The 60948-nt window shown below is 34.2% G+C and overlaps 7 protein-coding genes, 1 non-coding gene and 1 pseudogene across 10 annotated transcripts; 6 read left to right on the top strand and 3 right to left on the bottom strand.

Moving 5' to 3' along the window:
- Positions 1 to 534: 534 nt before the first annotated feature.
- Positions 535 to 4988, top strand: LOC144566808 (mannan endo-1,4-beta-mannosidase 5-like). Of its 2 annotated transcripts, XM_078316835.1 has the most exons (5): positions 536 to 1140; positions 2121 to 2315; positions 2836 to 2958; positions 3697 to 3905; positions 4198 to 4988. In XM_078316835.1, the coding sequence occupies exons 1-5, from the start codon at positions 811 to 813 to the stop codon at positions 4565 to 4567; spliced, it is 1227 nt and encodes a 408-aa protein (XP_078172961.1). In that variant the 5' UTR covers positions 536 to 810; the 3' UTR covers positions 4568 to 4988. The 2 variants fall into 2 exon arrangements, with proteins under 2 accessions (XP_078172962.1, XP_078172961.1); XM_078316836.1 differs by lacking the exon at positions 2121 to 2315 and having other exon boundaries at positions 535 to 1140.
- A 3005-nt stretch (positions 4989 to 7993) lies between these two features.
- LOC144566441 (endoglucanase 11-like) lies at positions 7994 to 11154 on the top strand. Its single transcript, XM_078316458.1, has 6 exons — positions 7994 to 8242; positions 8609 to 9109; positions 9337 to 9486; positions 9617 to 9728; positions 9853 to 10016; positions 10612 to 11154. Exons 1-6 carry the CDS (start codon positions 8033 to 8035, stop codon positions 10942 to 10944), a joined length of 1470 nt encoding a protein of 489 aa, XP_078172584.1. The 5' UTR covers positions 7994 to 8032; the 3' UTR covers positions 10945 to 11154.
- Positions 11155 to 15476: 4322 nt separating this feature from the next.
- Positions 15477 to 17047, top strand: LOC144566726 (uncharacterized protein At5g01610-like). Its single transcript, XM_078316746.1, has 2 exons — positions 15477 to 15950; positions 16635 to 17047. The coding sequence occupies exons 1-2, from the start codon at positions 15691 to 15693 to the stop codon at positions 16870 to 16872; spliced, it is 498 nt and encodes a 165-aa protein (XP_078172872.1). The 5' UTR covers positions 15477 to 15690; the 3' UTR covers positions 16873 to 17047.
- A 363-nt stretch (positions 17048 to 17410) lies between these two features.
- TRNAK-UUU (transfer RNA lysine (anticodon UUU)) lies at positions 17411 to 17482 on the bottom strand. The gene has a single exon. It is a non-coding gene; the product is annotated as a tRNA-Lys (tRNA).
- Positions 17483 to 18508: 1026 nt separating this feature from the next.
- Positions 18509 to 22785, bottom strand: FRS11 (FAR1-related sequence 11). Its single transcript, XM_078316457.1, has 6 exons — positions 22655 to 22785; positions 21809 to 22158; positions 20647 to 21296; positions 19813 to 20256; positions 19176 to 19498; positions 18509 to 18954 (listed from the first exon to the last, which is right to left on the bottom strand). The coding sequence occupies exons 2-6, from the start codon at positions 22122 to 22124 to the stop codon at positions 18666 to 18668; spliced, it is 2022 nt and encodes a 673-aa protein (XP_078172583.1). The 5' UTR covers positions 22125 to 22158; positions 22655 to 22785; the 3' UTR covers positions 18509 to 18665.
- Positions 22786 to 24423: 1638 nt separating this feature from the next.
- On the top strand, positions 24424 to 26891 carry LOC144566257 (protein VAC14 homolog pseudogene; annotated as a pseudogene).
- An 844-nt stretch (positions 26892 to 27735) lies between these two features.
- On the bottom strand, positions 27736 to 32810 carry LOC144566258 (prolycopene isomerase, chloroplastic-like). The gene is made up of 13 exons (XM_078316232.1): positions 32350 to 32810; positions 31661 to 31867; positions 31410 to 31509; positions 31034 to 31116; positions 30870 to 30926; positions 30358 to 30510; positions 30197 to 30275; positions 29808 to 29956; positions 29308 to 29442; positions 29077 to 29190; positions 28704 to 28814; positions 28249 to 28357; positions 27736 to 28062 (listed from the first exon to the last, which is right to left on the bottom strand). Exons 1-13 carry the CDS (start codon positions 32746 to 32748, stop codon positions 27989 to 27991), a joined length of 1770 nt encoding a protein of 589 aa, XP_078172358.1. The 5' UTR covers positions 32749 to 32810; the 3' UTR covers positions 27736 to 27988.
- Positions 32811 to 41405: 8595 nt separating this feature from the next.
- On the top strand, positions 41406 to 48251 carry LOC144566439 (ferrochelatase-2, chloroplastic-like). The gene is made up of 11 exons (XM_078316456.1): positions 41406 to 41571; positions 41681 to 41786; positions 42354 to 42654; positions 43200 to 43343; positions 43764 to 43865; positions 44868 to 44971; positions 45062 to 45188; positions 45697 to 45849; positions 45939 to 46039; positions 46523 to 46724; positions 47555 to 48251. The coding sequence occupies exons 1-11, from the start codon at positions 41523 to 41525 to the stop codon at positions 47780 to 47782; spliced, it is 1617 nt and encodes a 538-aa protein (XP_078172582.1). The 5' UTR covers positions 41406 to 41522; the 3' UTR covers positions 47783 to 48251.
- A 3423-nt stretch (positions 48252 to 51674) lies between these two features.
- On the top strand, positions 51675 to 55020 carry LOC144566309 (violaxanthin de-epoxidase, chloroplastic-like). 2 transcript variants are annotated; one of them, XM_078316305.1, is made up of 6 exons: positions 51675 to 51924; positions 51972 to 52211; positions 52592 to 52770; positions 53175 to 53271; positions 53592 to 53983; positions 54380 to 55020. In XM_078316305.1, the coding sequence occupies exons 2-6, from the start codon at positions 52002 to 52004 to the stop codon at positions 54879 to 54881; spliced, it is 1380 nt and encodes a 459-aa protein (XP_078172431.1). In that variant the 5' UTR covers positions 51675 to 51924; positions 51972 to 52001; the 3' UTR covers positions 54882 to 55020. The 2 variants fall into 2 exon arrangements, with proteins under 2 accessions (XP_078172431.1, XP_078172430.1); XM_078316304.1 differs by having other exon boundaries at positions 51741 to 51878.
- The last annotated feature ends 5928 nt before the right edge of the window (positions 55021 to 60948 follow it).

Here is a 60948-nt window from a genome sequence, read left to right as displayed (position 1 = left end):
AGTCACCGAGCATATTTATGGATGTTGAGCGGTTTATATCAACAGTTTGAATTTTAAAAATAAAAATATAAAATGTGAGACATAATGAAATATAAAAAGCACACAATATTAGAAATTTGGAACCTCCTCTTGATAATTATAGAGGCAAACCTAAAAGAGATCAAACAAATGGGATATATATATATATATACAAATTAATAAAAACACTTGTGTGTGTATATATATATATATATATATATATATATATATATGAGTGTGGCTAATTTGTGGTGCAAAAATTTGAAAATCGCTGTTTTTTACGGTGCAGAATTTTAATAAAAACAGCGATTTTCAAACTATCTTAATAAATAGTAAAAAAATTCCAAAAAATGTAAAATTTGGTCTCCAAGTAGATTTTAATATAGATTAAACATCTAACGGTTTGGATTTGTTGTTTGAACATCACATACGCTAATATAGCCCCGGAAGCACCTCGGTCGAAGTGCTTCCGGTAGCAAATTAGCTACACTCTATATATATATATATAACTAATTTAATACTTGTATATATATAAACAATATAAATAATATATGCCTAAAACAGGAGGCCATTTAATTAAGGGTACATTAATTCCAATGGACTTATTATATATGGTGCAACCAACAACAACCAAAAGACGAATTAATGCACATAATTCACCCTAGATGGCCATACTATATATATACACACCATTCCAACACGACAACGCAAACATATGACATATATATATATATATACCTCCTTGCCATAGTCTCACGCTCTGCTCAGAGCACTCTGATAACCTAAATCATAATGGCCAATAAGTTTGCCACAATACTTGCGTGCAATTTTAGTGTTCTCAATCTGCTTCCAGCTATTGCATATACAACCGATGAACCATTTGTAAAGATACAGAGCACCCAATTCACCCTAGATGGCTATCCTTTCCTCTTCAATGGCTTCAATTCCTATTGGCTGATGCACATGGCGGCAGGTCCTGAACTGGACAGGAATAAGGTAGCAAACGTGCTTAGCGAGGCTGCGGCTAATGGCTTGACCGTGTGTCGGACATGGGCTTTTTCCGATGGTGGCAATAGAGCGCTTCAATCATCGCCAGGTGTGTATAACGAACACGTATTTCAGGTGATTACATATCAAAAGATAAAAATTGCATGAATATTATATATATTCATTTTGTCATAGAGAGTTCTCTTGTAGTACGAGCATGCTCTGAAAAGAACAAAACAACCTCTGTTCCTTTTAATTTATTAGTTTTAAAAAGATAAATCTATTAGTTGTTGTATGCACATACAAGGAGAATTTCCAGGATCAAGTCTGTTAATTTGTTATCTAAGAAGAGAATAAATGGTGTGTAGGCAAAGGCCGGTACGGTATTAGCATGAGCTGTCTTTTGGATGATGAGATACTGTACACTGAAAGTAACACTTTTGAATTGAATATCCCTTCTCTGGTCTCTATCTGTACCGACATAGTATTAACAACTTCCACAGAAAACCAACCAGTTAGAAAGCTTGATGACTTGGTCGACCTGTGGTAGCGTACAATGTTTAGATACTATATATATTTAGATAAGTTATATGATAACACTGAGATGCTATGTCAAGATGTTATTAGCCGCAAAAATATGTTAAAATGAATTATTGGTAGCTAGAAGCTACTTGTAAAATGTCAGCACAAAATTTGAGAAGGACAGACAAGCAAACTTATAGATGCTCTGAAAATATACTTGACTTAATTAATTGTATTCTTTAATAATATGATTTAGCTAGGAAAGTCAATTTCCCTACAATCTCCTATCCGGTAAATGCATTATTTGTATCAATCATGCATGTCTATATGCCGACTTGTGTCAAATTTCTTGAATGACAATTCAGCATGTGACATGATAGCAAAAGGTAGCAAATACTATCTTGACAGCATGACAAGTTTAAATTATCAAACTCTCTGTGAATTTTCAAACTTAATTTCCTTACAGTAGAAGTTTGCCTTGACTAATAATTAACCCGGTCCATACACCTGGCATAATTGTATTATTTTCAATTATGTGTTATCGGGTCTGGTTAACATTATTCGAATACTAAATTAGTTTAAATCAATAACAGGCACTGGATTATGTGATATCAGAGGCAAAGAATCATAGTATCCGATTGATACTGAGCCTGGTAAACAATTTTGATGATTTTGGAGGGATAGCACAGTATGTCAAGTGGGGCCGAGATGCAGGCGCAATATTTGACAGTAAAGATGATTTTTATAAAAATGAGTTAGTGAAGCAATACTACAAGAACCATATCAAGGTAACCGCTTCTTGTTAATAGGATTAATGTTGTTCTCAATTCTGCATTTAATTTAGAGGTAATTAGGCTATGGTACTTTGGATCCATATAATCGTATATTTTTTTTTAAAGTTCATACAGTCGATCTGAACCACTCAATATGATATTTATATATCAAATTTTATAATTTTTTTTAAGATTCTTTTTACTATCTTTTAAATAGGTATATAATCACTACTTTTGGATGATCCAATTTTTTTTTATTAGATGATTTTCTACCTATTTAAAATAAAAGTAAATTAATTCTAAAAAATGTAAATTCTGGTCTCCATGTATATTTTTATTTGAAGATCATGTTGGACATTTTTATCGACCTTTTGAGCTTTAATAACAAAAATATGTATCCGAAATATGGATCGATCTCCGCATTACAAAGTAAAGTACCATAGCTTCACTCTTTAATTTATTAAATTTAATTAATAACAAGAACTTTTAAAAAAATTAATAACAATGTACTTATTCTTTGCTTAATTTTATGTAGAGTGTGCTAACAAGGATAAATAGTATAACACAAATGGCATATAGAGATGACCCCACAATCATGGCATGGGAGTTAATAAATGAACCTCGCTGTGCTTCTGATCCTTCTGGAAGAACTCTTCATGTCAGTAAATTCTGTTTTTCCTATTTAGCATTTTTTTTTCAGTTTTTTTCTGTTATTTAGTATAAATTATAGAAATATGTGTGCGATTTAACATAATTATATACTCCAATAAAAGGAATATTAATTGTTACCTGTCTAGGGTTCCGAATTATGGAATCATGCTGGCATGATTTACAACCAGAAGAAATGGATGTTGTAATTTATAAAATTTTTTTTACAAATTTCATTGAATTTATATAATTTTTATAGAATCGTATCTTTATTTTCAAAGTCTAGATACTCGATCTAAACCACTTAATATAATTCTCAAATAAAATTGTACTTGCAGATCAAATTTTTTATTTTTTTTACTATTTTATTAGATAGGTAAAAATTATGTACCATCTGAAACTAGTGATTTTTATCTCTCTAAAAATAGTAAACTAATTCTAAAAATTATAACATTTGATCTCCAACTACATTTTCATACAAAGAACTTGTTTAATAATTTAGATAGACTGTTTGAATTTTAGAAACAAAGATGTGGATTCATAACACAGATCAATCCGTAATATGCAAATTACCATTGCCTCACTCTATATTTGTATTTTTTTTTTGGAAAATAGTACTGATTTCATTAAAAATGAAACCATTTAACAGAGAACTGGTACACGACCTCTGGCAAATGTACTTACATTCTATATAATTTTATGTTAATTTTCATATTAGCTAATAGAATTTTATTTATTTATTTGACAGGCTTGGGTTCAAGAGATGGCAGCTTACACAAAATCAATTGATGAGAAGCACCTACTAGAGGTTGGAATGGAAGGATTCTACGGTAACTCTATTCCAGAGAAGCAACGATACAATCCTCCTGGGTACAACAAAGTTGGAACAGATTACATCAGAACCAATCTTATCAAAGAAATAGATTTTGCAACAATACATGCATATCCGGACTTATGGTAAATAAATAAAATCCATCAAATTTTACTCTTAATTAAATTGTTGAAATGCCTTGTAATGCCTTCAACCTTCCCTTGTTTTCAAAGTATACTGGCACATTTTCTCAGAAATTAAGATCATTCAATAGGAGATAAAAATAGAGGGACTGAAAGTGTATATATATCTTTTGTAATAAAATTCTCAACTGTGTTGCATCTTGTTTTACATGTAATAACCAACAAAAAATAATTTTATTATCCACAAAATAATGGAAAAAAAAAAGTTAATGGTTCTCTTTAATTATGTTTTAAGGCTACCAAGCCAGAGCGAGGAGTCTCAGAACGAGTTCGTGCTACAATGGATAAAGAGTCACTTGAATGCTGCTAGAAAAATACTACAAAAACCGTTAATCTTCACTGAATTTGGTAAATCTCGAAAGGACCCTGGTTTCACCGAGGCGAACCGTGACATCTATCTCGAAACCATCTATGACACAATCTACAATCTTGCAAGGAGCAGCAACGGGTGCTTGGCTGGCGGTCTTATATGGCAGATATTTGCCGAAGGAATGGATTTGTACTCGGACGGGTACGAGATTGTGCTTACTCAAGCATCATCGACGCTTAATATCATTATCAAGCAAGCGCATGCCATGCTTGAATTGGCTAACACAGTAAATTAGAGAAAGGATTAGTGTAGTCCCCTTTAGAGTCTTGGATATTTTTTTTTTAAGCCAAGATGGTAGGGATTCAAATTCCCATTGATATTTTTAACAATGGGAAATTTGATTTTTGAGCCTTCCCTATTTTTAGGGAATAGGAAAAGATCACACAAGATGAAATTAGTAGGAAATAATTTCATCTTATGATGTGTTAAATAAACAGAAGAAGTAGAGCATTTTTGTTTAGCAATACAATACTTGTAATATTTATTTTTTATTTTTTTTTATTTTTTTGAAAGCCTGGCAGCGGCTGCCTGCAATACTTGTAATAGTAAAGAAAAAATAATAGTGTACTTGAGATATATTCACAACATTATCTTTTTATGTTTGTTCCAGGTGAACAATACAACACTTGTAATATAAAAGAAGAGATTTATCTGCTGCTGCATTGTATCTGAAATTGTAAAAATTAACCAGGGGTTGGTCAACGCCGTAACCAATCAGAGGTTAGATTGCAAGTAATTTATGAATTGAACATCCGTCCCTATATATGATTGCCTTGATTAATTACAAGCATGTGCATATATTTATTGTTTCTTGTGTTATCACCATTTAGTCCCTAATTTTATTTGAATCTCCGTGCAACAGCGTGTTGAATTAAGTAGTTGACTGAGGCTATGGTAATATGCATATTACGGATAAACCCGTGCGATGGATCTTTATCTCTATTTGTAAAGTTCAAACAGTCGATTCAAATGTTAAATAAGATCTACAATACTTCGAGACCAAATTTTTATATTTTTTTTTAGAATTCTTTTAGATAAATAAAACAAATCACTATCTTCCGATAGTATAAAGTTTTTAAATCAAGTGTTTTCTCTAAATTATCTAAAAAATAATTTTTTAAGTATATTTTTATATGGAGATCATGTTGAACGCTTCAGATTGACTGTTCTTATTTTGACCTTGAAAAAATATATATGAGTCCATAGTATGCGCGACTCCATAATATGCATATTACCATAGCCATCCATGTATAAAATTTTGAAAAAAAGTAGAGGGCTAAAATTGAAATATCTTTAATCAAGGGCGCTATGATGAAATTTGGCCCACATTTCTTGTGCCGATATTTTTATTTTTACCCCATTAAAAAAATATTTTAATAATAATAACCAAAGTTTAGCAAAAGTTTTAAAAATACCCCACCCGTGGAAATTTTCCACGGGCTGGAATTTTAATTCCCGTTTTTTTTTTTTTATAAAACAGAAATTTGTTTTTATTTTTTATTTTTTGTATTGAAATATTAGAAATGTTGGATATATTTCTTTGAAAATAGATGGAATACAATATAATTTGATTTATTAGAAAGACTGTAACAAATAACCCAGATCAATATTTTTCAGGTCGGATTTTTCGCGGCTGTAAGAAAAATTAATATATTTCTGTATGTGTTATTGGAAAAAAATAAAAATGCTTAGATTCTGAGTTATTGATCCCGGTTCAAAAGTCACTTCTATGTAATCTAGAAAATATTGTAATCCTTCTAGGACATTTAATTTATAAAAAGTTGTATCTATTTTGAGAATTCTTTTTGAATAATAATTATTAAATAACTTAAAGTTTTTGTTTTTTTTTTCAAAAATAGATACAACTTTCCATAAATTAAATGTCCTAAAAGGATCACAATATTTTCTAGATTACATAGAAGTGACTTTTGAACCGAGATCAATAACTCAGAATCTAAGCATTTTTATTTTTTTTTCCAATAACACATACAGAAATATATTAATTTTTCTTACAGCCGCGAAAAATCCGACCTGAAAAATATTGATCCGGGTTATTTGTTACAGTATTTCTAATAAATCAAATTATATTGTATTCCATCTATTTTCAAAGAAATATATCCAACATTTCTAATATTTCAATACAAAAAATAAAAAATAAAAACAAATTTCTGTTTTATAAAAAAAAAAAAAACGGGAATTAAAATTCCAGCCCGTGGAAAATCGGGTGGGGTATTTTTAAAACTTTTGCTAAACTTTGGTTATTATTATTAAAATAATTTTTGAATGGGGTAAAAATAAAAATGTCGGTTTCTTGTGGTATCAATCTCCCATTTATAAATGTCATGTTTACTTTTAGTAACTCGTAAGTTACTGGCCCAAATAATTAAAAAATTATTGTAAGCCATATATTCTCCATGTATATAAAATAAAATTTCAATGCCCTGTGTGCATGGGGGAATGTGGAAGGAGATCTCAATGCATATATGTAAAACAATTTGGGCTTTTTTCTATCTACACATAATCCCATTAAACAACTGTCCTTTTTTTAAGCACTTTTCCTTCTAAATGCCCTTGAAATACCAAATTTGTTTCTCCAATGTTACCCACATCACTTGGCTGGAAACGAACATGAACATGTTTTTTTTGTTGTTATCTTTCTTTGACGCAAATCAAAATACAAGTACAGTTTAACAGGATAATTCTGCGTCTGCTTCAATAAATTCAATCAGTGCTTGTGTTAAAAAAGAGTTTCTGATTCTCCAAATGAAGCTCTCCTTTTTTGTCAAAATTTTTGTGATTAGATAATACTTTTAATCCAAATTACTTAACCCTCAAAACCAGCATGAGAAATCTTGTCAAGTTGCTTGGTCTAAGGGGGGAATTTCATGTAGACCCTTCAAAATTTTCAAACTGACTTATTTCTCCTTTTAAAATCTATAATATCATATTTATCCTTCTAAATTCAAAAAATTACAAATTTAATCAATTTATTGTCTTTTATGTTAAAACTCATTTTAAAATTTGAAGTTTGCATTTTTACCTTTTATTAAAAAAATAGAAAATATATTGCACGTGTAAAAATAAATGTTCAATCTTCTAATTGGCCGGTTTGTGAGGGTAAATGATTCATTTTCCTACTTGTAATGCAAACACGATGTCATTTAATATGTCATTTTGAGAATTTTGAAGGGTACATAAGAAATTTTCCCATCAATATATGCCTCACGACTAAATGGCTGCACATTCGAGATGAATATCCAGATGATATAAATAGAATATCACATAACATGTAGATGACGTGTAACTAGTTCTATTATCATGTCGCTCATGTATCAAGGCTTGTATAATATGAGCCTAATACAATCTAATCAGTAAGAAAATAAAATAAAAAATCATGTAAACTATATATTTAGTAATCATCTACTGTACTTCGAGGATAATCTCAAGTAAAGAATCGCTCATATCTCACTCATCATGTCATGATTCTAATTCCGACTAAGTTAAAAAAAACTTGGGACTACTACAAGAATCCGGTAATTTGGCGCCATTTGCACATTTTAAAAAATATCAGGTCTGTGCGCGCTAATCAAGACCTCAATCTACTGAACCCACTAATGGATGCATTTCACCTATATAAGGCACAGGTGAGGCACTTAATCAAGTGCCCAATTTATTCTTTCTTTAGGTCAAAATATATTCCATGGCCACAAACAAATCTTTGTTTTTTGTTTTCCTTTTACTTCACCTTGCAAGTTTTCACGGTGTATCTGCCAAAGGGAACCCGAACTATGCCGATGCATTGGCCAAATCGATATTGTTTTTTCAGGGACAGCGATCTGGCAAGCTCCCGCCAGATCAAAAGATTAAGTGGCGATCCAACTCTGGCCTCTCTGATGGCTCTGCAGCTAATGTAAATACTCGTAAAATTTGCACCGGCATACGTTCATACGTACCTGTTACCTTAATATAACATTCATATTTTCGCTTTTTGCATCAGAGGAAATGCATTTCATTTTGATGAATAATAATTTGCTGACTAAATTTTATGAGCTTATTGAATCAAAAAGTTGAGTACATAGGTTAGATAAGAGTCAAAGAATGTCCTACTTGTTTGTGGGTTCATTTCAAAATTTATTTTATGTACAAAAAAAATTAAGCTTTACCAGAGTGTCAACCTACCTGAGTAGCTATTCCCTGAAAAATAAAAATAAAAAAATTCAACTTGCACTTGCACATTTGTCCCAATTTCTATTTAAATCTTAAAATTAACTGACAGGTTGACCTCACCGGTGGATACTACGATGCCGGTGACAATGTAAAATTTGGCCTTCCCATGGCATTCACCACAACCATGCTCGCTTGGAGCATTCTAGAATTCGGTGGTAAAATGTCGGGCCAGTTGTCAGAGGCAAGCGCCGCAGTCAAATGGGGGTCAGATTATCTGCTCAAAGCTGCCACTCAAACTCCCGGCAAATTGTATGTCGGCGTGGGGGACCCGAATTCTGATCACTCGTGCTGGGAACGGCCAGAGGACATGGACACGCCACGGCCGGTGTTCTCTGTCTCACCGTCCAATCCCGGATCGGATGTGGCGGCCGAAACTGCAGCAGCTCTTGCAGCGTCTGCGCTTGTGCTGCAGTCACGAGACCGAGCATACGCTCGGAGGCTTTTATTGGCAGCGAAGGATTTGATGGGTTTTGCAATGCAGTACAGGGGAGCGTATTCCGACTCTGTTCGGGTTGCTTGCCCCTATTACTGCTCCTACTCTGGTTACAAGGTGTGTAATATGTTATTAATTAAGTAATAGATAGTACATTGTACATACACATTTTGCTAGGTGCATTCCATGAGCTAAGTAAGCAATGCAATGGCCTTCTAATAAAAAAAAAAACTAGACTAGCTAGTTTATGATATGTTTGCTTGCATTTGGTTGCAAACTTGGAATATCAGATATAAATTTAGAATTACTAACTTTTTTATATTTATGTCCATTTTTTTTTTCAGGATGAGCTTCTGTGGGGGAATGCTTGGCTATACAGAGCAACAAAAAATGCAACTTACTTGAACTTTATAAATTCCTTGGGTGCAAATGATATGGCAGACATCTTTAGCTGGGATAACAAATTTGCTGGCGCAAGGGTTCTCCTCTCTAGGGTAAGAACCAAATAATAATAAAAAAAAAAAAGATGGTTGAGAAGGGAAACAAAAGATATAAAAAAAATGGAATTTATGTGCAATTTCACAAGCCTAGTTAAATACTTGTGCTGTTTAATTTTTTTTTCAGAAAACATTAGTGGACAAGGATAAGTCCTTTGAACCCTTCAGATTTCAAGCAGAGGATTTCCTTTGCAGAATCCTTCCCAACTCACCTTCTAAAACTACACAGTATACTCCAGGTAATTAACTATTAAGATTATACATGTACTAAAACGATCTCTTCAGTTTCTTCCTATTTTGAATTAGATGTATTTATAATTTACATTTTGCAACTGAATAGTAATAAAGTTTGAATTTGTACAGGTGGTTTGATATTCAAATTGAGCTCTGCAAATCTCCAATATGTCACTTCTATTAGCTTCTTGCTCACCACTTATGCAAAGTACATGACTTCTTCTAGCCACACTTTCTTCTGTCAAAATGTACTCATTACATCAAACACTCTCAGAACGCTTGCCAAGAAACAGGTTACCTTTATTTATTTATTTATTTTACCCATTTTGTTTGATAGCATTATTTCTGAAATCTTGTTCTTGTACAAATAAATGTCATTGTCAAAACTATTATCAATTTCATAATTTCACTGTTATGTATGCGCTATTCAACCGTTGTATTATAACTAGAGTGAGGCTATGGTAATATGCATATTACACAACAGCCTGCACTATGGACTCATATTTTCATTTCTCAAAACATTCAATCTGAACAGCTCAATGTGATTTACATGTGAAAATGTACTTGCAGACCAAATTTTATATATATATTTTTTTTAACCTTTTTACTATCTTTTAGATATAGGTAGAAAATCACTTGTCTAAAAATTCTGGACCATTCAAAAGCATCGACTTTCTACCTATCTAGAAGATAGTAAAAAAAATTCAAAAAAAAATATAACATTTGGTCTGCAAATACATTTTGATTCGAAGATTGTTTTATTGTTCAGATCGACTGTATGAACTTTAAAAATAGAGATATGGATCCATAGCATGGTTCGATCCATAATATGCATATTACCATAGCCTCACTCTTATAACTAATACATCTTCACAAAATTGCTTTCAGATTGACTACATTTTGGGGCAAAACCCTCTAGGCATATCTTACATGGTAGGATTTGGGACATTTTATCCTCAAAGGGTGCACCATAGGGGCTCTTCACTTCCCTCCATTGCAAATCATTCAAGCCACATTGGCTGTCAAGAAGGTTTTCAGTACTTATTTTCAGGAAATCCTAACCAAAATTTACTCACCGGTGCCGTGGTTGGTGGGCCCGACCAAAATGACGCATTCTCTGACATTCGGACGGATTATACCCACTTGGAACCGGCTACTTACATCAATGCACCTCTTGTTGGATCTCTTGCTTACTTGGCAGGAAGATATGGGAGTGGATGATAATTTAAGCAAAAATGGACTAAATTTATTTTATTTTCTAATGTCTTCCTGTAAAATTGTGGCTAATGGTGGTCCAATTCAGGTCTTTAGCTGATAATTGTTTGTTGTGATGGATTTGAAATTGTAGGAAGTAGATGCATTTATTTCATGATAATAATTCATTACCAATTAAATCAATTGGTAGTTTGATACACAGTATTTCATGGAAAATTGTGGCTCTTGACTTAATTTTTTTTTTCTTTTTCCTCCCTCGAAAATTTTAAACTTAATCATGATCAAAGTTATTGTTGTTGGTTCACGCCCGTAGCCCCGTAGGCACCCATTTTTGTTCATATTATTTAAAAAATATTAAATTAAGTTGGTAATATTAAATTTGCAAAATGTCTAAAACTAACAAGATTGTGATGATTGGTTGCGCTTTTAGAGCTGCAATAAATCATATTATTGCCTACGGGCTTCAAATAAAATAAAAATCATATAGTGACTCACAAATAATATTAAGGGCCATTGAGCCTTCAACAAGACTAAAAGATAAAAAATTGGGCCTTCATCCTGAGAAGAATTAATTAAATTGGTCGACAATGTCTTTAATATTCGTACCAATATTAGATTGAATGGTCCGAATCTGTTATGCACAAACTAAAAATTTGAGTTAGATATGAATTCAACCATTGCTGAGTAGTAGACCAAATAAATTAGCTAGTATAGTAGTGAGTTAGCTAATATAATATTAGTGTCATTTTAGCCTATATAACATCAATTTTAAAACCTATCAAATCGACTTCGAACGACTAATTCAAACCGATTTACATTATGAGTGATGCGTTTACATACAATTTTTTTTATATTTTCAAGTTATTTTAGTATCAAATCAAGCGGTAAAAATATTGAAAAATGAATGTATTAAAATTAACTTAAAAACTCACACATTTGACCGCTTGACTTAATACTAAATAAATTCGAAAAGTTATAAATTTTGCATGTAAATGCACAACTAATGAAGTAGATCGGTTTAAAAGGTTTGGATTCACCGTTTGAAGTTGATTTGATTGGTTTTAGAGTTGATGTTATATAGGTTGAAATGACACTGATGTTATACTAGTCAAACTCGTAGTGAGTTTGGCTAATATAACATTAGTGTCATTTTAGCTTATATAACACCAACTCTAAAACCTATCAAATCGACTTCGAACGACTAATTCAAGCCGTTCAAACCGATTTACATTATGAGCGATGCATTTACATATAATTTTTTTTTTATATTTTCAAGTTATTTTAGTATCAAATTAAGCGATCAAAATATTGAAAAATGAATATATTAAAATTAACTTTAAAACTCACACATTTGACCGCTTGACTTAATACTAAATAAATTCGAAAAGTTATAAATTTTGCATGTAAACACACAACTAATGAAGTAGAGCGGTCATGGATTCACCGTTTGAAATCGATTTGATTGGTTTTAGAGTTGATGTTATATAGGTTGAAATGACACTGACGTTATACTAGCCAAACTCTATAGTAGTATTTTCCCATTACTTCTTATTCTTTTTTATTTGCATTTCTTGTTGGCTGCAAGCCTGCAATGGACCAAAACTAGATTCAGCAAAGCTTGTGACAAGTTGTTGTTGTTTTTTTTTTTTCTTCTTTATTCTTTATTCTTTATTCTTTAAGGTTGGAAGCATTTGCTCTAAGCCTCTAGTGAGTGTTCGGCAGTGAGGCTTAGAGCCTTGCAGCTTAAGAGTTAAGCTGTACTAAGGAGGAGTTGTTCGGCTGAATTTGGCTTAAAGCAATGAAGCTTAAGAGCAATAAAGGTGCTAAGGAGGAACTTAAGGAGGCACTGTGCCTTAAGCCTGGGTTTTTGTCAGCTTAAGAATTTGCTCTAAGGAAATTTAAGAAAGGTGCTCTAAGTATCTCTAAGGCACAGCTGTTCGGCCAGCTTAAGCAGCTAAGGAGACTAAAGCCTCACTGCCGAACACTCTGCTAGCGATTTGATTCATAATTTTTTTTTTTTTTACAATCTTAGTTTTACAATCTAGACGCTGCTAAACATTTAATTCAGGACGCAACATAGGATATTCCGGAAGAATAATATAAATTCCTTTCTTGACTGTTCTTCTGGAAATCTGGATCTTATAAATTAAACCTTTCACATCAAATTTTTTTTGTATTATTTTGTTGTACTACTTTAAATGTTGCACATTTAAAAATTTAATAATGACTAATTAATGGCTTCTAGCATAAGAGGATATATCTATTTTTTAATTGCAAATGCCACCTATCAGAGATTCACTTCAATTATTATCTCTCCAAGTCTAAATATATTTTATGCAAGCAAAAACTAGTTCCTAAGTTCACCAAATTTTTTTGTGAGTTCAATTTTAAAATATATCGGATTGACTTGAAATGATGAATTTGAACCGTTGAAATCCATCTACTTTATAAGTAGTGCATAGTTAAGTGATAAAAAATTTTGAATTAATTTTGTACATAGTGGTAAAAAATAAATGCATTAAAATTAATTTATAAAGCTTCTAATTTGGAACGCTTTATACTAAATTAATTCGAAAGTTTAAAATTTTCGTGTTAGACACATTACTTATAAGATAAATAGATTTCAATAGTTTGTATTTATCATTTGTAGGGCTGGCAAAAAAGCTCGTAACTCGCTTCTGACTTGATCACTAACAACTCGTTTGATCAGGGGCGGACCCAGGATTTTCGTCAGGGAGGGGCAAAAAAATATCGAATCAGGTTTAAATAGTTTATCGGATTTAAACCCATTAACTAATTGGGTACTCGATAAAAAAAATAATGTTTTGACTTATATTTTATAATATCCTGACTTATAATTTCTGATCCTATAACTTATAATTAATATTACCAATCATAATTTAAGAAATTTATTTTAATTTTAACACTAAATTTAACTCGAATTACAAATCAAACATTTAGAGGGGGTAAAAAAAATTTCAGGGAGGGGCAAAGTCGATCGGTACCAATAGATCACCACTAAAACTCAAAATCCAGTGGGGCGGCTTCCCCCCGTGTTACAGTAGATCTGCCCCTGCGTTTGATAGTAGACCAAGTTACTAACGAGCCGCTAAGTCAGTCCAGAATTAACAAACTAAGCTAGGACTCAACTCAGACCGGACCAGCTCAGCCATAACGAGCTATACGTCCAAAAACTAAGATGCGTATAATAGAGCTTACAAACACCTACTACTGGAATCAAATCCTCTGCTCACATAAGAGCAGGAAAATCCTGCCCACCATTGAGTTTAGCCATTCTTAGCTTGACACATGGCATTTATCTTTTATGTCATTAATTAATGAACATCTTTGTGTTCAATAAATACATTATAGATAGATTAAAAAAATAACTTACCAAACTAAGTATTTTTCTTTTCTGTTTTTCCATGACTTCACCTTTCATTTCAGAAAAATATTTTTATATATATAAAAAAATGTAATCCTTGTTTGCTTCATTCGTAGAAGGGATTGCTAAAAATTTCTGGTTTTGAAGTAAAACTCGTAGAATGAAAACAAAAATTGTGAAAGTTGGTAAGGTGATTTATCACTTTGATTCCACCAAATTTATAGGAAAAAAAAAGAACAAAGTAAACCGAATAGATGGTATAAATAATAAAAAATAAATGAAAAAACTTTAAAATAGCAGCTCAAGTTATGAACTTTCATACTTACAAAAACCTACAAAATGCTGAAAAATTGAAAATCTATCTAATGTAAGAATCACCATTGTAACACCTTTATCTCAAAAAAAATAATATGGTACCTTATTTAATTGAATACTGAATTATTATTTATTAGAATTTTTTATATTTTTATTTGTAATTTTTCACAAAAAAAATTCATAATTTTTTTTAATAATAATATGTTATTTGTTAAATCCGACAATATAAAGTAAATTTTTTATTTAATAATTTTCATCTTATGATTGATAAATTTGCAACAAAACATGTAGATATATTTTTCATATGATATTAAAAGACATGCAGATATATTTTCTATGAATAAAGCAAATAAGGATTAATTAGATCTCTGTATTTTACTAAAAACAAAAAAAAAAATCTGAAATGGAAGGTGAATGACAGAAAAACAGAAAAGAAATTATACTCATTATCTTAATCCATACATAATAAATTAATTGAATAAAGATTTTCATTAATGAAATGAAAGAGGGATGCCATGTGTCAAGCAAAAATTGGCTAAATTCAATGGTGGGCAGGAAAATCCTGTGGGCAGAGGATTTGGTTCCCCTACTACTACAAAAACTAGATGCGTTAGTTCTCCACAGTGACCATCTTAAACGTTCAATTTTCACATTTGCCCCTGGGAGCAACTTTTGTTAGTGAACTGTGAACGCAACTCTCTGGGCTCTTGCTTCAACTATTAATAATTAAACTTAATTAATTAATTTTCCAAACAAAATTCAACTTTTGGAACGCGTTTACCGGAGACCATGGATTTGTCCGGACATGTATAATATCAAGTTATCAACTAATCCAAGCCGCCTGTTCTGAAAATTCAACTTCTCTCCTCAACCAATCCAATAAAATCCTCCTACAATTGTAGAGGATCCAATCCTCAAGCGACCTTGGTAAAACCATACTTTATTTTTGCAGAGAGAACAAGAGAGAGGGATGATTATTTGAATAGTTCTGATTCTCTCCTCTCTTCTATAGTTCCCTGGCTGCCCCAAATCGAAGTATCCAACAAACAGACATGGTCTCTTCGAAGTATCTACCCCTCATTCTCTCCATTGCAATCCTCTCCGTAGCAGCATCGGCATCAGTTTCTGAAGCGCTCTCCCAAAAATCGAGTGTTGGCTTCCCGACGGCCTATGAGGTTCTCGATCGGCTCAGTTTCCCTGTGGGGATCCTCCCACAAGGCGTCGAAACCTACTTGCTCAAAGCCGACGGATCGTTCGAGGTTTTCTTACCCGCCACCTGTCAGTTCAAGGTCGCAGGCGAATATTTGCTCAAGTATCCCTCTCTTTTCTTTTCTTTTCTTTTCTTTTCTTTTCTTTTCTTTTATCCTCTTTTCGTTCCTTTTAGGTATTGCAGCGAGAAGACAATAAGAAATGCTAGTCTTTAGAGCTGGATGCTGTCTCATTCTCTTTCCCATTTTTTGTTTCAATTGTTGAAATTTTCGTTTTTCTGATTGATTTAAACCTCAGAGATTTGAAGCTTGAAAAGGATAAGGAAGAATGGATATGACCATTTTGAAGTAAGGGCAAATTAGAGATTTAAACGTTATTGAACAATATATGATGAATTAAATTCAAATTTTGCAACTCAGTTCAACAATGTGGAGATGAGAAAGACTTGATAATTTTGAATGAATAAATGAGATGTTTTGCTGTTGTGAAGGGGAAATTGGAAACTTTAAGATGTGGAAGAAGTTATGATCTATGATTCATGAATAACAAGTAGTAATAATAGGATCAACTTGAATTAATTTTAGGAGATAATTTTTCAAGATTTAACAGACAGATGGTAATTTTAGCATGGTGTTGGATTAAAATAATAGGGGGAATTTCACGTATACCCCTCAAAAACTTCAAAGTTAATTACCAATTAGGGTCTAAAATGGGTATTTTAAGTATGATCCGACATATGCCGATTTGAGCTTAAAAAGTTTGCCCTTCATTTTATATCTGTGGCAAGGTACAAGAGAACTATAAAAGGAACAGTGCAATCCGGCATGGTGACAGACCTCAAGGGTGTCAGTGTCAGGATCCTGTTTGTGTGGGTCCCGATCACAGGCGTGCATAACAGCGGAGATGAGCTGACATTCTCTATTGGCCCATTTTCAAAATCTTTTCCTATATCAGATTTCAATGAGAGCCCCCGCTGCCGCAATTGGGGTGTTAGCAGATTCTTAAGGTTTGCTGGACTAGGATAATTATGTGGTTAGTTTTAGTGGCTTTTAGCATAGTAAATGTGGGGAATTTTAAATACAGTGAACTACAGTTGTATTTGAATGGTGTATTGTAAAGATATGACACTTCCGAGTTCCGATTGATATTTAGGAGAGTGTAACAGAACCATGTCTCAGAAAGAAAGAATTTGGAATTTTCTTCGTTCTTCGCTTTTTGCGTTTTTAGATCTTATAATGTGTGTGATTTTATCAGAGAAAGAATCCTCTAAGACTTCATCAAATAGTTGGTGTGCACTGCTACTCTATCTGTAAATTAAAGTAGATATTGGGGTTTATCGCTAAATAATGCCATGAATGAAAGTTGAGGCTGAGGATCCTAGTCTTTCCACGTAACTGCTCTATCTGCAAAATTACTCTAGTCGTGCATTGTTAATTTACTTGTTAATTTCCACGTCTGATTAGCTAAGAGGGGTTGCAGAAGAATCTGAACTTGAACAAAATGAGTAAAAAAAAATAATAGATTTCGCCTGTTAAGAGAGCCAAAAACAAACAATAAAGTAAGCGCCGTCCGTGGGGATCGAACCCACGACCACGTGGTTAAAAGCCACGCGCTCTACCACTGAGCTAGGACGGCCTTGATGAAAATTATCCGCTAATAATATATAAGTTATACTAAATTAAACAAAATTAAAACGTTCACGTTTCATCAAGTGAAATTAAAACGTCTACGCTCAAAATCCTCGGGTCGAATTAAATAGGCATGAAAATTTTTGGTTAGCGCGGAAACTTGTTCCTGTTTTCGTCTGGCTATTTATGTCTTGACAACAGCAGTTAGTTATACTTTTGTTGTTACTTGTTCATGATCCCTTTGTTTGTTCACTTGCCGCTCTAGCTTCACCAGGCACTCAGGCAGCCCAGCTACAATTAGATACTTCCAGTTAATATATAACTATATTGGACGGTTTATTAATCATGGTATTACGAGCATTGTCCTTTTATATTGTTCAGTTTGCTTAAATTACTCGTCAAATTAAGCATTGTTTTCGAGTGGTGTTCTTGTAGAGTTGGAGCTGTGGGGGTCGACCACACTTGTATTGAGAAATCTGTCGACAAGCAAACAATAATTGGTAGTTGACTATTCAACTACATACTGACTGACTGGCTAGTGTAGAGAACTTGCAGCTACATGCGCGTTCATGTTTTTAAACAAAAAAAACAGCAAGCATGATGCACGGAATAATCTCATCTCGTGATAGTTTCCGCTCAAATGCAATGAAATCGAACAAAATGTATTATCAGTTAAGTATCATATTAATAAAACTAATCAATTGCATAATCGAAAACCGTGCTTTTAATTGCATTAAATAGTATCTTTGACATCGCTAAAGGGGTTAGGAAAGTTAAATTTGAAAAAGAAGCAATTTAATTTAATTTGAGTTCGCCACCAACATGTATTTTATTAGAATCAATTTGACTTTTGCATATGCACTGCGCAAATTGGATTTCTATATATACTTCTTTATTTACTTTTTGATTTGTAAAAAGAAAACCTTAATCAATTGAACATTTAAATCTCTTTTAGTCACTTCACTTCTACTGCCCTTTGTAAGCTCAAAGCATGTTACGCAGAGAGGCCTAAACGTTGGTTTTGAACTGATATCATTTTGAAACAAAATTATGTACAAATCATAATTATCTGATAGGATGCGAACAATTAAGAACTGCATTAGTAGTATATACATTTTTAGTTGTTCTTGCAGGACTTCAAAAAACATGTCCAAGCACGGACAAATCCACACAAAACTGATCCTCCAAACTCAATTTATAAATACTTGTTGCTGGTTTTTGTTAACAGGTTGTTGCCTTAACTGGGACAAGAGACCCTCGAGCTCCATTGAAACCAGTTCTACTCTTTCCTTCGACTTGACTGCCTCACTTAGGAGATCAGACACCATTAATTGAAGTGCCTTTACCTTTTCAGATTGGTCGTCGGAACTGCCATTTTCTTGGCTCAATACCACTGAATAGGTCCGACGCCACCGCAAGGGCAGATAGTGATCCGGTATTTGAAAACAGTTAGCAGCTGATAGCACTCTCAGTGAATGCCTGCACATACCAGAAATTGGTTATTGTCAAAATTGGTTACAGTTATAATTTGTTTGGTATTTTGCATACAAATGTAAAGGTGGTTATTATCAAAATTGGCTATAAAATGAAAGGTTGACTCAGGTACTGCACAAAATCATTTCGGAATTTTGATTTCTTTTTGTTTGCATTATTTCCTTGTATCAAATACAGGATCCAAATCAACTCATTTTCACCCATACCTGCACAAAGTTCCACTAAATTCAAACAACCTACAGCTACAAGAGAGCAGCTCATGATGCGGCACCCACGTCACAGTGCGGCCATCGCCAGTGTGTGTCTTGGTGTGGTGCCGCACGAGAAATGAGGTGTTATCAGCCTGGAAGCATGCATAACGTGTCGACATCACAAGTTCTTCTTGCAATTTGGAGAAAGCATAGGGAGTTAAAACTGAGGCTGCATGAGCCTCCATTGGTGATCCAGTTTTGAAAGAAATGTTATGTAATTTCTGTTGCATACTTTGTAGCTCGCTAGTTTGATCTCTAAAATCAACCGCCAAGGCTACCTAGTAATTAGGGTCTTTTAGAGGTTATTTCTGTAAGTTAGTGCACTAAAAGAGAAACAAAAGAAAAAATTAAAATTTAATGTATTTGCAAAAGACACTTGCACATAGCATTTGACATATTTGGGTCATTTGCAAGAAGCACACAACATTATATCAAACTAAGCTAACCAAAAGAAGACACAATTGTCTTTGTTTTGTACCAATTCAAAAAATCACCTTCATAATTGCGTCATGCTAATTCAAAACCAACATCCAAATGTGTGGCGCAGTTTAGTGAATCAGCAAAAAAAAAAAAAAGAGATACAAGGCATTACCTGCTCTACAAATTGACCAAGTTGTGTCTGGGCACTCAGAAACCTTTGAATGAATGTATTCATGAACTTGGACATGCCAGCCCAACAGAATCTTGCAAAAAAGTGGCCTTTTAGATATGAAAAGGCCCAGTGAGACCTAAATGCAAATAAGTTTGCAATATGTCTGTTTGTTTGAAGCCCATAATGCTCCACCATCTCTTGCCAACCTATCTCAAACTCTTCTATACTCTCGCGTTTGTAGAGCCGGAAGAACTCCGTTTTCCACTCTGTGTACCGCTCACCTAAAACCGCATTAAACCAGGAGGGAAATTTCTCAGCTATAAGCCCTAAAAAAAAGGCATGTTTTGTGTCGGGCATTTCAACCTCTATGGCTTTTTTCAGGCACAAATTCTGGTCCGTCAGAATTGTCTGCGGTGCTTTCCCATTCATGAAGCTTAGAAATACCTGATTTTGGACCCAAGGTAATACAAGTTAGTAAAAAGGATAACTAAAATTTTATACAGAGGCAATTTTGGGCATCTAAAAACCAATCAAATTTGACAAATTAATCCTTACTATAATGGAACTCTTTACTATCTACCTGTACATCATTTTCGCAATACCATAATGCAACCTAAATGCTCCCACTCCAAAGGCAAGTTAGAATTTTACCTCCAGCACTATGATGCAACATTAATACAACTGATTTGACACAAGTCTTAGCTGACATTCAGACAATTGAAATCATTTTACTTGTTTCTGGATTAAAAGAGCTTGGTTTGTCAGCCATAGGGTTTAACTCTGTCATAAATAATTATAATCAAAACCTCTATATCTTCCATTTAATCCATGTACCTGTAATGCCCATGCAAAGGACTGTGAATTCTCCTCTAGCAATAGAACACAACCGAAGAAGCATGGCATTCCATAGTTATTCATCCCGATCCAAATCCCAAGAGTCATATCTAAAGCTGCAAGCCGGTGAGTCGTATCAAAACACACTGCATCCCCGAATATTTCATACGACTGTACTGATGAGGCATATGACCACGCAATATTCTCCAACTTGTTACTGGAATCAACTGTAAAATTGTAGCAGAAATTTTGGTCCCGCTCCTTCATGCTCTTGCACATCCTGAGTAGATCAATATCTTCCTCCTCTTGATCTATCTTTCTAAAAGATTGAATGAAATTCCTCACGTCTTTCTCAGTGAAGGGCAATTTACCGGGCTCGACACACTTTTCAAGCTCCATTAGCCGCATCATTTGCTGCACAGTGATGCCAGATTTGTAAAACATGAGGATGCGGGTCTTCTCAGAATTGGATATGACCCGGTAAGCTGGGAGGAAGCGGACTTGTTCCGGTTCAAGGAGCTCATGGTTATGGTAGTTCACAAAACCAGTGACCCGCCACTCGTGCATGCCTTCATCAGAAACCTTGCTTATGCGCAAGTAAGCTTGGCACCCACATCGTGTTGCTTTTCGGTTGCGTTGTGGCTTTAGACCTGCTTGGCATCAAGTGATCAGAAATTTTTGCATAAAAATTCATTATCAGAGTATAGTATCATGGTTGTCACACTATTGATATACTGGTCATGGCTATTATACTGGAAGTATATAACATTGCACTCAGATATGATTCTTGCTGCTTTTGGAGCGTATTAACAGAATAGTGACACAAAAGATACAAATCAGCATACAGCATTCCAAACAGTAATCATGGCTAACACCGGTGCTGACAACTGACTCCCTAGTTAATCGCATTGATATTACCATGATCAACAAAATACTGCCTCGTCAGGCCAAACCACTGTCTCTGGTAGTTGTACAGTGGCATTTGCTAACAGCTCAGAACCCCTAGTGGAATTCATTTGGTTGCTCACAAGGCATTCTAACATACTGCCAGTTAAGTAGCAATGACCGTCGTGTCAGTCAACAGTCAAACAAACTAGCAGCACTACTGCCGATACAGTACTGGTGATACCATGACAGGCTCGAAAATCATAGATCAACTCACTTGGTTGCTTAGAAGGGGTGTTGCCAGCACGGTGACACACAAAATACCGCCTTGTCAGACCTTTTCCAACCCCGTCCTTTCCTTCAGTCCGATGCCGACGGATTGAGAACCCGCACCTCTTGGAAAACTGGCTGTAGAACTCATAAGCTGCGTCATGGGTCACAAACTGTTGGCCAATATATGGCACAATGGAGGCATCTAGGGAGAGGTGTGAAGCTGTCTCGTCAGGTGACTCATCGGTCGCACTCGAGGGGGATTGCTGTTCTGAGATGGACTCATCGTAGATGGATAGCATTGCCTTTGTTTCATCTGACATGCTCTTTTTCCTTCACTGTTGCACTGTGTGTGGCCTGCATAAGGGAGAGATTACACTTGTTCAATAAATCAATCAAATAAGGTTCAATTTGTGAAGTACACTCGGACACAGACGGTACTCACTCATTGCCAGCCCTAGTCAGTCATGCCATTAGACTTTTCCTTCATATTGAACATCTGATGTGCATGAGATAAAAGAAAGTGTTTATGCAAATCACAGATTCTTGTTTTATTCCTTGAGTTACCATTAATTATTGATCAAGCGTTTGCGGGTTGACTAAGCCTGAACTTTTGGGTTAATGATAAATATATCTGAGAGTCGCATGAACTCGAAATAAGGGGCAATGGCGCAACTGGAGAGCCATCGTGGTGGAACCAACTCTTGACAAATGGACATTCGGACACTGGAACGAAACTAAACAAACATGTACAATTAAACTCCGCCTAATAAACTCAAAATTAGTGATTAGTGAGAAACAATCCTCAAAAATCATATGAAATTAGCAATGAGAGAAGAAGAGAGGAGCTCACAGATCGGAAGCGATCAAGGTCTAGAAAGAAACACGGTTCGTGTCAGGATACATAGGGTCAAAAGGCACCGATCAGGACCCGCCACAAAGCGACTGACACGGCGAAGTCGCCAGAGATGAAAGTGATGTCGGAGTGGCGGTAGCGACTGTCTGCCTTGGCTGGAAGCCTGGAAGTGGAGGCATTCATTCTCAGTATCCAAGTGGGGTGGGGTAAAGGACTGAAGGAGAACAAATTTTGCAATTAGGCCCTTACTGTATTAGGAAATTTTGTTCAAAAATTATCCAATTTGGAGAGATGACACCCTACGTCACCTTCGAATAGACACCGGACACGTGGAAGCGTATCCTGTGCGGAGCTGTGCGGATCTTTTAATCTGGTCCGTTCGTTTTGAATCGAGCGGGCAGGGCAAATTTTGAGAATTTTTTCAATTTGGACAAGATCTGATCTGATCCGCTCGATTCAAAACGAATGGACCAGACTAAAAGATCTGCACAGCAGGAGGATACTCTCCGCAAGAGAATACGATTCCCCGGACACGTCAGACACGCAAAAGTTGAGATATCTTAGAGGATACGCACTCCCTAAAGAGGAGGTGATGCAGTCCTGCGGCTTGGTGGATTGGATTCAGATCCAGTCAGATATAATGAGACGGTAGAATGAGATTCGGATCCTTTATTTTAAGTGTGATTCTAACGGTTAGAGTACGTATCAAATTAGAAATTGAAAATTCACTCTCTTTTTTCTCTATTTGTCTTCGTCTCTCTCATTTTCATCATGTTTTACAGAAAGACAATAAAAGCAATTTTACACAAATTTTATCGATCAGAAAATAACAAAATTTCTGAAAATCTTTCAAAAATAAAATAGTGGATTTAAGATGGAGAACATTTGTAAGGCTCGAGGTAAACATTTGTAAGACTCACTCAAGTTAGAAAACAAAAGAATCCCTATCTATGCTTGGGAGTACATTTTGAATTTGATTCATAGTGCATATTACATAGTGACTGTTTGAATTTGATTTACAAGTTTGAGCTTTTAACCTCTCATGACCTTCAAAATCTACAACTTGTTACCCTCCAAATTAAGATGCAACGAAAGAACATAAAACCAGCCACATCAGGAACAAAAAAAATAGGGTACTCACAAGGTGTAAGATCCGAACTCTATCAGGTGATGGTAGTGAAATTTCTCCAGCGCTAAGTTAATGCTTCACAATCATGTTCTTTTAGAATATGTTATGGAATCATTATGTGATTTTGAACACTTATTTCAGAACCATTTAAAGGTATATATTTCTATATGGTGAGTATGTTTGTAACTGATTTTAGTCTTTGCAATTTGGACACAATTGAAGATTAATTAACAAACATTTCAAAATTATTTATAAATCGTTTAATAATACTTCGTGAACTGGGAAAAAGAAAAGTGAGGATGAACAAAAATCATCAAATTTAGAATATAAATAATTTTAGACGGCAATTGAATTTGATACCCTAAAAAGAAGATGCAAACCCAAAGGACGTACAATTCAAATAAAAGTCTAAATATGCAAACTAGAATTCTAAATATACACAAACTAGAAAAAGACGGATGGTCCCGTTTTCTCTCCCTCTCTCTATTTTTCTCATTTCTCTTTTTCAAGGAGCTAGGTTTCTTTCTCTACTCCGCTCGATCAAGAGCTCGGGTTTTCTATTCCAATCTCTCGAGACAAGGAGAAAGTTGTAGATTTTTTTTTTTTCTTATTACAAATTGCTACATTCCAATTATTGAGAAGAAAATCAGGAGGCAAACTGATGTTTGATCCTTGATAGAAGCAAGAGAAATCATATTACATCGCCATGGCAATTGTCGCATCGACTATTGTTCCCACTTCTGTGCAAAGAGGCCTTTCAGATAAGCTTTACGAGAAAAGGAAAAATGCAGCACTTGAGATAGAAGGCATCACGAAGAAGTTGGCAGCATCAGGGGATCATGACAAGATAGCAACTCTTATTAAAATGCTGACTGACGACTTCACCTATTCTGCTCAGGTACATAAGAGAAAGGGTGGATTAATCGGACTGGCGGCAGTGACAGTTGGTCTGACGACTGAAGCTGGTCCACACCTTGATCTTAAGTACTTCATGTCTGATCACCTCGAGAATATTATTCCACCTGTTGTCAACTCCTTTCTGGACCATGATAGCAGAGTCCGTTACTATGCGTGTGAAGCTCTCTATAACATTGCCAAGGTTGTGAGAGGGGAGTTCATTGTCTATTTTAATAGAATATTTGATGCCCTTTGCAAGCTCAGTGCGGATTCTGATGCAAATGTTCAGAGTGCTGCCCATCTCTTAGATAGGCTTATTAAGGATATCGTCACCGAGAGTGATACTTTCAGCATAGAAGAATTTGTACCTCTATTGAAAGAGAGGATGAATGTGCTCAATCCTTACGTGCGGCAATTCTTGGTTGGATGGATCACTGTTCTGGATAGTGTTCCAGATATTTCCATGATTGGTTTCCTCCCCGATTTTCTCGATGGTTTATTCAACATGTTGAGTGATTCTAGCCTTGAAATAAGGCAGCAAGCCGATGCTGCTCTCTCTGAATTTCTCTACGAGATTAAGAACTCCCCGGTAAGTCCTAACCCTCCAAATGTAGATTATGGTCGCATGGCTGAAATATTGGTCAGACGCTGTGGATCTACTGATGAATTCACTCGCTTAACAGCTGTTATATGGGTCAATGAGTTTGTGAACCTTGGTGGTGACCAGCTGGTGGCTCATTATGCCGATATTGTGGGGGCCATATTACCTTGCATATCTGACAAGGAAGAGAAAATTCGAGCAATTGCATGTGAGACAAATAAAGAGCTCCGTAAACTGAAACCTGATCCATCAGAAGGATTTGATGTTGGGAAAGTTCTCCAAATAGCAAGGAGAGAATTAAATAGTTATCATGGGCCAACTAGGATAGAAGCAATATGCTGGATTCAAAATCTTGTTCTAAAATATCAGAATGAGATTATAATCCACATGGATGACATCTTTATTTCACTTCTGAGTTCACTCTCGGATCCTTTAGAAGAGCTTGTATTATTGGTACTAGAAGTGCATGCTTGCGTAGCCCAAGAGACTCACCATTTCACAGATCTTTTGACCCATCTACTCTGTAACTTCAAATCCAACAACTACCTCTTGGAAAAGAGGGGTCCTTTGATAGTACGGCGGCTTTGTAAGCTTCTAGGAGCTGAAAGGGTTTATTGTGAGTTTTCAGCTATACTTGGGAAAGAAAGTGACCTCGGCTTTGCTGACACTATGATTCAGGTTCTGAATTTGATTCTAGTGACATCAGCTGAACTGTCTGGGCTTAGAGCGACACTAAGACAGGCTTTGGTGAACTCATCTGGCAAAGAATTGTTTTTGTCCTTGTACCCTTCTTGGTGTCACTCCTCCATGGCGACTATAACACTCTGCTTTCTTGCTCAGGCATACTATCTCGCAAATTGTGTTATACAATCATTGAAGGAGGAGGACATAGACAAAAGATTCTTGGTTCACCTCGACAAGCTTGTCCGGCTCCTTGAAACCCCTATCTTCTCTTACCTACGTTTGCAGCTTCTTGAGCCAGAAAAGCATACATGGCTTGTGAAGTGTCTCTATGGTATCTTAATGTTGCTTCCTCAGACTCCCGACCTATATTCAAAAACTTCAGATGAAGGCTTTGTATCCAAGCAACGGTTGGCATTCAAGATCTTGCGGACCCGGCTGAAGACGGTCCCCATGTCTCGTTTGTCAGATGCTATGGCCCAGCCATCAGCCCATAATAGTATACCCATAAGAACTGAAGATGACAGCTGTAACCCCAGACAAGGCATAGCTTCTATTTACCACTCAATCAATTTCCAGGCCCAGCTAGACCAGTTTGTGCAAAAACAGGAGCAGCAGCATCAGTTTGCCAAATCAAAGCTGCCACTTACTGACGACCTTGATGCTGGACTAAAATCATCAAGGCCATCTGCTCAGGAAGCAGTTCGGGAATTCACAATGATGAAGTACCTGACCAACACCTATGTACCAAAGCCAGATCCAATCGAGGTGACATCTACAGAGGATGTGCTAAGACCAAAGCATATGGGCCCCATAGTGCCCCGAACTCGCAACATCCTGATATAATGTAATTTTTAATTGTATAGGAAACTGGTGACACGAAGTTCACTCTTTCTCAAAGACTATGTACCCTACAGGAATTATTCTGTTACACACTTATTTTTACATTTGCTGTCTATATGACTCGCCCAGTCAAAATTGTAATTTACTAGACAGTCAAATTCTCTTAGACAGCATCATTTAGTTAACACTTACCACATTTTTAGAAAACATTGTTGTACTATTGTTCTTTTTTCAATGAACTATTGAAGTTAACCACCAGTCCACCAAGCTGCTTCTCTTTGTTTACGTACTAATTGTTTTAAACAGAATTGGTTTTATAGCTACTTTATTGAATTCGGGTTTTGGCCTTGATAAAATGTATTAAATATACTTTGCACAAGCTAATCAGGAAGGAATCATACAAAAATAGTAAGATAGGGAAGACACACCTTATGATGATTGTGTGACTTAAATCTTTTCCTGGAGTCATCCAATTGCAGCAATACTAATACAATTTGCATTCAAAACATTACAACCAATAAATTTATCCAGAATGCAAAACAAAAGCCACCATTAATCTTGTTACCCCATGCAATAAGAATGCATGAAATTAGAAGTGGCTAATATGTATGGAGCCATCTTTCCAGTACAGTGCATTACAAATTAAGTCAAACCTCCAACCTAAATCCCTCCAATATGCAAGGCAAACCTCCACTAACATACCCAAATCCAAAATGATTTTGGTTCACATCACTTCTAGTATTCGATCAAGAGATGAAATGAAATGGTTCATAATGATATGGAAAGCCAAGGATGCATGATCACTTGCACACAAGAGACTTGGGCGGGTGTAAATTGGTAAGCAATAGGAATTTTTGCAATATTTCATCTCAACTTTCATCTCAACTGTACACCGTCCCTCCCCACCCCTCAAAAGATAATTATACATTAAAACAAAGGGTTCACTGTAATATAATACTCGCAGGACTGTACAACTATTACATTGCAGAAAAGAAGCTCGAGACTACAAAATTTGATTAATTGCTTAATTACAAAGTTATGTTGTCTGCTTCTCTCCTCTAGATCCACAAAACTTATACTTCTATGCGGCAGATGCAACATGTATTGACACTAGTTAGTTCCAAGTGGGGAGTCCTCAGAATCCCAATCTGAAATATCAAGGCTACAGCTCGCATTTTAGTCAGGCCATGGACCTCAACCAACCAAGCAACCTCAGAAGAGCAGCATCTAGTACCGGAGATCTCTTCTCAAGCCCTAAAATTTTACAACACCATAAATCATGCTGATAACAGGATTAGTTAGTTTACTAACAAAATGAGATAACAGTGAAACATAAAAGCACTTTCCGAGGTCCAAACAATTAATTAGGCCATTGATTATTTTATTTTAGACAGAAAACCAAGTAACCATACAAAAAGCAGCTAGAAAGGATGCAAATACCGATATCAGCAGCAACTCTATGAGCACACATCACACCTGAAAAGGCTACGGCTATGACGCCTTGTCCTGGAAAGCAGCTATCGCCTACACAGTAGAGACCATCTATAGCCTGCAATCCAAATCGGCAATTTCAATCAACCCTTAAACCAAGCCTTCCTAATTTGATTTTAAGACGATCAATTTTAAATCTTTTTGTTCATTTTCAGTTTATGTGCTGCTTTCTACTGCCTCCTTTGGGGTTGAATTTTTAATTAAGGCCAATTTAATATATAATTACGAGATGAGTTGACCAGAATTGAGGCTTCTTGTGCTTAATTGCAAAATTGGAGTTATCTGTACAACACAAATCCAACATTTGAATCATTCCAAAAGATAATTTATTTAATTCAAATAGTTGATAGGATAAATCTTACAAAATTTTATTAACCTTGATGAAAGGGGGTCAAAGAACTTACAGTGGTGTTAAAAGGCATCGCTAGCAAGCCCTTGGGTGTGCCACGTGGCATAGGCCCATAGGTGCCATTATCCCTAGCAAGAAATCTCCTGTGTGTCTTTGGTGTTCCTACCTGCAACACAAAATGGAATAGAATAATTACGCAACCTAAATTGTAACTACTTGCTAACAATGTACATAGCATTTTACCAGCTTTAGCTAAAAAAAAGAAATAACCAAACTATGGTGATATAAAATTTGGGTACTTTTGGATTTATTTGACCCCCAAGTTGATATCTTAATCACCCTGCGAGCTCTTAATTAGCCTCAAATAAGCCAAAAAAAGTTAGCTAGCAACACTTCCAAGGCATAAAATTTGATATAAAAGATCAAACCTCTTTCAGCACAATAGAGGTTTGAAGTCCTGGAAAAAGTTTGTCCTCTAGCCTTTGTATAATTTCATTTGCCACAGTTTCCTTCTTATGCTCATAGTCCTTCCTGCCAAGCCCCTAACCGAAGTACGAAGACAGAGAAATATTGGAAATCCAAAAAGTAGCATGTTAGCTCAGCAGGTACAATTCAGCTTTCTACATATTGAGATTACTAAGCTTTCAGAGATTGTTCACCTCCCAATCTTCAATTCCTGAAGTTGTGAAGATGTGAAGTATATGATGTCCTTCTGGGGCCAGAGATGGATCAAGAACAGTCGGTATGCTTAAAAAAATGCTTCCATATGACTTTTCCAAGTTAGCCCAACTATCCTATGCATCGAAAAGAAATATAAATTAGCTCTAACTATGTGCACTAGGTTGAGGCTATGATCAATGCTCATCAGGATTTAAATATTTTTTTAAACATTATAATTTTATTACTATCTACCTTGACTTTGTGACTACGATTGGGTTTCATTTCTAGCCTACCCCAACTTGTTTGGGACTAAAGGTTTGGTTGTTGTTGTTATGTTAAGAGAAAACCATTAAAGACCAAATGCTAAACCTAGCAGGTACATTCAAATTAGTCAGGATCAGGATAATTAGTGTTATGCTGACACTGGTACAAATGCAAATTGAGAGGTTGGACAAGAGAAATAATCCCAGATTTTGTCACATTAATAAACAAAAACTACCTCAAGTATAAAATGGTGACAGTCAGTGTCAGGAGGCAAAACAGATGCTTTCACACCCATGTGAATTGACAGAAACGATGGAGCCTTTACATATCTCTTTTGAAAGTTTTTCTCCTCCTCAGGAAGTTCTTCCTTTTTAAGGAGTTTCCCTAATTAAATTCAGGACCAAAGTCAAGATTAGTAACCACTTAACCACTCAATAGTACAATAATTTATTGTATTAGGTGTGAAAATGAGAAGGCTAAATCTCTCATTTGGGTTGCAGGTTTAATTCATTCTCGTTCTATGCATATCCTTGTACTACACCTAATAAGCATTAAACTGAACAACAATCTACCAGTGCAAAAACAACACTATCAAATCTCGAGTAGTGCCAATTAAAGCAGTACCGAATGTATCCCATCTAGTGGCATTTGATATCACCTTCCCAGCAAAGAATTCTTTTCCACTAGAAAGCCTTACTCCTACCTGTTACAGGATGCGGTAAATTCCAACAAAAACTTGTAATTATATTTGTGGCATGACAATTGATAATAACCTATAAACTCACAGCTTTCCCGTCCTCAAGAATTATATTAGTAACATTCGCCTTGTATTTTATCTCACTGCCCATATTGACCAAGCCATTTGCCAAAGCCTCCGCAATTCCACCAACACCGCCAACTGGATAGTTGATCCCACCAAAGTGTCTATCACATAAAACCTGTCATATAGAATGACGAAATTTGTACCAGTAACTTGGTAAAGGGCCACTCCACATGTAGCCCAGAAAAAATCACAATAATCACATACAGTCCCACATTTTTTACAGGACTTCTGAAATATCTTTTCATTATGTATGCCCTGCAGGCATGAAATCCCTATTTCCTTTTTTCACAAAAGAAGTACCCAAAGTTTCCCCTCCATGTTTGACTACATGAATGAAGGTCAAATGAGGGCATCTTCGGTTACAATTTGAAAAGGTAGAAAGGGAAGTGTGATTTTGAGGATTTTACAGGGATGGCAAAGACTTATATCTATATATGCCCAATTGAATATAGCAATTGAGAAGAAGCAACTCACCATGCTTGCGTTAATCATGGGTGTTTGCAAAGCATTAACCGTGCTCACAATGAAACACTACAAGGTACAACTTTAAGTAGTGAATACAAATATAGTTAAAATATCAGTCAAACAGAAATTTACTAAAAAGTTGTACATATGTGAAACTCACAAAATGTTCACACCTCGGCATCTATGAAAGACAATAATTCTGGATCCTTAATATATTTTCGAGCAATGGCACCAGCATTTTGCGGCAAATAATATGCTGAGATAAGAAAAAAAATCTGAGTGAAAAGACAGAAAATTACTAATATATAGTACAGGAGCACTAATATATAGATCTCCGACAAGCATGAATTGGTATGCACCAGCTAGTACTAGATTTTGTGTTTTAGATGTCTCTAATTTTCTAGTATTTGACTTCATAATTGGAAACAGACACAAAATTGGATTTAAGTGGGACTAAATGCACAATTGAGGCATAGATGAACACTTCTTAGGCTATTAACATCACTATGAGTGGAAGATAAAATTGAAAACCCTGATCACATATTTCACCTAGAGTCAAGCATTCCAGAGGTTTCTTGAAGAACTGTCCAAATAGATACAGAGGCTCCTCAAGTGACTTCAGCTCCATTGCATTTAATGAGTTGAAAATCTACGAAAAAATAGTTAATAAAATTAGTTAACCAACTATACAGCAACCAAAAAAAAAATTCAAATTCACAGGCGGACAAGCTGACAGACCAACAGTACAAACATTTTTTTCTTCAAAAATTTAAATTAGTAAAAAACAACAAATCACATACCTTCCAACAATCTCCATAGAACTGGAGGATCCCTTGCTTTTCATGAGGAAACTTGCTAACTAGTTCTGGAATGAAATCATCGTATTCTCTATGTACACGGACCGATAATTGATTTGGTAGGTGGAAGTGTACTGTAGAAGGATCGGGTATTACTTCCATCTTGTAACCCACAGCTGCCAACGCTTGTGTAATCAGATTAAGGTTGCCCTGATCACATATTGAAAACATAAAAGATAATTCTCTAAACCAATTTAAAGAGCAATCATTTGACACAACTTTCACTGAATTAAGTACCCATTCTAGTCTTTTGCGAGTTAAGTAATAAAATATCTACCATTTAATGAAAAAGCAATGGATACTAAAATAGAAAAAGGTGTGGTAGAAAGATGCATTCTTTGAAACTTGACTTAAAACAGTTGCTTGAAACATTCCTCAAATAATTTAAGTCGCTCAATGAGCTCAGATAAAGCTCATATCAATATAAAGCATGAAATGCATCAATTGATGGAGCAGGAAACACGTTATCCGGTTTAAAATTAATTCTGAGCTGAGCTTTTCAATCACAGTACAATAGTATAAGCTCTGATCATCAGGGAAAACAATAAACTTGAAAATTGAAAAGCTTATTTAACCATGCTTAACTTCATCTCTCAAGTGACAATGAAACAGAAACATCAAAATCTAATTACCTTGTCACTAAACCCAAACATGACAGAAGAACCAACATCAAACTTGAATCCATCTCTAGTATAATATCCTGAGCTTCCTCCCGGGATCACGTACTTTTCCAGTACCAAAACTCTAGCTCCTTTGACAGCCAATTGAGTCGCCGCCACAAGACCGCCTATACCCGACCCAATGACTATAGCATCGTACTTGGGTCCTTGTCTCACCGCATCTCTTCTCTCTGTTTTGTTATCGGTACTGAGAAGAGCCTTAGGGTTGTGATTGTGGAAGCTTCTATTAAGGGGGAAGTTAGTTGAGAGAGATGGTGAGGTGGCGACGAGGAAGGAGGAGTTTTGATGAGGGAAGAGAGAGGAAGCTGGTAAGTGAGAGTATAAGCCTAATTTTAGCGCTGTTCCTGCCATGAAAGGAGAATTGAAATGCTTTAGTTGTTCTCTTACCAAATGAAGAGATGGAGACTTGGAGGGTTCGATTTGGGAGGAGGCCAGTGACACACTGACAGAGAACGAGAGAACACTAGAACAGTGACCAGAGGCCAAAGCGGATCGGATACCGCTTCCTTTAACACCCTGTTTGGATGGATAGCAGAGAACTGAAGGAAATGGAATGAAATAGAAAAAAATATTAATATATTTAATGTTTTTGTGTTTGAATAATTAACGAGAGAAAATAAATTTAATATTTTTTTGTCTTATTTTTTATTTGATTGATTAAAATTTAGAAAATTAATGAGAAATTAAGTGACTGTTATAACTTGTAAGTTTGAGAAAAAAAATCTTATATAAGAATTATATATGTAAGATATATGGTTAGGCATTTGTATCATTTTTTTTTAAATATTTGTAACAAAATTTATTTCTATCCGTTACACTCCAATTTGGGAGGAAAACCGATTCTATTAATTATAATGGTAGAAGGTTAAACCTTTCACCTCCTGTATCCTCCACCCCCGATATAATTTTACCAGCCAAACACAATTTAATGGAAAGTTTTTGTTCCTTTCCATTCCCTCCCTTCTTGTACTCTCCATCCAAACAAGGTGTAATGGGTTCATTTCTTTACCCGACTTGAATTCTTTGAGGTTGTGTTAACTCCAAAATTTATCGTACTTCAAATTAAATAATTCTAAACCGTTAAAATCTACAATCCTACATACAAAATTTTAAATTTTTTGAATTTTTTGTATAAAGTCAAGCAGTTAAAAATATAATTTTGTACATGCAAAGTAATAAAGTTTTACAAGTTATTTTATTACATTTATTTTTTATCAATTTTTGACCGCTTGATTTTGTACTAAATGAATTTAAAAATTTTACATGTACATATATCACTTCTGAAGTAAACCGGTTTCAATAATTAGAATTAAATTTATTTAAAATCAATCCAATAAATTTTAAAATTACATTTACCTAATTCTTTAATGAGAATAACACACTCTAACTTTACCCCTTTTGTACCGTTGTGGCTAACCAGTAACCACTCTACAAAATTATTAGAGATGTAAATAACGTTTCCCACATATTGATATATATATGAAAAGATCATTCATGGTCAAGTTTTACCGTTGAATCTTATCTAAGCACGCGTGAAATCAAAATTAGGAATGTAATAACATCTCATTTTATTTTGAAATAAACAAAATATTTAGTATTGTCAATGTCCCACTTAGATATAAAAAAAAAAAATTTATTAGATCTTTAGCTTTAATCTTTTTTTACTCAAATAAAAATATATAATATACATTAGAGGCCCGATCCTGTTGTTTTTCTTACGAAGAGAATATATATATTGGTAGGATTATGTGTTCGAATGAGATTTTGGTCATCACTTACGATCAAGAGCCGTCGCTCAACAAATCCACTTGATATAAATAAAAGGTCGTAATTATTTAGTTTTACGATCAGGGCCGGCCCTGGCTCAGGGTACCCAGGACGATGGCCCTGGCCCCAAAATCCAAAAGGGCCCCCAACCCAAAAAAAAAAAAATTTATATATGGTAAAAATAGTAACGCAACAGGTATTCGCCGACGGTTCAAAGATGTTTTCTTTTTTTTCGTTTCTTCCATTGCCAGCCCAAATTAAAGGTTTAGAATCCTTTAATTTTGTTATATTTTTTTTTCATTTCTTTGTTTCTTTGTCCAATCAAAAAGTTTCTTGTTTTGTTATTTCCTTCCTTTATTTCGTTATTTCCTTTCGTTTAACGACAGCAATGCAATAGCCGACAGACAGGGTAAAAAATTTATTGAAAATCTAGTTCCATGTAAGAAGAAAAATCTTTGTAAATCAATTGATCAATTATTGAAAACCTAGTTCCGCCTAGAATAAAAAATCTAGTTCCATGTTCTTCTCTGTAAATTAATAAACGAGGGAAAAAATTAAGAAATTTAGCTCTTCTCACGAGTAGCGGTTGTGGCAGCGGTAGTATGGCATCGACTGGACTGGGTGAGGCAAGGCGGCGGACCGCGGCGTCTGACTTGGATTGCCTCTGCCTAATTACCTAGGTTCTATCATTTTATTACTTTGTGTTATTTTTTAATTTAAAACAATGCTTCCTAGAAAATATCCATGAGGTAGCGAAAAAAGAAACAAAAAAAGAGAGGGAGAAGAAAGAAAAAATAAAACCCCATAAAGGTTCTATTCAAAAACTTTGGAAGAAAATTAAACCACATAATGAGTCTTTGGAAAACCAAATTGAAAGTGAGGTGCACGAAGAAACAAGAAATGTATCTGAAAATCAAAATCAAGATGAGGTAAATTAAGAAACAACAAATGTGTCTAAAAATGATAATGAGGTAAATGAAGAAATAACAAATGTTCTTGAAAATGAGACAAGTGAAAATAGTGAAGAAATTCATCATGTGTCTAAGTGCTTAGATTCTTCGTTATCTGTAAATATATATGATCCTAGAGTGTGGGACGGATTAGATTCAAAACTGAGAGATTTGCTTGTTGAGAATGGTCATATTAGAGATTCTACTATTAATCATTTACTCATTGTATATGTTTTATTTTGAGAGGTATTGGTTTTATGTCTTTCCTATTTTGTACGGTCTATTAACATATTAATAAAAAAAATTGTTTATATTAAAATCTCAAACTTTTCTCTCACTCTGGGCCCCAAAAATCTTCAGGGTCGACCCTGTTTATGATTAAGATATTTTAAATAAAAATTATAAATTATAAATTTAATTAACATTATGCATGTATCAAATGATTAAGATTTTATATGTAAAATGACTTTTATTCGTAACAATAAAATTTTATATGATTGACTCTTATTCACATTTGAATCTCCATGACTTCACCCTGTATGAAATTACCCTCTAATAAAATATTTTTTTAGAATGTAGTCAAACATATTTAACTTCACAGCTACCATCAAGTTTGTTCAAAAAAAATGTGTAGCCAAATACAATGTATCTAAATCTCAATGCACCGATGTAGTCATTTCTCATAGCAAAGCTAGGGTGTGACGTGCTCATCAAGAGGGTTTGGTGAGCACAACTCCAAAAGTATATCGAATCGACTTCAAATGATGAATCCAAACCGTTAAAATTCATGTATTTCATGAGTGATGCACGTACATGCAAAATTTTAAAAATTATGAATTTATTTGCTACAAGGTCAAGCGGTCAAAAAAATAGTGAAAAATCAATATATATATAACAACTTATAAAATAACTTGTAAAGTATTAATTTCTTTGACCGCTTGATCTTGTAGCAAATGAATTCAAAACTTTCAGAATTTTACATGTATATGCATCACTTATAAGTACATGAATTTCAACAATTTGAATTTGTCATTTAAAACTAATTCGATATATTTTTAAAATTGTGCTCACCATATTCACTTAATTAACACATCACACCCTAGCTTTACTCCATTTCTCGAATAGTAAATTGTGTCTACTTTGGATCTAAACCAGGCTTTGTAGTAATGATTATGAGCCCACGGTAAATGTAACCACCCAAAAAAATGTGCCTACTTTTTCTAGGTGAAGGCTGTAGCCTATAGGTCTCCTTGACACCTCCAATTGTAGTCAAATGATTAGACATTTATGTGGAGAGAGAGAACAACACAATTCAAAAAAAAAATTATTGCTATCTATTAAAAAAATAAATTAAATCCAAATGTACAACCTATAATAAAAGAAGTTTTTATTGGTACCCATTAATAAAAAAATTAAATCCAGACCATATTTTTGCAGAATCTCATTTATTTTACTAGAAGGAATTTACTTGCATTATTTTTTAGTAACACCAAAATTTAAACCATTTAATATGATGGATATTTTATAATTTACTTGCATATCAAAATTTTTATTTTTTTATTTTTGTACTAATTATTAAGATGCATACAAAAAATCAATAGTCTGAAAACAACGATTTTGTAAAATATTTAATAAATAGAAAAAAATTTAAAAATGTAAAATTTGATTTGCAAGCAAATTTTAATATTCATCACGTTAAACAATTTAGAACGATTGTTTGAATTTTAAAAACTTAAAAAATGTAAGGTGTAATCCAGTGCCACCAAAAATAATATAAGTGGATCCCTCCTCTTATTTTATAGCAGGGTTGCTAAATTTTCAGCGGTTAAAATTCAAGCAAGATCCATTGAACAATTCAGCGGAAATTTTTTATTCAAAGAAATTGAAAAAAAAAGATAGAGAGAGAAATAGAAAGAGTGCAGGTTTTGTGATATTGGTGGAAAGATCGGTACAGATTTTACCGATCCTAACAATCAAAACAGTTAGGATAGACAAAATCTCTACCCATCCTAATATATTCTGGATTTTCTGTGACATCATCTTCAAAACAGGAATAGCAACAGATCAATTCTTGATCTTCTCAGGCACCGTCTTCACAGAAGATTCAAGATAAGTTATGATGGGTAGAAATTCTGCATATCCTAAGTTTTTTTATTGTTAGGATCAGTAAAATCTGTACCGATCTTTCTATCAATATCACAAAACCTGCACTCTTTCTATTTCTCTCTCTATCTTTTTTTCAATTTCTATAAATAAAATTTTTTCCAATTCAGCAGTTCTGAACGCTCCCACTAAACATATTAATGTAAGGTTGACATGTGTCATACTGAGATGGCCATTTAACGATGGGTAAAACAATTTCTATATTAGATCATGGTGTCTTTGTTTATTGTGTGACACATTGTTTATTAAAGTATTAAATGCATGTAATCACAAAAAAAAAGGTATGTTCTCTAATTTTTAAGTTTCTTTTCTTTTCTCCTTAGCATAATGTTCAAAAAGATATTAAACGCATGTCTACAATTTTTTTTTTAATTTTGAAGTTTGTTGAGTTGGTGTCCGGAACAATGTTCAAAAAAACATTAATTAATTAATTAATTAATATCAATACATAAGCTAGCAAAATACAAATCAACTTATTTTGAGGCAGATAAGAAAATTATAGATTTTCTCCTCATCCTTCGAGAGTAGATGAGGAACATAGAAATTGGAACTCTCAAATTTCGGGGACCAAATGAGGAATACAGCTACAAACTAGAATAATCATGCACAAAGTTGACATTTACCATTATCTGACAAAATAGAAATCAAAGAAATGAAATTCGTTATAATTTGTTCTACTTGATAAATTTTAAAAATGAAAAAAAAATGGAGAAGAGGATTTGTAAAATTTACCGAAAACACTCCAATCAGGTTTGGTGAAGAGGGAGCAAGCCACCGAGCAACCAAGGGAGGGAGAGAGAGAGAGAGAGGAACGGAGCCGTGGATGTAGATCTGCACGAATGTCAGGCGGGAATGGTGGTGATGGTCGCGAGTCCAGAAGACGGCGCGGAGAAGAAGGCTGGTGCTGGTCGCAAGAGAAGAAGGCTGGTGCTGGTCACGAGAGAAGAAGGCGTGCTTGTGCTGGTCGCGGAGAACTGAATCGCGAGAGAAGGGTTCACGACGCGGAGGAAAGAATTTTTGGGGAGGCTAGGGTTCTGGCGCACGCGGGCGGATCTGTCGCTTTTTTTTAACCCATAACTTTCAGCGATCGGGGATGGCGCCGGTCGCTAATACGGTTGCAGAAAATCTTAGTCGCATCTGATTTTGTGTTAATGTTTTTTTTTTGAAAAAATAGAGTATCAGCGACCGGCGTCAGAACTGATCGCTGATACCGGTTGCAAAAAATCCGTTTTGCTGTAGTGGATTGTTCTGTTTTTCACGACGGAGTACCGTTATTATTCTATTTTTTCTATTCGCGACGATACTTTTTGCGATAGAGTACTTTTTGCGAAAAGTCTACTATGTTGTTGTGATCTCCTCACTGTCGCTATGATCCGATTTGCCTCAACCTAAAATCCAGAAATAAAACAAATCAACAAGTGAACGGATAAAATGATAAAGAAAATAAGTGCAATTGAAATCTACATGCAACAGCACTGATGGGTGAAAACAGAGGATGTTGTTCCTTTCTTATTGATACAATAAACGGACATGGCAGTGCATGTTATAACTAGCCATGTCTGTCTTTGATCATTTATTAGAATGGTTTCATTTTAATAAAAGCATAATATTGTGGCTTTTATTATGTTGTTATTGATAATATATGTGATGCGAATACGTCTTACGTAGAAATACATGGCGGATTGTTTCGGAGTGTGACAATTTTAAAATGAGAATTTATATATAAATAAACAAGTACCTTGTAATATGCGATATCATACAAACAAGTATGCAGTAATATGTGGCTGAATATGCTAGTAAGATGTTGGCCGAATATGTGACCGTATATACAAAACCGCATATATTGACTGCATACATATTTCTATGTGAATTACAACATAACACACATATGCGGCCACATACCGCGTTTTATTATACTGGTTATACAAATGCCGTTTATGTTCGTCAATATTCGCACATAAATTTTTTTTTGTCAAGATTCGTGCAAAAATCTAAACAATTGTCGAAATAATAGCATACTATTATTCCAATAGAATAACATGATTATGTTATTCCATTTAGTCGATTATTTTCTCCAATGGTAAACCAATTGGTCTAATAAGTAAATAATCATGTGATATTTTTATCTCGTGAAGAGAAAAAAGTAATATTTTTATTGTCACTCATGCTCTTACTTCCCTAAACTAGTTATCGAATGGCCAGTAAATACATGAATATATCGTATTTACATAATAAGAATATCTGAATGAGATGTGCTATGGTACATTGCAATGCATGGAGGGTTTATGCATTGGACCATAAATTTAAAATTCAAATGACCGATCCAAACCGTTCATCTTGTTCTCCATATTAATATGTGCTTGGAGACCAAATTTTACATTTTTATGAATTTTTTTACTATTTATTAAGTATTTTACAAAATTGTCGATCCAACGGTGACTTAACAAAACAGTAAAATCAGCAGCCACCGTTGGATCAACAATTTTGTAAAATACTTAATAAATAGTAAAAAAATTCAGAAAAATATAAAATTTGGTCTCCAATCACATATTAATATGGAGAACAAGATGAACAGTTTGGATCAGCCATTTGGATTTTGAATTTTAAATTTATGGTACAATGCACAAACCCCTCAATACATTGTAATGCACCATAGCCCATCTCATATTTGAATATATCATTATCTAAATCACACTTATTTTAATTATTGCATTGTCTGATATGACTTAAAAGCCATATGATTGCAAGCGAATAAATTAAGATCATGGTTACGTGATGCAATTACATCATCACACTTATTTTTAATAATTGTTTCGTCCAAAATGACTAAAACAAATACGATTATAAACAACTAAATTATAATCACAGATGTGTGGTACTATTTTTTTTTTTGAAAAACTGATAGGCTATTATCTAGTGGTACTGTTACATACTTACATAACACCTTGTTTATAATTATTACATTGTCGCGTGTTTAATTACTTGATATGTACTTCATGCATGATTTTCATTGAAAAATACTCTACTCTTCCTCGTTTGGAACTTTTTTTTAAGAGGGTTAAAATGCACCCTCCCCTCATATCTTTATTTTCAAAGTTCAAATAGTCGATTCGAACCTTCCAACGTGTTCTTCATATTAAAATGTGCTTGGAGACCAAATTTTACATTTTTTGAAATTTTTTTACTATTTTTATCAAAAATTCTAAAAAAATAGTAAAAAATTTCCAAAAAAAATGTGAAATTTGGTCTCCAAGCACATTTTAATATGAAGAACACATTGAAAGGTTTGAATCGACTATTTAAACTTTGAAAATGAAGATATAAGTGGAGGGTGCACGTTAGGAGTACAAAATGGAAGGTGCATTTTAACCCTCTTCTTTTTTTAATTGCTTTTGAAAATGAGAACGGAATATGTAAGGGGGCGGACACACACAGGTCTCTTGGTTTTGAATTTTTATAAAAACTTATAGAACTAGACTGACTTTATTTCTCTTTGGAACATTTTTTTCCCTTCTTTCTGAAATTCTAATTTGTAATTTGAATTAAATTCAAGATTAAAATTAGAATGTATTTTTTTAAATTTTTGATTGATAATTAAGATTAGAAATTAGAGCATTGTAAATTATAAGTCGGAGTATTATAAGTTATAAGTTATAAATTATAAATTAAATAATATTTTTTTATCTATAATCCAATTAGCTAATGAATTTAAACTCAATTAGTTAATCTTAGATTCGTCCATGTAACAAGACACCTACACTGAAAATTTTCAGTAAGACCAAAAAAAAAAAAAACATAGCTCAACTAGAATGTAAAATTAAGAAATTTTTATTTATGACCTAAAAAGATGGCGAACTTATTCACGACACAAAGCACAACAAAATCGACGCCATAGATAATCCTAAACTAAATAGACCGACCATGTCCACTCGAAAGTCTCCACAATATCACAAACGTACTTTTGGGGTAAAGATTTTAACAGAGCATTTTATGCATCAAGCAGTGCACGAACTATTTGCAACTCTGCTTTCATGCTACAGTCCGTGAGCTGCATGAAGCCAAAACTTCTCCTTTAAAATCTTCACCCGAACTTTTGCCACATTGGTGGAGAAAAGCCCGGACCAACCATTTCGGATTATTTTACTCTCTCTCTTCCCCGCTTTTTATCTCTGTGCTGAAACTCACACCTCTAGCACGCTATAAAACAAACGAAAGAATAAGCTAGCGAAAAAGAGAGGAAAAAAAATGGGGATTGAGGTGTTGGCGCTCTCCCTTCCTTCTCCCTCCTCTCAGTGTAAGTCTATCTTTCCACATGTTGTTGCTCAATTGCTTGCGTTTAAGCTTAGTTAGATCTATGGTTGAGAGGTTACTGTTGTTCTATTTTCTTTTCGATTTCTTATCAGGGGAGAGGTTATCTTCATCTCACCAGGCAAGCACAAGGGGTGCGATGGAGATGGGAAGTGAACTTGCTTCTTCTAAGTTCGTCAAGCCTATGCAAGTACCAATTAGGTACTATTCTTACGATTACAAAGAAAAGTTATAATGCTTGGGATAGTAGTAACTTTCCTTGTGTTTCAATTTTTACTAGAGCAGTTAGTTTGAGTTAGCTCTAGCAAGGAAAAATTATAATGCTTGGACAGTCACAAAAGAAATCATTATTGGTTTATCTAGTTTGGCATCTCTCTAACAAACAGAGCCAACGAGTGGGATTATGATTTTTCTTTGTACAAAAGAGATTATCCATTATGCCGTCAATCCATGACAATTTTTCTGGTAAAAGATGAACTTGGCTACTGGTCAAGATATGTCCACTGAATAATTTATCATGACAGTTTCATACCTCTAAAGTAGATCATTCACATTTATAAGTTTGAAATAGAGTTCCCACTTTTACCCCGTTACATGTACTACCCCAAAATCTTACGTTATAGATCCAGTGACAGCAATGCCAGGACCTGACCAGAAGTGCATCCAGCTTGAACAAAGGTTATGAAGTATTAGTCAAGTCACTATAAAGCATTAGACAAATCTCTGATTTCATAAGTAATTCTTTCTTCGTATTTTTTTTTTACATAGAAGGATAAACATGCAACTACGGTGTTCAATTAAAGCGAGAAAGTATCCCTGTTCGATTCAGATAGAGGCCTTTACCAGACAAACCCGCAAAAAGAAACAAATTTTCCAAAAATATCGCCCCGTTCGTGGAGGCACTTTTCAAAGACATTCTTCAGCCTATGAGGCTGTTCTCACCTCCAAATCCCAACCCAACTCGCTCATAATTGGAAATGAAAAGGTCGGGGTGCTTTTGCTCAATCTTGGTGGACCCGAGACACTCGATGATGTGCAACCATTCTTGTTCAATCTCTTTGCCGACCCAGTAATTTGCTACTTTTCTTCTTTAATATTTTCTCTTTGCAAAGTGGAAAAGTACAGTCTAACTTAAATATAGCATTCTACTTGCATTGTTTTTCATTCGAATAAAGCCTCAAGGACACAGAATTCATCACAACATATAAAACGAGTCGGTGGCCTTCAAGTCATCATGCACTTAATGTTAATGGTGCTAATTGGTAATGTTGAGTTATGTACATTTGGTATGAGCGAAGGAGGTTATCCTGATTTTCATTCTGAAGCGATTGTTGGCATTATTCACAATAAAACCTATTTCATTGGTTTTATCTGTCTTTTATTATTCTTGATTTCTTTTTATCTTTTTTTCATTTTTTTTTATGGTGTTGGCATGTGGGGTCTATAAATCATTCACCGGCCAAATCAAAATAGAAAAATAAAGAAAGTAAAGAATAAAAATACCAATAGGAACTGAGAAAGCATTTGATATTACCAGTATTTTTCAACCAAATTAATGAGGCCTGGTAAAGTTCACAGCTGGGAAGGTTAATTGTTTTGTCGATTTAATGGCAGGATATAATCAGGCTACCTCGAATGTTTAGATTTTTTCAGAAACCTCTGGCACAGTTCATATCTGTTGTTAGAGCGCCAAAGAGTAAAGAAGGCTATGCTTCTATAGGAGGTGGATCTCCTCTGCGTCAGATAACTGATGCCCAGGTAAAAAGGAAAAAGAAGAATAACAAATGCTCAAATGTGCCTCAACTATTATTGTTTTGGTCCCTCAAAGCTTACTATTTTACCCCTATACATTCTAGTAATAATGTTTTGGTTTGGGAGTACTATAGACAAAAGGCATGAAGAAATTCGAGTCACTAGTCTTAACTAATATTTCATGAGTCATCTTGATTGAATATGTTTTAGTAAAAAAAGTTGGTGCATGCAGCGCAAGCCATTTGTTGGGATATATATCCTTTTACGAAGATTTTTATCAATTTGTTTGACCTGAATGACATGACAACTGGGGCCAAAACAGGATATGACCAAGTGATGTTTCAGGGATCATTTGTGTTATCCACTCAAAAGAAGTGCATTTACATTCCATTTATTTAAGCTTTCTGTTTTGATTGAAATTTAAAGGCTGAAGAGTTGCGGAAGGCGTTATGGGAAAAAAATCTCCCAGCAAAGGTTTATGTTGGTATGCGGTATTGGCATCCTTTCACTGAAGAAGCTATAGAGCAGGTTGGTTTTAAGCCACATGCTCTATTCTTTTTTTTTTTTAGGAAAACTGTAACTCAATTTTGGTTGGGATCTGTTGACAATGTGTTAACTTAGACAAAAATTCAAATAGAAAAAAAGCTTATAGACATATTGTTGGCTTTATAGATTGGTTATCAAATTATATATAATATTTTATTACTGCAAATTTTAAATCTCCTGAGGACGTAAAACTTACATCAAAGTTAGTTATTTCTTGTGATTGCCAAGGCAGTCAAATAAATCCATTGTCAATTGATCCCCCACCCTAACCTATGGAGCTTTGAAATGTATTCATGTGTATCTATATAAAGGACCAAACTAACCATTGGTGTCATTACTTTCCTATTATGTTGGAAAGGTTTTTTAAACTGCTCTCTCAAAAGTATTGTCTAGGAAATATGGATAAATGCATGTCGTCCGTCTGATTTTAAACAGAGTCAATCCGGCCCCCGTCTATAATGCAGGGGATCCTTTAATATTAGTGTGGATCTAGCCGCATGGATCTTAAAGCAGATCGGACGGTCTAGATGCATTAACTCAAAAGATTCTTTTTTGAGTTAATGCAGAGGATACAAATTCAATACAAATGGGGTATGCAAAATATTGTTCATTTCCCATTTGGTCTCAAAAAAGTTTCAAAGTATTCCATTGTTATCTCTAAATTTTTAAGTCCCAATTTTGATTCCTGAACATCATTTGGTCTGTATTTAGCACTGACATGTTATGTTCAATTTTGCCTTGTTTTCCAATCAGAATGGAAAAGGTTGGGAATTAAGGAAAAACTTTGGAACTTCAAGAACCAAAAGTGAGGTTACTTTGAGGACTGTTTGTTTAATTTACTTGAGAGAAGAAAGTTAATCTCTATTTTTAATTGCTTATGTCACAAAAAGTTTGTCAATATTGCATTTGGCAACCTGTTTTATTAACATAGTTTTTTTTTAAATGTTTTATTAACATAGTTTCTGTTCTATATTTTTTTTATAGATAAAAAGGGATGGAATCACAAAGCTCGTTGTTCTTCCACTTTATCCACAATTCTCCATATCTACCAGTGGCTCGAGCCTTCGTTTGCTTGAGAGTATATTTAGGTAGTTATTAATAAGATGACGTAGACTCTAAAATTCAGAACATAATTTTTTCAAATCCATTTGTGATGAGCGTTTAAAATTTTTGTACAGGGAGGATGAGTATCTGGTTAACATGCAACATACTGTAATACCATCTTGGTACCAGCGTGAAGGTTACGTCAAAGCCATGGCCACATTAATTCAAAATGAACTCTCCAAGTTTGCTTCCCCTCAGCAAGTATGTTGTATTCTTTATTTCTTTAATTTTTTTAATGCTGCTTTTTCTTCGCAGCGGAAAATTACTCGTATTTTTATTTATATGCAAATAGCACGCAATTTATTCTATGTCTACTTCACTAATATTCAACGAAATTTCTTTTAAATTTCGACAATCGTTATAACCAAATTTAATTTGATCAAATCAAATTGGCTCTACTTTTATCAGACAATCAATTCATAAGCAGTTTGTTTAAATATAGTTGCATTTGAGATACAAAATAGTAATAGACGAGGTAGAGCAAAAATGTCATTATCTAACAGAAATTTACCTTTTTGTACTGCTCTAATCTAGTGGTTGGTGTAATCTGCAAACATTGTAGCACAGACGCCCAATTACGAACAAAAGAATAGGTTGATCTTACCCCTTGGGACTAACAAGATAACCCTTTGGTGTCTACTTGGTCTATTTTTTTCTTTTCTCAAGGCCATAAGGGATTAATGAGACACTAAGCATCAGTGGAATGCAGGTGATGATATTTTTTAGTGCTCATGGGGTCCCACTTGCATATGTTGAAGAAGCTGGTGACCCGTATAAAGCTGAAATGGAAGAGTGTGTAGATCTTATAATGGAAGAGCTAGAGAATAGAGGGATTACCAGTCCCTGCACACTAGCTTACCAGGTGCATACCAAAGTCCTAACTTGAAATTCTCATATTTCATATGATAAGGTTGTACAACAAGCTAAATACTTTCCTTTATATACTGATAGAGCCGAGTGGGGCCTGTTGAGTGGTTGAAACCTTACACTGACGAGACAATCATTGAGCTGGGGCGGAGAGGCGTGAAAAATCTCTTAGCTGTACCAATCAGGTAATGCTAGTTTTATTAAAGCGATTCTCTTTTGCAAGTAACATATTTAATGGTTCTTGCAAATTGTATCTGAATTTCTCATATTGGGAAAGGATAACTAATATAGTTTCAAGTCATTTGCAAATAACACGAAGTTGCAGATTATTGTGGGAAAAAGTATATTCTACTGTACTTTTGAAATTTGTTGGTAGCTCTGAAGAGCCACCCTCAATAATTTGAAATTTGTTCTGTATTCAGGTTGGATTGCCAGTCATATAAAAAAAAAATTACTTCATTCAACCTCAGTGTCAATGGATGAGCCTAACTAAATAATTACCTAAAAGTGTTCGGTTTCAATTTAATTATTTTCAAACAAACCCTTTTGAATACTCTCCTATGAGTGGTAGAGTACCTTCATGTACTATATCTGAATAGTACCTTTCCAAACCATTTTGATCCTTTATTTTACTTATTCATTTATATATTTTCTTTTGTAATGTGCAGTTTTGTGAGTGAGCATATAGAAACTCTAGAGGAAATAGATGTGGAGTACAAGGAGCTTGCCTTGAAATCGGGAATACAGAATTGGGGGCGGGTACCGGCACTGGGATGTGAACCCACTTTTATATCTGATCTTGCTGATGCCGTCATTGAGAGTCTTCCTTATGTTGGTGCCATGGCTGTCTCCAATCTCGAGGCGCGCCAGGTAATTAAACATCTTCCTCAGGAATTTTACGCATGTGCCCCTTTTTCTTTTATATTTGCATGAATATTCTGTGAAGTTATCTGAGTGTGTCACTGTATATTTGTGTTCAAGATTTAAGTATAATGGTGTGGTACTAGAAAGGCTCGAAAGTAAATTTTTGATATAGTTATTAAATTTTACGAGTACTAGTCTAAGTCTCCCATCCATTATGGCATTTGAACGCTCATCCTTTATTTATACCAGTAGCCTATTACCATACTACAACTAGGCATTGGCTTGTCCTTTTGTATTTTTGTGTGGGTGTAAATTCTTCTTTTATTTATGTGGTCTGTAATGGTATTTGAGTTTATGTTTATCTGTTCCATTATTGGGTTTATATTAGCATGTTAGGCCTATAATGTGGATATCCAATTTCAGACCTGAAATATGGTTCCTATCATTACATGTCTGTAGCTGTTACATGCCACTGCCATGCGGGTTTGATACTCTTTTGAACTTCTGCTTATACCAGTTTACAGGGTTAAAAGTAAAGCTTGCCATATACAGAGATCTACTCATTGTTGCAGACCGTGCATTTTTGCTTTGCCTCTCTATTTTGCATGTAGCATCCGTCTAATTCCAGGGATGCATTTGTGCGTCTAAACTTTTAGCAAAATCAGTTTGATTTAAAATTAATATACCTGTTAAGTGCCCTCATGATAGGGACCCCAAAACCACTTTTTACAAAATTTGTATATTAAGAAATTAAGGGACCAGTTTTGGTAATGCTTTGCTGTTACTTAATTTGGTGAAAAAATCATTTTTTTTTAACAACACCTGCCTTTGTTCAGCCACTTGTTCCACTTGGAAGTGTCGAAGAATTATTGGCAGCGTACGATTCGAAGAGAGGCAAACTGCCTCCCCCAGTCACGGTGTGGGAGTGGGGATGGACGAAAAGCGCAGAAACGTGGAATGGCCGTGCTGCCATGCTGGCGGTTCTGGCACTGTTGGTTCTAGAAGTAACCACCGGTCAAGGTTTCTTACACCAGTGGGGTATTTTGCCCCTTAAGCTTAATTAAGAGTGGCACCATGACCCGCATGATATAGGGAAAGTTGTGTGTGTATCCCTGCAAAGCTTCAAAATAGTATGCTCCCCAGTGTAATTCAAGAAACAAAAGGTGCATAGTTTCTTATTGCTATGCTCCCTTGTTTGTCCAGAGAGAAAACAGTAAGGGCAGGAGGGTTGTTTGGGAATATTTTGAAAGATAGGAAAAAAGTACGATACTTTTACATTTAGGGGGCCGTCAAATTTATTCTGGTGGTATATTCGTCATATTTCTCAGTTTTAAAAACAGGTTTGATGCAATACTTAGATGTTTTGCTGTGGTACATGTGGGATATCCCATAAGATATATGTTCCAGGATAATCATACATTTTACTTAGATGTGGGATACTTAACTGTTTCTCCCACATGTATTAAAGATTTTGTTTAATGTTTATTTATTGATAATTATGGAGATATGTGGTACATGATTTTGAAGCGAGAATCTATGCTTGTGCCCTACTTTCAATTTGGTCAGCTTAAAATGTATACCTGATTTACTTTTAAGCTGCAACTTGGCTTGGACTATTTTTATTTATTTAAGAATGTGAATTACAATGCCAGTCAATGTACAAAAGTGTTCCTAAAATGCTCGTCTCAATTTTATATAACATAATTTGAGCGTCACGGATTAAACAATGTCCAACTATACAGTACTTAGAACAAAAGTGTTCATAAAATGCTCGTCTCAATTTTATATAACATGACTTGAGCGTCACGGATTAAACAATGTCTAACTATACAGTACTTAGACCGGTAAGAGGCGGATTCAAGATCTGCAAAAAAAATATCAAATCGGATTTAAATTCATTAACTAATTGAGTACTCCATAAAAAATAATACTTTGATTTATACTTTTCAATACTCTGACTTGTAATTTCTGATGCTTTAACTTACAATTCTAATTATCAATTATAATTCAAGAAATTTATTTTGATTTTAACCATAAATTTAACCCGAATTACAAATTAAACATCCAGAGAGAGAAATTTTTTTGAAGGATGCAAAGTCGATCAGAACCAATAGATCACCGCTAAAACTCAAAGTCCAAAAAAGCGTTTGCCCACCCCCCGCAGCATGTGGGTCCGCCCTGTACTGATGAAGGTAAGGTTATGAATTGTGGCATTCTTTATTCAGAAAATTATTTCGTCTATTAGTGTTGGTTGAGGTGATTAAGTATATCTTATGACTTGTCACATTCTTTATCCAAAAAATTGCTTCGAATGTTTGGTTTGGGGTGATAAAGTATATCTTTAGCAAATAATAATTTTTGATTTAGCGGTAAAAGTACATGATTTCTGTTTGAAAAGTAACAAGTTTGAAACTCAAAATAGAAAAAATCATTTGTTGTAATAAGTAATAACATAGATATTAAATAGATGGGTTGCTTGGCTTTCAATTTTTATTTAAAAAGAAAAATATATATCTTTAGCATTGTAGGATCTGTGTCTGACTGGTAACCCTTTTATCTAGTGTAGTACTGCTGGGGAAAGCCAGGCCTAGGATGTCATCTTCCCTTGAGTTGTAGAAAGCTATGTTACCCTGATACTTCAGATTAGGCACCGTACCCGTATCCGATACGTATCGGATACCGATACGCGCCCGATACGGCCACGATACGTATCGGATACGCCAGCTGGCGTATCAAGTGACGTGGCGTATCCTTAACCTTCCGATACGATCATCGATACGCGCCGATACGGCCCCTCTCTGCTCGGATACGGAGCTGATACGCCATCAAACAAATCTGATTCCTCGTGTGAACACCGCGCATGGACCAGACTGTTCTCTCCATTTCCCATTTTAGGTGCACGTGAGCTGTGAGTGCGGTAGACCAAGGCGATAGACTAATTAATTGAGCAAAACTCTTGCTTATAGCAAGATTCGAACTAGGGACCTGTAGGAAATGTAACAGCACACCTTACCACTGCAACGGCCCAATGTTGTTGTTAGATTGTATTAACTCATATATTTAACCTATACAATATACTTTATCCAGAATTTTTAATATCTAATGTATATAATACAAATGTTGAATTAATAATATAATTAAAATAATATATAATAGGCGTATCGTATCCGGAATTTTTAAAAATTACCGTATCGCCGTATCCGTATCGTATCTGATACGATACCTGTATCGGTATCCATGCAACATAGGTAGAAAGTCACAAATTAAAGGGCGTTACACCCTACACGCATATGGCATCTCTGTTTTCCATCGAACCAGACCATAACGCAGATCAACAACTGAGAAACAGACGCATCTACAGCCTTTTGGGGTCGTTCGGCAACAAAAGATTAAGAGCTTAAGGAGTGCTAAAGAATTGATGTTCGGTTGTTTTAATCCGTGAGTAAAGGCCAAGGAAGCTAAATGAAGAGGTATGAGTACCTTAAAGTCTGGGCAGAAAATTAAGATCCGGATAAAAGAAAGCTAAAAAATGTGCTTTTAATCCGTGCTAAGGAACTGGTGTTCGGTAGAATTAAGCGGCTAAGGAAGCTAAAGAAAGCGGATCAAGTTTTAAGGAGACTTAATTCTTTGTTACCTGGCTCATGGGAAAGGGTCCGGTTATGCTATGTGCAGGACTTAAACTATTAGATGCAGGAGAAGATATAACGGTACACATTTTGATAGTCTGCATCTTCTGCATTAACTCAAAAGAACGTTTTTTGAGTTTAATGGATCTTCGCCGTCTAATCAGAATCAGAGCTAATCAAGTCCATAACTACGACACACGGAGCGCTTTAATATTAATACAGATCTCAATTGGACAGTCCAGATCTATTAACGTACGTTTCGTTAATGTAGAGAATACGGATTCTATTTGACAAGGCTGTTTTTATTTCATACATAATATAGATAATTTAGTTTAATTTTCAGTAACCACATTATTTTTTACTTTTTACATATTATATATTTTATAATTAGTTTCTTCTATTTAAATTTTTTAGTTCTATCTCTGATAGTATCTGTCGTTTAATACGTATTGTCATGTTTGATATGTTTTTTCTTCACTGCGAACTAGGGCTGCACAAAAAGTTCATGATTTGATTTGAGTTTGATTCCAAAAAAGTTCGCAATTAATTAGATTTAAAATTAGTTCGTTCTGAAACAAATCAAACAAATTCGGTTCGAATCTTATTTAAATTAAACTCAAACTGGGTATAATTCGTCTGAAATTAATTCGAGGACTATTTAGGTTCGAATATCAAATAATGCAAATAATGCAACTAATGGATTCAACCATCAATTTTTTAATAATATAGGAACCAAATTTATATCAGAACTCAAAATTATTAATATAATGGTAACTTATAATAGGAAAATATTTCAGCAGCGTAATAAATTAATAATGAAATAAGTTTCATTTGACTAGATCCATGCCGTGATTTTAATCAATCCAGCAGCGTAAAAGGTAAGGGAATCTTAAGCTAACTCATGATCCATCAGTGTGAATTCGTAAAAAATAAAAGAAAACTGTGTGAATTTTGTTCCGCAAGAAGAAAACTAATGCATAAACTACCGGTATAATTAGCGCTGTCAAAAAAATTATAGTTCATAATTCGATTGACTTCGATTCGAAAAATTTATAGTTCGCAATTAATTCAATTTGAAATTAGTTCCTTCTAAAACTAATTAAACCAATTCAACTATGATAATTTTGATTCGTTTGCAGCTCTATTGCGGACAGATGAACTATTACTTAATTAACAATGGGCGGCAGATTTTGAAAAATCCGATTTGATCAATTCCGGACAGAAATTTGGTTAATTTTTTTTTATATATACCGTAAAGTTTACGGTACGGGCCTCCAAAGAATTCAGTTAAATTTTTTATTACAACTCAACGAGCCCATGTTTCCAAATTAGACGAAGAGGAACACGTTCGAATATCAGGCTCCACACATTCAGTTCTTATCAAATTACCCTCTTGCTCCATTTCCTCTCCTTCCCTTCCTCATCTCCTCAACCTCCCTCTCTTTCTCTCTTTCTCTCTCTCTCTTTTTTTTTTTCTTTTGTTTTCCTTTCCCGCCATTATTCTGCCTCCAACCAGTTATAATCCACTCACCTGGTGGGCTTGATCTCTCTCCCTCTCACTTCTCTTACCATCCCTCAAGGTTTAACCATCAATTATTAATTATGTACTCTTTTTATTTATTTTCAGGCGCTTACATATTAATTACAGATTCACCTGATGAGAGCTATGACATCTCGGTCATGCATAAAGCATGCATGCCTATACGAAAGAAATGCAAAGAAACTTAGAAATGTATCAGGAAAGGTCAGAATTCGAGATAAGATGAAAGTTTGTTGTGGGCTTCCAAGGGCAAAATGGTCAAATTCTCTTGCAAATTCACACCACATTGATTGTACATTATCTATAGCAAGCACCCCTTCATCAAAGGTTAATAGAAAATTCTTCCTTTTTATTCTTTTCAATTAACATAAGGATGAAATAAGGCTTGTGCATACTGCTCAGTAGAACTTGCATTGAACAATAAGGTGAAATTCTACAGGAATGTGTTTAATCCAAACTCTCAGTTAATTCATGCTTCAAATAGCTTGATGTTATAGCTTTATATCTCTAGGCTAATTTTCAAAGGAATCAACTCGGAAGTTACTAATTCCCTTTTAATCCTAAATCAAGTTAATGCTATGCTAGCAAAAAGGAGGAATTACTAATTAAGCCAACTTCCATCCCTATTCCTAACTGATGACATAGCTTTGTCATGGCATTTATTATTTTATGCGTAAAATTTCATAAAGAACTACACTATTTGACAGAAAAAGGCAGGTATCTTAATACCACTCACTCCATCAGTACTCTGGAATAACGCCAAGAGTTGGAGCAGATTACAGCTTGTGACAATAACCGGAATAGTTGCATGCTCATTTTTAGTAATTCCATCAGCCCATGCAGTCGATGCACTAAAGACATGCACTTGTCTATTGAAGGAATGCCGGTATGTAATCTTTTACACATAACTTAATTGTTCTTATTTTCATCCTATCATGCTATAATTTAGCAAGAGGTTAAGATACCACCTCCAGGCAATGCTTTCAAGAGATCTTTCTTATTCCCTTTTGTCTTGCTTTTGTGCATATTCACTGGACTCTGGTTGTAAATTTTAGTTAAGCATTGATCCCCACATAAAACCTGAACAGCATGAAATAAATAAAAATATTATAAAAAAGAATAATGAAAATGAAGAAGTTTTGAGATCTTTCCAGCAATAACTAATTGTGCGCATGCAATTCGTAATGGAAGTATTGTTTCCCTGACTGGGTATAAATTTTCATAAGGTGCTTTCATAACTTATAAAAGGAATTTAGTATTTTTTGTGCAAATGTTTGTTGCTTTTATCAGGATTGAGTTGGCGAAGTGCATAGCAAACCCGTCATGTGCTGCAAATGTAGCATGCTTACAGACTTGCAACAACCGTCCTGATGAAACCGAGTGCCAGGTACTATGCCAGCAGTGGTACTTGCATAAACAGAACCAGTTCCAGTAACAGTAGATTCAAACTTTTTGATCTTTTTTTATTTTCTTTCAGAAAAAATATATACAAGGTAGTTCGATTCAATTGTACTGTGTTTTTATGTATCCACACCTAAGGACTAATCTACCAGATATGTTTACTATAACACCATATTCCAATGTTATTGCTAGTTCCATGAATTTTCTGGTGATATCATAAATTTGAGGTGATGTGCCGGTACTTACTGGTACCTAGAGGTACATCAAAACTTAAAGTCTTAAATTTCATTTTTAATTTCCTGGCAGATAAAATGCGGCGACCTTTTCGAGAACAGTGTTGTTGATCAGTTCAATGAGTGTGCTGTCTCCCGGAAGAAGTGTGTGCCCCGTAAATCAGATCTGGGTGAATTCCCGGAACCCGACCCGGGAGCCCTAGTCAGATCCTTCAACTTGTCAGATTTCACAGGGAAGTGGTACATCTCTAGTGGGCTGAACCCGACCTTTGACACGTTTGACTGTCAGGTTCACGAGTTTAAAGTAGAGGGAAATAAGCTTGTTGGGAATCTGACATGGAGGATCCGGACCCCAGATACCGGGTTCTTTACCCGATCCGCTGTGCAGAAGTTTGTTCAGGACCCCTCCAGACCTGGAATTTTGTATAACCGTGATAACGAGTATTTGCACTACCAGGATGATTGGTCTCTCTCTCTCTCTCTCTCTCTCTCCCTCTCTCTCACACACACACAGACAGTCATGCTTGCACACAAATTAGATACACAAGCTGTATTAACCTGATTTTCCCTGTTCTTTATGCTCTACCGAAAGTTATGATTATGCCGAAGGTTATGTAGTGTTTTCTGTTAAACGGATACTATTAGGGATTTAGGGTACCTATACCAGTCAGGCAACTTTCAATGGCTCTTTATTTTTTTTTTGGAGTGGTTTTAAGCTCAATTTTAGCAATACTTCAAAAAGAAATTCCAAATTAATAAAGGCTTCATTAATTGTGGCCAATTATGTCAAAATGAACATTAGAACCAAAATTGAAATCCAGTTATTGCCATATTTATTTGCTTTGTCTAAATGAAATTTAGGTATATTATCTCATCTAAGGTAGAAAACAAGCCTGATGACTACATTTTTGTATACTACCGTGGACGAAACGATGCATGGGATGGCTATGGAGGAGCAGTGCTCTACACAAGAAGCCGCACTGTGCCGGCCACAATAATCCCTGAGCTAGAACGGGCTGCTAAGAGCATAAACCGTGACTTCTCACAATTCATTCGCACTGACAACACATGTGGGCCCGAGCCGCCGTTGGTGGAGAGGATAGAGAAGACAGTGGAGGAGGGGGAGAAGACTATAGTGAGGGAGGTTGAGGAGATAGAAGGGGAGGTGGTACAGTTGGAAAAGACGGAATTGTCCCTGCTTCAGAGGCTAGCTGAGGGGTTCAGTGAGATAGAAAAAGATGCTGAGAACTTCTTCAAGGGATTGAGTAAGGAAGAAATGGAGGTTTTAGATGGGTTAAAAATGGAAGCAGAAGAGGTAGAAAAGCTGTTTGGCCGTGCTTTACCTATAAGGAAATTGCGATAGTCTTTTGTTCCTTTATTGGCGCCAAGGTAAGGGAAGATTTAAGATAAATTTATTTCAATTTATTGGGCTTTTTTTAATTTGTATACCACACTCAAGAAACATAAAAAAAATAGATGAATGGATGGATTTGGAATTGCCTTGTGATTCTTTGGAATCACAGCAGATTTATTTCCCATTTATAAAAGTTGCCAAGAATACACTTGGCTGCTCCTGCTAAGTTTTCGAAAAAAAAAAAAAGCAAATGTATAAATCAGTAAAAGCCCAGTAACCTATTAACTTGAAGAGGACGGTTCAAATGCCTCATTTTTTGTGTCTCCACTATGTCTTTATTTTTTAAAACTTTAATAACTCAAAATTTAAAATTTAAAAGTCAAAATAAAACCGTTCGATATGATCTACGTCATTTTATTTATGCACGTGTAAAAAATTATGACATTTCAATTTTATTTTGATTGTCATCAAGAGCTTGTAAAAATTGCATTAATATGGATGATTTCTAGACGTTGATTTTTGAACTTATTGATTCACATAAAAACAAAATTAAAATGTGATAATTTTTTATGAGCACATAGAGAAAATAACATAGATCACATCTAACGGTTTTATTTTGACTTTTAAGTTTTAAATTTTGAGTTATTAAAGTTTTAAAAAATGAAGACATAGCGGAGGCACAAAAAATGAAGGCATTTGAACCCTCCTCTAACTTGAATAAGCCCAAAATAATATAGCTGTGCAGTATTCAGGTCGAAACCAATTTTAAAGCCTAATACAGACTCATGAAATAACCCCTCACCCCAACTAAACTAGCAGAATGAAATAAAATGGCATGCAAAAAACTATGCCTAACATAAAACTACCAATAAATCAGAAAAACATCCTTATTATTCTCGAATTAATGAATATAAACTGAAACAAAGGTCTATAAAATGGAGATGAAAGTCACTTGCAGACATAAAATACGTATAATTAGAGTTTGGTATAAATCTAGTGGCTAAACTAATATTTTCGAAATTCAACTAGAAGATTTCTTATAGTTATTTAAAGTTAAAAAGTTTATCTTTTATTGACATTTAAAGTTAAAATCTCGTCTCTTTATGAATATTTAAAGTTAAAATGTTTATATTTTGTGGATAATTTAAAATATTCATTATATATACCTTATTCGATAAACATGTATGAAATATATACCGAAAAAGTTCATTTTTCTTTCATTAGTACTCTTAATATCTTATTCATATTCATCTTATTATATCAAACATTGTACATTCAAATAATCATAATAAATGAATCTCATTGACATCCTTAATTGAGATTAGTGCCACAATTTATACGTCAATCAATTAATGAACAACACGAGATATCCCATAATAATTATCCCTTCGTGTTCGTGTATGATTCACGTGGTGCACATTTGAACTGTTAAATAAATTGTATTACCTTGGTAAGAGGATGGAAAGGGAAAGGATAGCCATATATAGGGCTTTAGATCAGGCAAGTCACATGAAACACTTTGCTGTCAATTAAAGTTACATAAAACACCATCAACATATGATGCCACGTGGCACGTGCATTGCATCTCACCAACCAAGAATTTTTGTTTTTCTATCCTGGTTTTTTTTATGAGAAATAAGAATCTAGCCTTTCATTTATACAAAAAGTACCGTCGCGAATAGAAAAAACACGTTTATGACGGTACTCCGTCGCGAAAAGTCACTTTTTATCCTCGCGAAAAGTACCTGTCTAGTGCAGATCTGAGGCTTAATCAAAAGTGACTAAGTTAATCTTATCATTTGAAAATTTTAATTATATGTATAAGAATTTAATTGAATTTTATCTTTTCTAAAAAAGTTATATATTCTAGCCACCCTCAATAAATGACAAATGTTTAGTTACAATTTGATGATTAAAACTTTATTTTGTAGTTGAGAGATCTTGAGTTTAAATTCCACTCATTTCAGCCACCTGAGTCACTAAGAGAGCAAGAAGATTATAAGACTACCACCTATGAGTGCCTCATGTACAAAATATGGAAAATAAATCTTAACATGAAACTGTTATTCCGATTCCAACGTACCGTTGATTTTTATTGAAATTTATGTATAAAAAACTTTGTTGAGATTCACACATAAACAAGTTTAAACGGTTGAAATCAAAATAATAAGTTTCTATTATTAACATAACAAAATATTTATTTTCCAAGACAGGACCCCAAACATATTATACTCACAATCTGTTTTGTGAAAGAGAGACAGATTACAGACGTAGTTTCACATAGACTAACAAAACACACTCTATTAGCAATAGATTGTGCATGAGCTGCAAAGTTGGTTTGGGATAACCTAGAAAGAGAAATCAATCAGATGTAAATTATAACTATTTTATTTTTCTGTTTTTCTGTTTTTTTTTATTTGTTCATTTTCACTTTCTTTTGTAACACTTGACACCACTGGTGTCTTTATTAATGAAATTTAGAGAATAGGTCTCCCCATTATTTTCTAAAAAAAATGCTAAAAAAAATAGAAAATCAAATATGCGAAAAATAACGTAAAGTGAAGAGATTAATTTAAAAAGCACATATTTTGCTTCTATCCAATTTCGAAATTAATACTAATTTTTAAAATTTTAAATATTTGACAATATTGTGCAATATATATTAAGACTAAATTCAAACGTTACATTTTTTTGTATATTATAAATTTGTAATTTTATCTCGTACTCTTTTTTAAGTAAAAATTGAAAGTTAAGTCACTAACTATTTAATATTCACAAGATATATTTTATTTGAGTTTTAAACATACGATATCCCACTGAAAAAAATTACATTTGCCACTAGATCAAAAGGTCAAAACTAAAGAACTAGTCTTTAATTAGTAACTAAAGATAATATTCTCTATGTAGAAAGTTGTATGTCTAAAATCTGAATGAAAGGTTCTTTATTAATATTTAAAGATAAAAAGTTTGTTTTAATCTTTATCTTAAAAATTAGTTTGATGACAATTTACGAATCTCTATATCAGAAATGAAGACTCGCCTTTTAACTTCCCTCAAAAAAGGAATAAAAAAAAGAGAGTCAAACTTGATTATCATATCTTGCACCTGAAAAAAAAAAAAAACTTTCTTTGATACTCTTAAACAGCTGACATGATGGAGTCCTTCGGGCGAAGCATCGAAGCATTTCGTTTAAAAATCAATGGGAAGTTTTATGTATACCCCTATTTTTTTTCAAAAATATGTATATTTTTCCTCTAAAATTGATAATATCGGATTTACCTAAGGTTCTAAATAGCGTTTATCGCGTCATAACGGGGAGCCTCCAAAAAAAGCTATAGCGAATAGCGTCGCTATAGCGAAAGCTATGCCACATAGCGTTTTTTTTTATTTTTATAAAAATTATATTATATATTTGTACTAAATATCAACATTATCTAGTCTCATAAAACAATAAATAATACAAAATTGATTAAAAAATTATAATATTCATATTGAACCAATACAAAGTCCAAATTAGACTCAAAATATCAATAGTAATACTAATATCATAAACTATCGATCTTTTTCTATTCAAAATATCTTCAACGTCATAACATAATTTTTTTTTTTTCTATTTAAATTTCAAAATAACCTAGAAATTAAAAAGAAAAAAAAAATTCATACTTCTAGTAAAATAAACAGATGATCCTTGAAGAAATTCTTGTTAGTCCCTAAAATTTCCATAATTTATCAATTATTTATTTGATTTATCATCAGTTAAAAAAAACCAAGGACAAAATGAAAAAATTATTATAGCGGACTTGAATTTGATATAATGTAATATTCATCAAAATTAAACAATATCTTCAACATCTATTTATTTTAAAGCCCATATAAATTGAAAAAAAAAAACAAAAAAAGCTCATGTTGCATAGCGCGCGCTATTTGCGCTACACGCTATGCGCTATAGCGAACCGCTATTACCGCTATAGCGTCCGTAACTCAAATAGCGTGTTTTAATGCTATAGCTTAGCGTTTAGGGTCCAAAAACGCTATAGCGCCGCTATTTAGAACACTGGATTTACCCTTTGGAAATTTTGAAAAATCGCAAATTTAACCAATTTATTAGTTTTTCTATTAAAACTCGTTTTAAATATATAAAGTACTCATTTCACCATTTATTAAAAAAATATAGCATGTTTAAGAGAAATATTTAGTCTTCTAATTAGTCGAATTTGAGAATAAATTATTCATTTTATTATTTGTGACGTGCACGCATACATATATCTAAATACCTTTGTATATGCGTCACAAGTAGATAAATAAACCATTTGTCCTAAGAAACATGCTACATTTTTTTTGATCTTTTAATAAATGTGCATTTTATACATTTAAAATGAATTTTAATAAAAAAAATCAATAAATCAAATAAATTTGTTAGTTTTGAGAATTAGAAGGATAAATACAATATTATGACTTTTAGAGGCAGAAATACATAATTTTATAATTCTTGAGAGGTATACATGAAATTTCTCCAAAAATCAAATACAACCTTATTAAATGTTGGAATTCAGAATATCAGTATTTTTTTTAAATGCTGATAAACAAATAAAATTGGTACCGAACAAAGGGAATCACGTCTTCATTTTTGGGTTCTCTCCAGCTGTAGTCTTAATCAAAACTCAAAAAGGTTTTCTTTTACTTCTTATATTCTTATAATTTAGTGTTGCATTATTAATTTTTTTTTTTTTTTTGCTGCTGCCAGAATTCAGACTAACTGAAAGTCTGAAACTGGCACACTGTTTTCGTTACAAGACTTGGGCTAACTCTTGGTCGTCAATAATTTAGTTTTGGCCATTTTTTTTTTTTTTAAAGTGGTGATCCCGTATTAAGAAAATGTCGTGGAATTCGGGATTGAAATTTAACCTTTTTAATTACGTGGAAACAAACAATTAAAAAAGAATGAAGTTTGTAGGTTTGGATGCACTAGAGAATAGCTATAATAGTTACTGTTGAGAATAGCTAGAATAGCTACTATTTAAGAATAGCACTAACTCAAAGCTATTCAGAATGTTATTTGGATTGAACATTTAGAATAGCGAGAACATCGATTGAACATTTGAGAGAGTACGTTTGCTATTCCAACTTTTTGTAGGAATAGCGAGAACAGCGCTATTCTCGCTGTTCCTGAGTATGTTTGAATGGATCGGAATAGCACTATTCTCGCTATTCTCGCTACATCCAAATACTAATAACGAGAATAGCGAGAAAAGGGGGACTAATAGGCATTTACTCAATGCTAGGCATGACGAATTTTATATTAAACAATTTAGTTTTGCAATAGAATACTTAAAAGGTTTGTTCAAACAAAGAGAGGCCTAAAAATGATTAAGAAAGACAGTATTTATAATTTGAATGTCTTATCCATTCAAATTACAATACAAAATTTGTATGTACTTGATGATTCGGTGTCTTAGGAATATCAAACTCTGATTTTTCTAACCATTTGATTGCAAGAACTGTTCGTTGAACTTTAAATTGATATAAAGTAGCCGTTACACAAAACATTGTGTTAAGTTGGACAACATTTTCATTGAACGCATTACAAACAAAGCCAAAAACGTTACAACTCACCGGTGATGCATTATTCACTCCAACCCAAATTTTTATTAATACCCACGGTAAAAAAAAATAAACAAAAAAATCGCAAAATCTCTAGAATTTCATATTTACTCGGGCGGCAACGTAAAATGACAGCCTCCATTTGAAAATCAAATTTCGGCCAAAACTTCTAAATTTAGTATAATTAGTAAATGATTTTTTTAAAAAAAATTGATTTGACATGTCGTAATAATGGCAAAAAAAAATTCACAAATATATGGAGCTATCTTACAATTTGAATGTATTAGAAGGACCACAATAATTTCTTTATTTACCTATAAATAATTTTTGAATAGGGATTGATAATTCATATCCAAAGTATTTTTATTTTTTTTCTAATAACACTAAAAATAGTTTAATTCTTTTTACAGCTAGAAAAAATTCTGCCTGAAAAATATTTCGGAGTCCTTCTAGTATGTCAAAATTATAAAATGTT

The sequence above is a fragment of the Carex rostrata genome, chromosome 15 (genome assembly GCF_964058835.1).
Source record: "Carex rostrata chromosome 15, lpCarRost1.2, whole genome shotgun sequence".
Taxonomy (NCBI): Eukaryota; Viridiplantae; Streptophyta; class Magnoliopsida; order Poales; family Cyperaceae; genus Carex; species Carex rostrata.
This window is presented reverse-complemented; position numbering and strand designations above follow the sequence as displayed.

Excerpts from the sequence above, each read along its gene's own strand:
- LOC144566441 (XM_078316458.1), top strand. The coding sequence starts at position 8,033 with ATGGCCACAAACAAATCTTTGTTTTTTGTTTTCCTTTTACTTCACCTT. Across the intron at positions 8,243-8,608 it reads CTGATGGCTCTGCAGCTAAT|GTTGACCTCACCGGTGGATA; the intron begins GTAAATACTCGT and ends ATTAACTGACAG. Across the intron at positions 9,110-9,336 it reads GCTCCTACTCTGGTTACAAG|GATGAGCTTCTGTGGGGGAA; the intron begins GTGTGTAATATG and ends TTTTTTTTTCAG.
- LOC144566808 (XM_078316835.1), top strand. The coding sequence starts at position 811 with ATGGCCAATAAGTTTGCCACAATACTTGCGTGCAATTTTAGTGTTCTC. Across the intron at positions 1,141-2,120 it reads ATAACGAACACGTATTTCAG|GCACTGGATTATGTGATATC; the intron begins GTGATTACATAT and ends AATCAATAACAG. Across the intron at positions 2,959-3,696 it reads CTTCTGGAAGAACTCTTCAT|GCTTGGGTTCAAGAGATGGC; the intron begins GTCAGTAAATTC and ends TTTATTTGACAG.
- LOC144566726 (XM_078316746.1), top strand. The coding sequence starts at position 15,691 with ATGGTCTCTTCGAAGTATCTACCCCTCATTCTCTCCATTGCAATCCTC. Across the intron at positions 15,951-16,634 it reads GCAGGCGAATATTTGCTCAA|GTACAAGAGAACTATAAAAG; the intron begins GTATCCCTCTCT and ends ATCTGTGGCAAG.
- LOC144566258 (XM_078316232.1), bottom strand. The coding sequence starts at position 32,748 with ATGGCAGGAACAGCGCTAAAATTAGGCTTATACTCTCACTTACCAGCT. Across the intron at positions 29,191-29,307 it reads CAGGAATTGAAGATTGGGAG|GGGCTTGGCAGGAAGGACTA; the intron begins GTGAACAATCTC and ends TACTTCGGTTAG. Across the intron at positions 28,063-28,248 it reads TAGAGTTGCTGCTGATATCG|GGCTTGAGAAGAGATCTCCG; the intron begins GTATTTGCATCC and ends GTAAAATTTTAG.
- FRS11 (XM_078316457.1), bottom strand. The coding sequence starts at position 22,124 with ATGTCAGATGAAACAAAGGCAATGCTATCCATCTACGATGAGTCCATC. Across the intron at positions 21,297-21,808 it reads CACCCCTTCTAAGCAACCAA|GTCTAAAGCCACAACGCAAC; the intron begins GTGAGTTGATCT and ends GATGCCAAGCAG. Across the intron at positions 20,257-20,646 it reads CCTTTGCATGGGCATTACAG|GTATTTCTAAGCTTCATGAA; the intron begins GTACATGGATTA and ends GTCCAAAATCAG.
- LOC144566439 (XM_078316456.1), top strand. The coding sequence starts at position 41,523 with ATGGGGATTGAGGTGTTGGCGCTCTCCCTTCCTTCTCCCTCCTCTCAG. Across the intron at positions 43,344-43,763 it reads GTCAGATAACTGATGCCCAG|GCTGAAGAGTTGCGGAAGGC; the intron begins GTAAAAAGGAAA and ends TGAAATTTAAAG. Across the intron at positions 43,866-44,867 it reads CTGAAGAAGCTATAGAGCAG|ATAAAAAGGGATGGAATCAC; the intron begins GTTGGTTTTAAG and ends TTTTTTTTATAG.
- LOC144566309 (XM_078316305.1), top strand. The coding sequence starts at position 52,002 with ATGAGAGCTATGACATCTCGGTCATGCATAAAGCATGCATGCCTATAC. Across the intron at positions 52,771-53,174 it reads TGTCTATTGAAGGAATGCCG|GATTGAGTTGGCGAAGTGCA; the intron begins GTATGTAATCTT and ends TGCTTTTATCAG. Across the intron at positions 53,984-54,379 it reads TTGCACTACCAGGATGATTG|GTATATTATCTCATCTAAGG; the intron begins GTCTCTCTCTCT and ends AATGAAATTTAG.